Source organism: Callospermophilus lateralis, chromosome 13, assembly GCF_048772815.1.
Source record: "Callospermophilus lateralis isolate mCalLat2 chromosome 13, mCalLat2.hap1, whole genome shotgun sequence".
Classification (NCBI taxonomy): Eukaryota; Metazoa; Chordata; class Mammalia; order Rodentia; family Sciuridae; genus Callospermophilus; species Callospermophilus lateralis.
Genome location: NC_135317.1, coordinates 64,718,702 through 64,790,790, shown reverse-complemented (window position 1 = coordinate 64,790,790; position 72,089 = coordinate 64,718,702). Strand labels below are relative to the sequence as shown.

The following is a 72,089-nucleotide window of genomic DNA, read 5'->3' as shown; positions in this document are numbered from 1 at the left end:
ATCTGAAGAGAATATAGTATTGCTAATTGTTTGCCTGAGAAAGATCAAAATTCAAAACAATTCAAAATATGGCTTTTATTGAATGCATATTATTTTCTTGCCATTATAAAGTAAAAAATCTTAAATCAAACCATGGTAAGCCAAGGACTATTTACATGTGTAAAAGGCAGGCAAACCTAGAAAACAGACAACTTAGTTCTTTTAAAAATTAAGGATCTCATTTTTACATTGTATCCGGGGTCTCTCAAAACCAAAGTAAAAGCCTAGGGTTTGGTTATATAACGCTTACAGTGTGCCTCATAACTTAGACATTTTCTTGAGACTGGTGAGCACTGCCCACCCAGTTGAGTGTCTGGTTTGTCCTCTCGCTGTTATCTTAGTGTTTTGTGATAGTTGCTCTAAAAATTCGTAAGTGACTGAACTGTGCCCACCAATCCAGGTGTGGCTTTGGCTCTGAGGTGCTCTTGACCAATCTGTCAGTGATTTCCCAGGTTCTGTGTGATCCATACACCTGAGCCTTCCTTGCAGTTCTGTTTCTACTGTGATTTATCAGCCACTGAAAATCCCAGAAGTTTATATACTCATACAGAACAAAACAATCCAGGATTCCGAAGCCAAAAAGATTATAGGCTGAGTGCAAAAAATGCAGAGTCCTACCCAAGAGGGATTTATCTACTGCCCTGGGAGAGTAGCTCTGTGGGGAAGACAGGGAGAGGGGTCTTTCCTACACTCCTCAAGCAGACTTAGGTCACCAGCCAAGTCCTTAGGGCCTGACATTGGGTGCCAAAACTGACCAAACACAACATTACAACAAATTTAAAGATCTTAGCTGCCATTTACTCATGATTATAGATTTGGGCAACCCTCAAAATCAGAGAATATTGAAAGAACCAGCAAAATGATTACATGACATCTATAGACAGAAACAAGAGTGACGTACAATGACAGCGAAAGTGGTTATAGCTTAGGGTTTTGCCTTATTTGAATCAGCTGGCTCCTGTGAGTGACTGAGGCTCTTTAATTGACCAAGAGGTAGTCACTCATTACAAAAGCATATTGCTAAATAAGGCTTTCAGTTAGTCCATTTACCAAGTCAGGCTGCAACCTGCCATGTATTATGGTGTGGGTCTGGATTGTCTCCCTTCCCCAGCCCCCATCAAATTCATATGTTAACAGCGTAGTCTCCAATGCATCAAGATTCCAAGTGGGGTCCTTAGAAAATGACTGTATCATGAGGGCTCTGACCTAACCAGTGGATTGATAGATTTCATAGATTAATAATTTGAATGGACTACTGGGTGATAAATTTAGGCAGGTGAGTATGGCTGTATTTGCACATGGGGAATGTATCTTGTCCCTGGCTCCTCTCTTTCTCTTTCCATTTCTCAGGTGCCATGAGTTGACCGGTTTTCCACCATGTTGTTTCTGCCTTACAGCCAGCTGATCATGGACTGAACCTGTGAAACTGAGTCAAAATAAATCTTTCCTCTTATCAGTTGTTCTTTTCAGGTATTTTGGTCATAGTGATGGAAAGCTGATCAACATACCAGTTAAGGACTCAGACCTAGAGACAGCCTCAAGCTCAAATTGAATTTAATATACCTATTGGGTGGCATCAGCTAATATACCCAGTAATAGTAACAAGATGAAAAAATAGTTGAAATACAGTCTCTGGGCCAACATTCTTGCTATTTACTGAGGAATCATTGGCCCGGTGACTCTCACAATGCTTGATATCCTTTATTAATGTTAATTCATGTATTATTGTCCATAAGTTTACCAAAAGCAACTTTTTGGAACCCCAAACCTTTAAATTACATTAGTAAAGCCACTAAACTACAGCTAATACTTGTAGGGTGTATCAATTTGGAGTTTCCATCTCTCTGAATTTTTAGAACATTTTTTACTTAAAAAATGTTTTTGTGGCAGGGAAAAAAAGATAGAAGGTATATGTGATATGTATATCTTAGTATTTCTCCCAGGCCAGATTCTAGCTAAATCATCTTGGGAAATTAATCTCTTAATTTCCTAATCTGAAAAAAATGGGAGATAATCTCTAATTTGACGATTTGAAGATTACATGAAATAATGTGTATACAACTATGGATAACTGATGCTAAAATGGCAGAGGAAGAGGGTGGAAGAATTGATGCCTTGTGATTTTTATAGGAGTGAAAATATTGTAATAGTAACCTCTATAACTGATGTAGAGAGAGGATGTTGGCTTTCTTACAGAAAGAAAACAGTTTTGTTGTTGTGTTTGTTGCTTTGTTTGCTTGCTGAAATAAAGATCTTTTTAATGAGGTTCAAGTATCTTTTCTGTATTTTTAAGCTCTTTAAATAGTATATTCCTACTTGGTTTTCTGCTTTCACTGACCCTGTCTGATCTATCTGATCTTCCATATTACTTTCTGAGCTTATTGTCCTCCCAATGTCCTCAGAAAGAGATGATATTTCCTCTTATCATGTTATTGTATCTTTTTCTTCACTTAAAAATAGCTTTGGAATAAGAGATAAGACTACTACTTTTTGTTCCATGAAAAGACATTTCAGAAAGCTATGGGCAGCAGCTATATTGAGTAAAATGCAAGATTCTTAATTTCAGAAACTCAATTTTACATTATGTAAAAAAAAAATGTGAGGCCAAGAAACTATAATAAAAAGAAGAAAGGAAGATAAATGTATCTTATCCAATTTTTTAAATAAAAATATACATAAAGTACAGATGAATTGAGTAGGCAACTCAGAATATGATAGGAAAAATTAGGGGACTGAATTTGAAAGAAAAAAATCACCCTGATTTAGTGTTTTGAAGGCTTATGAGAAGATGAAATATATTTCAGAAGCTGCTCAAGATCAGTAATTGAAAATATTTCAAGTTAAGACCAACCAGAGAAAGAATTATATAGGCTACTATACTAAAGTGGGAAAAGGGATATAAAATTTTTATATGCAGAAAGTCTTCAAAAAAACCTCAAGAAACCACATACAGAGGACTTAGAGGTGCCATATGTAAAAATAAGTAGAAGCAAGGTAAGGGATTTTAGCTTTCACAATGAATGAAAGGATTAAATGCCAAACCATAGGAAAGTATTTCAACTAGAAATAATGGGCTCTTCAAGTACATTCTCAGAATAAAGGAACAAAGGTAAAAGCTGTTCTGCTGACAAAATAATAATTAGAAATGTAGTATTTTATTTTAGTATTAGGGGAGAAGAACTGACACAAATAATAACAGCAATGATTGCTACTTCCTGAGAAAGTACACCAAGAGCAGAGCCAGGGAGCATGGGAACCCACATCCTGGAAAAACTGGGAAATTTTTGAAAGTGGGATGGTAGAAATTAAAGCCCCAGTGGAATGGCTGGCAACTGATAAGGGAAAATGTACAAGAGGTCTTAATAATATATCATTATTATTATGAGATTTATAGCAGACTGTTCCCCTGCATCAAAATCTTTTGTAGTAAAGATCATATAAAAGGATCAATAAAACAAACCTTTAAAATAATAAAGCAAACATATTCCACATGTTTTAGAGGAAATAAGACAAAATTAGTTAATATTTAAGCTTGCTTAGGTTTCTTATGCCAGGTTTAATTAGTAAAGATTCAAAACAGAAGTAAACATTATTTTTCTAAAGTAAGGCTGGAAATTCAAAAATCAAAACAGGAGTAAGGCAGTATATAATAAAGATCTGGCAGTGTTCCGGTTAATTTGTTTAATATGGATAGTATTAAAGTATGTATTTTTAAACTTGTATGATTTGAGTTAACTTTCTAAAATCTTAATTATTTATTGACAATTTTCCTCTTTATTAACAATATTTATGCCAACAATTTATGCTATAAATATATATCATACAAATATCATCTATTAAAATCAGTACACACAATTGACACAAGAAAATACTTAGATAAATCTAAGTTCTTTGCATATATTAACTTTTTATTCCTTATAAAAAGCATATAAGGTAAATCACCATCATCTTATAAGTAAGGACACAAAGGCCTCAAGATTTGAGTGACTTGTCCCAGACTTGCCTGCTGTTTTGATTTGAGTCTAGGCCCTCTAGTGCCACAGTCTCAACCATTGTTGTACAGCATCCACCACATAAATAGCTAAAGGTAGGAAAAAACTATGAAAACACACACACACACACACACACTCATATACACTCACACACACACACAAACAAGAGCAGAGGAGAACTGGGTACTAGGAAGGAAGATTAGGAAAGATCTATCTGAAAGATGAGGAGGAATTCACTTAGGCAGTAAATTGGAGGAGGACATTGCCAGCAGAGATGTAAATACATAGTCATGTGAGAAAGTACATGTCTAGGGGAGAGAGAGGTGACAGATGCCTCTGGTGCACAAAGCAGAGCATGAGCAGTCACTAACTCTCATTAATTAATTTTCACAGCTTAACTGAAGATGAAGTGAATAGTCACTCACTAAATTTATCTTCAGTAATTTGAAGCTAAAAATTATTCCCATCAAGTGAAGTAGATTTTCAAAGTTAATAACTTTAAAAGACAGTAAATAAGCAATTGCTTGTGCAATCGCTTATTGTATTGGAGGTAAATACAAACCCTTTTTAAGAGCTGAACCTTCAAGGAACGTTGAAGGTTCAGCTCTTGATATTGCTCATACTCATTAGCGAGATCTTAGCTACTGATGAGAGTCAAGCTAGACTCTGAGTTATTTGTGTCCTCCAGAGAGCTCCTAGTTTCTGATATATCCTTAATAGCTCCCAATCACCTCTAAACATTATCTCCAAAAGGCCCTCAAATGAGCCACTTTGTATTTATGCACACAGTAGTAACGACAAAACAAATAAGTAAACAAAAACAGTGTATCATCTTATTCTTTCCACAGATTGGGAGCTCTAGACATCCACCTGTCCACTCTTTAAAGCTTCCACAAGAACAGAGTTGTTCTCCCACCTTTCGAGTATACACATTCTTCAAGCTGCTAGCCATGACTATGAGATTTCCATGATATGGTCATCTTTCCAAAAGGATTGAACTCAATTAGAACATGAATTTCAAGGCCTAGATGCCAACTAAGGATACCCATCATTTTAGTAAACTCAGATTGCTATAACAAAATGTTATGAAACAGGTGGCTTATGAACAACAGAAACTTATTTCTCATTGTCCTAAAAACTCCAAGATCAAGATGCTGAAGATATGGCGTCAGGCGAGGGCCTGTTTTTTGGTTCACAGCATCTTCCTGTTGTGCAGAAAGAGAAAAAAAAAAATGAGCTCTCTGGGGTACTTTCTATAAGAGCACTAACCTCTCAGAGGCTCATCTCTGAATCCCAGTGCATGCCAACTCCAAAATCCAATGTCCAATATATTATCTAAATTAGATATACATAAGACTAGAGGTATTGTCACTGGAAGACTTCCCAGAGAGGTGAACATCAACTCAGTGCAAGTGGGGTCTTTGATCTACATGATGGAAAAGAATTTCAAACTTTGGATGGTGGCTTGGTGATAGAACCCTTGCCTCCCATGTGTGAGACACTGGGTTCAATCCTCAGCACCACATAAAAAATAAATAAATTAAAAAAAAAAAAAAGAATTTCAGTACACACCAGAGACACAGATAGATTTATTTAGGAAAGCAGATACATATTTAAGGAAGAGTGCAAGATATCTCAAGGGAGTGACACCTTTTGGAGTAAAGTAAGAAATACACATTCAAGGGAAAATATGGCCATCTCCAGAGAGGAAGACAGACACCCATTGATTTGGGGTATAGTGTTTATAGAACGACAATAGCTAGGGGCTGGATTGGGGAGGAGTCAGGGAAGAGTGATACAGCTTTGTGGTCAGTTTTTCTAACCCTTGTGCATTGCCCTCATGTTACTTTTTTGCAGTCAAAGGCATGGGTCAAAGGCACAGGCCAAGGGCCCAGGCTAAGGACCTGGGCTGGGTTGCTCAGGAATGCCTGTTTTGCATTTCAAAAGTTCAGGGGCATTTTCTGCATTCCAATGGTTCCTGGGCACTTCTTTTCTGAGACTCAGTCTTTCTTTTTCTGTATCCCCAAATTCCTGTTCCTATTTCAGTAGGATTCATCTTGAAGCAAAATTCCTCTTCAACTGTGAACCTGTGAAATCAAGCAAGTTATCTGCTTCCAAAATGCAATGGTGGGAGAGGCATAGGATAAACATTCCCATTCCAAAAGGGAGAAATAAGAAAGAAAGGAGAGGCTCAAGCAACTCCAAAAACTACATGGTAAGCTCTTTGAGATGTTCAGGTGGGAGAATAATCCTCTTGGACTCAATGTTCTGCCTTCTGGACTTGTTAGGAAAGCACCCTGTATACTTTGTCCTACTCACACCAAGGCTCTTTGTAGTGGTGATGCCCCAGGCCTTGGTTCTCTCAGGGAAGGGGTCACCCTTCCAGGGCCCATTGTGGTTAGAAACCCTAATTACCACAGCCCCCAAAGGACCTCAATCCCAGGGGTTGCCCTTTTCAAGGGCCATTGCTTCATGGCTATTGTCAGTTCAGGATATTGCCTTTTCCAAAAAAGATAAAGTGAGAAAAAAAAATCCTTCAAGGACAACTGCATTTGTGTATCAATGTCAGTGCCTCAGTGTATGCACCATTCATAAACCTTTATGAATTTAAATCATAAATACAGCTTGTTGAGACCTTCTTAGAGTTATCATGTATTACTTTGATACCTAAAGTGCAGACTTCCTCCTTCTTTTCTTCACCTACAAGAACTCTGATTCTGAAAGGTTTTATATTGTTTTGAGAAAACAGATAAGAAGCTAAATTCCCCTCTCTTCATTGTGCTTCTCTTTTGCATAATATTCTTTAGTGAAATTAGAAGTAGTCACTACAGAACTCTAAAATACCAATAACAACAACAAAAAAATTAATTAACCCAATCTTCTCTTTCACTTATAGAACTAATAGTAAAAAAAAAAAAAAAAAAAAAAAAAAAGTCAGGTTATCTTGAAGAATTTCATATAGAGATAATTCCCATCTGTTTTACAGTGAGAAACAGTTATTTTCTGAAATATACTGTTACACAACTACTATATAAACTTATTTCACTTTCTGTACATACTTCTTGGGAGAATAGACTCTTCTCCATTTAGGAAACCCACTTTAAAAGAAATCCTATAATATTGTTTATAATTAAATGGTCTAGTAAAAATTAAAATATCTCTGAGTTTATGATAATTTAGCATAGGCTAAATTAGAGTTTGGTATATTCCTTGAAGGCATAATTCACATCTGATTTATTTATATTTTAAAATATGCCTGGCCCCCAAAACACCTAGAGACAGTGCCTTAAATAAGTTTAAATATTGATAAATGAATTAAAAGAATCCATGCATTCAAAATGATTTAAATCCAATATATTGTATAACTTCAATTTCACCATTTCAAAATTCTGCTTCTTTGAAACTGCCCCAAATTTCCTAGGATTTTTAATATGTTTGAATTATGTCTAGAGGTAGCATCATTAGCTGTGATAAATTTGATTACTTGGTAACTTCATTTTAATACATTACAATTATTTGTGGATCTGTCATATCATATAAAAATGTAAGCTTAAGGCAATTGTGAAAACACACTATTAAAGAAGAATACATTGGAACAAACTCACCAGAAAATGTTAAACTATTTTGGTGGATTTTGGTTTGGTAAAATTCTTAAATATGTTTGGCCTAACACATTTCCTTTTAATTCCCTTAATATACCCTGTGGATTTCCACAGAAATTTGAACCGTATGTTTCTGATTCATTTATACTTAACTCATCAACATGTTTGGTAAGAATGATTTGAAGCACAAAGCCTTATGAACAGTTTGATTTTTTTTTTTTTTGTGGGCTCTTTTATTTGAATTAGTAAACAACTGGAATCTGAACCCAGAAAATCTCAGGGATTCATTTAATACTCAAATTCCATAAAGAATGAGAGGGTTCTTAACTGGATCAGGCACACTTTGCCTTTGACGGCTCCTTGCTCTAAATCTTGCAGCTGGGAGGAATTATTCTGATACCTCCCTCTCTTTCTTGTCACTTTTATTTTAGAGGGTATAAGCCTTTGATGGTGCAGAACTTGTTGAAGTAAGGGCTAGATGACACCCCGTCAGTTCTATTTGTTTTTGCAAGTTGAGGTAAGTGCTGCGTCTGCCATAAGCCTGCTCATCCAGGGATTCTGAAAGAAAGGCTTTCTCTCCCTGTGGTAAATGAAGAGAAGTAAGCAGTGTAATTCAGTCATCTCTCTCAGGACCTACCAACTACAGTTTGTTTGTTTATGTAGAGAGCAAGAGAAAGAAACAAAAAGTATTACCTGACTGTCTCAGGTATGAACGAACAAGTAGAAAATTATTTAATGACTATTTTCACAAGGCAATTATTCCTTAAGTATCTAGTCTAAACTTAGCATCTTTGATAAAGTGTGGGACCCATCTATTTCCTTCTCTGTCAACTTGGAAGAACAGCCACTAAAGAGCTGATGTTTGTCCCAACATATGAACACCAGCTAGTTGCTCTCTGCTATCATCCCATGGGGCTTTATTTTTCTCATTAAAATTGCTGACATCTTTTTTTTTTTTTTTTTTGACATTAGCAGCCACACCTTTCCTGTATCTTCCTCACAGGCATTCTTCCAACAGCTGTCAGATCCCTGTTTCCCTGTGGTTTGTATTTATAAAGACCTTTAACACCCTGTAAAACATCAGAGATAATCTGCTTAAACTGATGTATACTCTTGTCTCCACCCACCTCCACCACCTCCTTCCTTACCAAACTATGAACTTTCCCTGTTACTTCTGAGGACTTCTTGGGAAACAAGATCTTAGGCCTAAAAGCATTCCTTTCTTTCTGCAAATTAGAAATAAAAATCCTCTGGCTTTGAGATATATGTAATTTCTGTAGAAGAAACTTAAAAACAGAGGATTAGTATCCTGAAATAAGAATAATCCAAAGGAAATTCCTAAGGAGAAAAACAGCTCTCTTTCATCAACTCTCTCAGGAATTAAAGAGAGATGAAACAGATATGTGTGGTATGTCGAGGGGGGAAAATGTACTTTTAGATCCAGAGCATAAAATCTACCTTCTGCATTTCACAAATGAAGGTCCTAGACTTTTATCAAACTAGGATGGAATAACATTGGGGAAAAATTACAGTGAAAGAAAACTGTGCAGAAATGGGTTTCAAGTCCTCATTTCATAAACATTCCTGGACTAAATAAAATGTTTTAGAAAATAAAACACTAGGGATGGAAGGATTTTACCCTTTTCTTTAATCATTAAGAACTTTTAATTTCCCTGTTTACGTAAATCATTGACTTAATAAAATAAACTTCTCAGTGGGTCTTACTCCAAAAGGGGAGAAAAAGAAATTTTTAAGACTTCTTCTATACATTATTTATTTTTAAACTCTTCTAAAATTTTATTTTAAAGATGTATTGTCTAATACAATTAATACACTAATTCAATCATGAATACAAACATTTTACATGTAAATGCCCCAAACACCTTTCATTTTGTTTTACAAATAAGGATGAATGGCTGAAAAATCTGTCAAAAAAAAAAATCCTAAACCTGGATCTGAGACACCTCCTGTTACCACTGGGGTGCTTGCACTTGCCTATGTCTCTGATTTCAAGTTTCAGGGTTATAGATACTGCCTGAGGTCCCTGTCCCCCCAAAATAAATAAATAAATGCCAGTTTTAACTTTTTACTCGTGCTTGTTAAAAATAGTAAATTTACTGTCAGAGTGACTTGCAACTAAACCGGTTGTAAGCAAAGAGAAGTCTAATATCAGAAGAAAAAATTTAATTTTATTCTATTTTAATTCTTATAATGATGAGGAATAGCTGTGTTTTACCATACATAAATAAGGTGCATGTTTGACGCAATGGTCTCTCATGCTTTTTCTGGTGATGAGTTTAGGGAAAGAATAGTTTATGCCACAAAGAAAGAAAATTGAAAATTCTTTTTCTTTTCTTTCTTTCTTTTTTTTTTTTTGTACTGGGGATTAAACCCAGTGGCGCTTTACTACTGAGCTACATCCTTAGCCCTTTTATTTATTTATTTGTTTATTTTCAGACAGGTTCTCACTAAGTGTCCAAGGCTGGTCATGAACTTGCAATCCTCCTGCTTCAGCCTCTTGAGTTGCTGGGATTACAGCCATGTGCCACAGTGTGTGGTTGGAAAAGTTCTTAATGGTTATACATTGGGAGTAGATAAAGGCCCAGCTGTCAAAGTAAAGAAATAATTAACCTAATTGAGAGCTAACTCATCAGTTTTCAATCTTAAATGTTTCGATCTTAAATGTTCCCCCAAAAGTTCTTCTAAACTTCCTTAGTTATCCCCTCACATTTCTTCTATAGAAAATCTTTTAGACATTATAGTCTATTCAAGACCCATTTTCTTAAAATACCATGATTCATTTTTATTAAGATTCTTGGATATGACCCTTATGAATTCAGGGAATCAGTTCTTATGTTTACCCAACATAATGATCAAGTTTTTCCCTCTAATCCCACTGCTCAGCTAAAAGAATATGGAATGTCTTTAATTTTTTCCCTTAAAAAATTAAAGCATATATTATTTCCTACCTATATTTGGGGTTTCTTGATAAACAAGGACAGTATTTAATTCATTATGGACCTTCCAAAGACTCAAGCATGATTTCTTGCATGTAGCAAATGCTCAAAACACATACTGATTGATCAATTAAGTGAATGAATAAATGAGCAAGAGGAATATATTACCTTACCAAACTGCCAAAATGTGAGATTTCGAGATCTTTCTCAAAACATGATCTGTGGACTGTTTGCATCATTTGCTCATTTGAGATCTTGTTTATAATGCACTCTGTTGGGCCCTGCTTCAAACCTATCAAATCTTCCATTAATTAATCAGCTCACCAAGAGATTCTTGTGACTTAAAATTTCCCTTAGCTTCTGAGTTTTGTTGAGGATCCCATCTGTATACTTACTTAATGCTGCATATTTGTGGGGTTTTTACAGTAGAAATCTTACTGTAATAGTGAAGGATTAAGGACTATTTGGAAATAGTGAATAATAAGAGCCATGTGTCTTGAGTACTTAGGACATTCCACCTTTTGTTTTACAGATTTATAAATACATAGTTAGGTTACTTAATCCTCATATTAATCCCTATTTATTAAGTACTATTAGAAGGCATATTTTAGAGATAAGAAAACAGAGGCACAAGAAGGATAACTCACAATTAGTAAGTGGTAGAGCTTGGGTTGAAATCCAGGCAGTGTGGTTCTAAAGTCCACATGTTCAACCACTAGGCTAACCTATCCCCCAACAAAAGATGGTAAATAACAAACCTCTAGAAAGTTCAAGGGAGAAAGAGATCATTGTATTGCCATAAAAAAAAAAAAAACTTCCAACTGAGAAATTAATGACATGCTTCTGCAACTGTGAGTTACTAAAAGCAATTGTGAGGAAATGATCTGATTGCCTTTTCCTGAACCACCACTGCTCCTTTCCTCCCACCTCTCCACACCCCAGTCACAGAAGTACTTTTTGGAGCTGGTGGCCCTGGAAAATCTTAGTATGAGCTGTCATTCAGGGAATTGGGGTTCTCAGTGCAGGGGAATAGAAGTCTGAGAGTCATAGGAAGGCTTAGGCAAAGGAATAGATTTATAAGAAAAGTGGAAGATTCCTCTTATGTGGAGCATAAATTTTTTAAAAATGTAATTTTAAGGAAGTGCAAATTGATATATTCTCCCCTGTGATCAACTGGAATTTCCTGTATGTCTTGATGCTGGCTCATGTTATATGTGATGTATCAAAATGAAAGGAATATGGAGATACAGACTTTAGACCAAGTCAGTTTCACTAGCCTAGGGGTGGGGAAAATCAGTTTATTGGGCATTGGGGAAGGTCATTCTCTTAGGCTTGGGGTATAGCTAGGGTGGGGGCTAACAGACACTTTTAAATTAGTCTTTTCTGAATACAAAGGGCTGAGTCCATTTACCTTTTTTTTTTTTTTTTTTTTTGTCTCCAAAATAGCTGCTATGGACAGGATAGCTGCTATAGTTTCGATCTTAAATGTTCCCCCAAATGTCTATGTGTTGAAGATTTGATCCCCAGGGAGATGCTATTGGGAGGCAATAGAACCTTTAAAAGATGGGACCAATATGAAAGTCTTTAGGTGATTAGGCATGTGTCTTTGAAGGGAATACTGGGACCCTAGTACTCTCCAATTCCTGCTTCTTTTTTTTGTTGTTGTTGCTGTTGTTGTTGTTGTTGTTGTTTGTTTGTTTGTTTTCTGCTTCCTGGCAAGGCGGTCAGCAGTTTGCTCTGGCATGCACTCCTGCCATATTGTACTACCTCATCACAGGCACAAAAGGAGTCAACAAATCACAGACTGAAAATTTCCAAACTTGTGAGCCAAAATAAGCCCTTTCTCTTTTAAGTTAATTTTCTCAGGTATTTCTTACAGTGCTAGAAAACTGACTAACACAGCATACCATATGAATACCTGCCCACATATACTCATTGAGGCACAATTCACAATGGCCAAGTTATGGAATCAGCTTAGGTGCCCATAAACAGATAAATGGAGATAAAGACAATGTGGTATCTATATGCCATAGAGTATTATTCAGCTATAGAAAAGAATGAAATCAAGTCATTAGAAGGAAAATGGATGAAAGTGGAGATCCTGTTAAGTTAAATAAGCCAGAATCAGAAGTATTACATGTTTTCTCTCATCTAGAAAAAAAATAAAATACAACATGAAAGTAGAACGGCGACTAGTAAAGAAAAGAGAGAGTCATGGAGAAGGGGAAGGGAGGGTAAGAAAGGGAATGGAGGTGGACATGATAAAAATATTACATGTTTGTATGAAGATGCCACAGTGAAACAAATTATTCTTTTTTGTGTGTGCATGTTTGTGTGTGCCACGGGGAATTGAACCCAGGGATACTCTACTACTGAGTTATACCCCTAGCCTTTATTATTTGATCTTTTATTTTGAGAAAGGCTCTTGCTAAGTTTTCCAATCTGACCTCAAACTTACAATCCTACTGCCTCAGCCTCCTGAGTCACTAGAATTACAGGTGTGTGCCCTACACCCAGTAAAACTCACTCTTCTTTATAATAAATATACACACAAAAAAGTGAGTTCTACAGATGTTTATTGAAATAAAAATCTGACTGACATACTAGTTCCGATTGATACCATAATAGCAGCAAGAGGGAAATAATATCAAATATGTCCTTCTGAGGCAGCTTCCATTGCTCTGCTTTATTTCAATAAGATCTGAGCTCTCAGAACAGAAACTCTGACCTCAATAGTCAGGGAAAAAGATCATTTAATAAAGAATAAAGGAGCTAAGACCCAGATTGACTCGTGTTACCCAGATGGGCCCATACTTTATCAAGCATTGCTGGAGTGCCTTCTTCATGTCATATACAGTGTTGGTCTCCAGGGAGGGAATATCCTGCAGAAGATATGGAAGAGCATCTATCAGGGCAAGAACTAGGGAAATGAGGCATTTCCAGTCACCAGATCCTGTGAATGAACTCAGGAAAATATATAAAATAGATTGTTCTTTTGAGAGATGGCTTTTGAACACTGATTAAAATCTTATTATAATAATAATATAATAATAGCCTCTTTACCTCAACAAGGTAGAGTTGTTGTTGTTGTTGTTTTCAATGTAAATCCCAAAATAAAATAAATGGAGGAAAAAGGTCTTTGAAAAAATATGTACCAAGCTAGGTTCGGTAGCACACCCTTGTAATTCCATCTATTGGAGAGAGGCTGTGGAAAGAGAATCAAGAGTTACAGCTTGGCTGAGCAACATAGTGAGACCCTCCTAAAAAATTTTAAAAGCACCCAAAAGTAGTTTCCAAGAGGAATATTTCAGTATAATTCAGTATGCATTTAAAATGAAATGTGAATTATTCACTATCAAGAAAGTTCAAAGCCCTTCAAGTGAAATTGTTTGACCTGTTTGGCAGCAAAATAAATATGATGGGTGGTCTGTTTCAGGCACCTGTCCAAGTCCAATCACATTACATTTTCATAGTATCAACATTTAAAAGCCCCATCCCTGTTGCATCAACAACAGCATATGGGAACATCTCCCAAACACATGGCAACCGGCACATTATACAAACACATTTCTTCTAAGAGCCAGACTCTGCATATTTCCAGAAAAGACAAACTCAGCAAGTGAAGGAAGGATTTGCATGTTACAACCCAGAGCTCTACCACTTGGAACACATCACATGGATTTGAAGAGTGAAGATTTATCTCATTAAGAGTCAATTGACTTCCCAAAAGAATGAACATCATTTTCCAGCTCCAATGGCAAAAAAAAAAAAAAAAAAGAGAAAAAGCTAAAATGCAAGTTTCCTGACCTCAAATCAGAATAGTTTTTTTTTTTTTTTTTTGCATGGGTGTTTCTCAGTTCAATTCTTCATATCACTGTAACCTGGACTAGAGTTTCTGTAAGTCCACCAATTATTTACCCTCTTCTCTAAGACATAAGGCATAGCCTAAGGACAGAAATCCTAGATTTGAGTCCACAATGATGCCACTTTGTGTAATGAAACAATTCACTTAACTTCTCTCAACTCCAGTTTTCCAGCCTAAAACTGTATTGAGTAAATTGAAAGGGTTGTTAAAGGATTGTATGAAGATACCTATACATTATAAACATTATACAAACATGTTAGTATTAAAAAATAATAATCCTCTCCCAGAGGTTAGGGGTCATATATGCTCTTATTCAATTAAAATACCTTGGGTATAGTAGCAAATATAATTTAACATTATTGAACACTTGCTGTGTTCCAGGAACTGTTCTCAGTGCCTTACTTATATAAAATGATTTAATCTTTCTCACAAGTATATAAAGTAGTTACTATTATTATTCCCAACCTGTTTATGAAATATCTGAAGCTCAGAGAACTAAATGGAAAACCTGAAATTCCATTCCCAGAGCCCCACTTCATGGCCATATCGCATATGGTGTGTGAGATAATCAACATCCACTGGCTCAATGGTCAGCAAAACCTTGACTCTATTTCTGGATCAGGAACCTCCCAGCCAGACCCCAGAACCAAACATATGTTCACAAAATACTTAGTGAACTCACTGATAAGCCACATGTTTGTTCACGAGTGTCTGAATTCCAGTTCACCTGTCTACTTTTACTGGTCTATGTGAGGCTCAATGAGAAAACACATATTATACAAGTGTAAAGTGCTATTCACAATATTTCTTAATAAATAAATGATAGCATTTGAATGGAAAGCTAAACTGATTTGCTTCAAGTGCCACACTAACTTTATCCCTTCTTTGGTCCTAATGTGGTAAATTAGGTCTGGCTATCAAGGTAGAATTTGCTTATTATGTTCTAATTTACAGAAAAAGAAAAAAAAAAAAAAAAGGACATTGGAGACTTATACAGGGCCAAGGATCTTACTGTGAGTCCATCCAGTAAATCCTCCATGGAACACGCAGAGCCTGAAGGACAGCTCCACTGCCAGACCACTTCCTGTGTTATATCCTGAGGCCTCTATATTTTTGGCCATTTGTTCCCAGTAGGCCCTTCCCTCTGCAGCTGGTTTGACTAGAAGTTTTCAAAATGTAAAACAATACAGGCTGAGACATCATCATTACTACTTGTATTAGATTGAATATTATCCCCCCAGAATTTATGTCTACCCAGGACTTTAGAATGCCACTTTATTTGAAAATGGTATCTTTACAGATGTTATTAGCTCAGAATTTTAAGTTGGAATTATCCTGGAATTAGAGTGGGCACTAACTCCAGTGACCGGTGTCCTTAGGAGAGGAGCGACAGGGAGATTAGGACATGGAGACATAGAAAAATAGAGAACACCATGTGAAGACAGAGGCAGAGACCCAAGTGACAATTATAAACCAAGAACATCACGAATGGTCAGGAGCCTCCAAAAGGTGGAAAAAGTGAGAATGAATTCTTCCCTTGAGTTTTGTGAGGCAAGGCAGCCCTGCCAAAACTTTGCTTCTAGATTTTCAACCTCTAAAACTATGAAAAATTAATTATTTGTCTTTTTAAGCCACTAGTTTTTTGGTAATTTGTTAAGGTAGTCCTAAGAAACTAATACACACTGCTGCTGCTTATTTCATAAAAAGTGAGGAAAAAAAGTATTTCTGTGACTTAAGAATCCACTGAAGAACCAGAAATACTAAATATAGAACTAAAGTAAAAATTTGGTAGATAATTGTCTACATGGGGAGAAAAAAAATCTGTGAATCACACTCTACATGGGGAAACACAGGCCATCACTGGCAATATTTATTCTCATTTTTGATGGTCCAATAATTAAAGCAAAATCTACTTACTGTTAAGATGCTTTTTCCCCACTGTGTAGCATACTTCCATGTAATTATAAAACAGCATGTTGTTAAAAGACTCATTCTATTTCTATAAAAATAAAGTTGAAGGAAATATTTTAGAAAAAAAAAACAAATTCCAAAAATATAATTAAAGACTGTCAAGTTTCTGCCATGAAACAACCATTTCAAGAATTATTTTCATTACTCTTAGTTACTACTGATCTATCTAGCCCAGTTTTAAATCTATTACACAGTAAATTTCATTTAAAGTATTCATTAATCTACATTTTTCCACAACCTTAGTAACTACTAGGAGCCATCAAAAATGATTTTTTAAAAAAATATTTTAACTGGGCTCATTTATGCACTTTTGGATATTTTCTGCTGGATTATTACCCAAATACAACATAGAAAAGACCTTAAATTTTAACTTATTAGGGAAAAAAAGAGCCTATAAAAATTTTATGCTTTGCAATCAAAGGTAGTGTTCCCAGCATGGTGCCTGCTACCCGTGTGCAGCTGTGACTTAAAAAAAAAAAAATCAAGGTGTGATTAAATGGTCTTTTTCATATTATCCTCTCTTAAAGGCTTTTTAATTGGAACCCAGCCATCATTAACAGAGCCTGTTGACCAGAAGTCTTTACTTCAAATGACCAAATGAGCCATCTAAGTTCTTTCTGATTTCTTCATGCCAGGTTGATGCCTACTCCTGACAATCTTTCAGCAGTGTCCAGCTCTGATGCACATCAGTCTTATCAAAGAAAACATGATAGCAGCTGTTTATGTGCTTTCGCCATATTGTAGCTTCATAAGAAATTTACTTTTTTCAAATCACAGACTCACCTGGTCTCCCCAGTGCCACACTTTGCCTCTTACTTTATTCCTATTCCTCAGTAGAAGGCTTGGTATCTGATGTTTCATGGGAGCCACTTGAATTCTTTCTTATGCATTTCCCCCTTTTCTAATTTGCCATTAAATCCTGTCATCTCATAACTAACACTACCTTCATTCATGTCACTGCTCCAAAAAAGTTTGGGTGTCCTGTCTACCTAGTTCTTTGATGCCATCCACGGGCATAGATTCCTCCTCTCTGCATTCCTTTCAGTCCAGGTAAATGTATAAAAACCACCACTTACTTCATGGAGCTCCTCTGCTTAATATTTTGTTAGGGCTCCTAGTTATCCACTAGATAAAAATTCTCATCCTTATAATAGCACTTCAAACCCTTCTGTAATTAGCTCAATCTATCTATCCATTTTACACTGCCTCATACAGCTGAGGTTCCCAATATATCAGTATTCACACTGCTTCCTTTTTAGTTAGACCTTCCTCTATTCTGGGTTTCATGACTATTCTTTCAGCTGTACTTGTTATTTGACTTTGGCCACAGAAAATCTTCCCTCTTCCCCACCGTTAAAAACCTTTCCTGTGCTTAAAGGTCCAGCAGCTTGATCTCTTTTGCTCAGGGAAACTTTTCACACTGCTGCAAACTAACATCCCACTTCTGAAATAATTGACTCTCAATGTCCTTTTTTATATTGCAACTTCCTGACCTTCCATCACTCTCACTCCTTCATTCCTGCTAAATTGGCTCAGAAACCCCATTGGAGACCTACAGGCTTTATCCTCTCATTATTTTTCCTTTCTTGCAAAATGATTTATTATATTTGCCCTTTCTTGACTTCCATATCTCCCTGAGTAGCCTATACAGTACTATAATCTCACCATTCTGATCAGTGACCCCACCCCATGTTGACCTTCAGTCTTGTCAGCTCCAAAACAAGTCAATAAATATTTTCCTTATTTCTTCTCTTCCCCTCGCACCCCACCCCCGTGAACATTTGATGACAGTGTAGCTTAGCACCTTTAAATTTTCTTTTTGCATTCTTGACTTTTTCATTCTAGCTTTTTGACTCAGCCACTACAGTCTGATTCTGATTCACAGCAACTACCTCATTGCTTTAGGGAAACTGCTCAGGAAAGCTTTGCAGGTCACCTCTCTCCTGCCTGCCAAATCCAATGGCCCCCATTTCATCCTGTCCTAGTACCTACCACATGTTTACCCACATCTCAGAACAATGGTCTCCTCTGCTCTCATGTTGTTCCCCTTTATTTCTGTCTACTCCCATGATTGCTCCTGAGAGGTTCACTGATTTCTCTTTTTTGACCCAGCCTTTAAATGTGGGTCTTAAAAAAAAAGAAAAAAATGTTTCCTAGGTTCTTTATTCTTCTCCTGTGACTTTTCTCCCAAGATGATTCCTTTGATTCCCATAGTTTTATCCAATTCACTTACGTTAATGACTCCCAAAACTTATTTACGTCTTCAATCTAAATTTAAAACCCAAATTTCCAGCTAACATCCAATTTTCACTGAAACTTCAAACAATCCACCAAAAGTTGAACTCATTATCTTTAGACTTGCTCCATTCTTTACTGATTTATGTTTGTTAACAGCTTCACCAGAACACTTTGAAATAGTAATTTTTAACCCATTTCCTAAACCTCACCTCTAAGTAGAGTTCCTGACCGAGTCCCAACCTGACTTTTCCAATCTGCCTTTTTTTTCTTATCATCGTAGTCTATTGAAAAAGCTTTCTAATGATTCTTCTTCTTGTTCCTTTCAACCCAGCTATATATCTTCTTTAAAAGTTATTCCTATATTGCCAGAGCTATTTTGTTATATACATGAATGCATCACTCCTTTGTATAAATGAATAAATAAAAAATCTCTGATCTAATAGAAGTTTCTAAATGCTAATCTGTCTTTTGTGTCTTTCCACATTTGAGTAGTTGCAGACTTAAAGGCTGGATAAGAAGAGCACAATATAATTTTGGCCCATGTGATTTTCATTTGAAAAATCATCCATATTCTCTTTTATCCTATAAAGTATCATGTGTTATCTGTGAAATCATTTCTTGATCTTTCCAGATGCAATCGCTTTGCTCAGAAATAGGTCCGTTTCTGTCAGGGTTGCATACCAACCCCATCTGCCTGTGGCTACTCTTTCCTTGCATTTCACAGCCATGGCTAAAAGACAGAATTGGGGCTCCATTGAGCTCTATAAAAATGTTCCAATCATTTCACTTGACATTAAAAATTAATATTGGTACTTTTTAAAATGCCTACTGAAATGCCCAGTGTCTTGGCTTTCTGTCTGGACTAAGAGTATGATTTTATGGATTAAAAACGTGGATAATTGAAGATGACCCTGGAATTTCAAGATAATTTTAGAAGATTTACAATCGTTACTTTGCATTGTACATGTACAAACAAAGCCATTGAGCCAATTAAATTTGCTTCCAGTTAAATTTGCTTCCAGTTTACTCTGACAATTTTTGAAGGTACTTATTCACTGTCAGTACCAGCCTGGGCATTTGGCAAGTCTTGACGGATGAATCTCCTCTCCCTCTATGGCTGGGAGAATTGGGACCTATTTTACAAGTCATGTTTTAGGACTTATAAAGCCTCTTCTTCCATACTACCTTCCCACAGAAAGCATGGAACTAAAAATTCTGATTTGGTGTTGCTATATAAACCTTTCTTACACCATAAATACTAGGAGCTTTCTCAAAATTCACTTGTACTGTCATGCTCAAGACAAATATTAAAAATGCTTTAAGAATCTCCCCCTTTTGTCACATGTTAGGGTGTGTGTCAAAGGAGAAACTCAGCCAAGGATTAAATTTGTTTATCTTCAAATTTTTAGCTTGTAGTCAATCATTTCTCTTCAGTGTGCTACATCATGCTACAGTAATTGTTTAACCCATTTCTTTCTGGACATATCAAACCTTCTACGAAATCAATTTACTTTTGCCTTTTTTTTGTAAATTACTCTTCAGAAAGCACAATAAATAGAGTTTGAAGTTTGTATTTTCTCGATTGGCTCACACCTTTCAATGTATTTTTCATGCAAGGTCCTCAGCTATACATTTGGCAGTATAAAAATGTGGTAACTTAGGTTACCTAGGTCAATCAACCCATTAACTAATTAATTAACTTCTTGCTTCAGTTTTCATCTAATTACATAACTGTTAATATTTCTTTAGAAAAGCCCAACATGATTTAATGGTAACCATTCCCCATAAGCTTTTAGTTAATGTTATAGAGGTTTTGTAACCACAAAAATCACAAAATTACAATGCCCTAAAAAAAAAAAAAAAAAAAAAAAACCCTTCCCCCATCTGAAAGAAAACCTATAAATTTAAGCCAATATAAACTTGTCAAGAGTTCTCCCTCTCAATTTCACACCAGGGCGTGGTGCTACACAGCTGGGGAGCTGAGCTAATAAGTGTTGAAAAATGAAAAATGCTGCTTTATGGCATCACATAAACTGGCAAAAAGAATACTTTTAACTCCACCCGACTTTTGACAAACAAATGCCAAAATGTAGATGCCGTAAGAATGAGACTTTATGGTATCAGACCCATGGGGTAAACAGAATGGTCTCATGGGATTTTCTTTTTATTGAATACTACATGTAATAAGAAGTGGCATAACATTTGTAAAATCTAATCACTTTTGGTTCCTTTTTGATCCTCAAAGGGGTCATTTCTAGAAAAGCTGTTGGAAACACTGCATAATGATCTATTTATCCAGTAGTGAAACAGGATTATCCCTTTTACAAGGAGACTGAGCTTTCCCTCACAATATAAATACTGTAGCATGAGTGTACAACTTGAGTCTTTTGAGGAACATCATGTTCAACAAATATTTATCGAATAACTTATAACTGGATTCAAAGAATGATGCTAAGAGCTCTTGTGCAAGTTACATGAAATAACATCATCAAGACCCAGCTGCTTCTCTTGAGCTGCTTTGTTTCCTAGCTGATGGGTCACTCACTCACTTTCTCACTTGTCACTCATTCAATATTAAATCAGCAAACAAAAATAGCAAGTGTACCATATCCAAGTTCCATGCACTTAATAAATCCCAGAGAACTGTACCATTATAGCAAGAGATGCAAAATTTATCAGAGAAGAAATGCCTTTACTCCCGGGCTTGAAATAAATGAGATGGAACCAGAATATAGCAAGCCAGAAAAGAGAGGCAGAGGAGTGTGTTAGTACTCCCTTCTTGGTGGGGATCACTGACTTTCAGAAAACAGAGGATGGCCTCTAGTTGCTACACTAGTGCTTGTAAGTGCTGCTAGCTTGCAATGTCTGAAGTTTTCTATTACAATATATAAAGAACTGTATCTATCCTACATATGACTTTCCAGATTTTTCTATAATTAGAAGAATGTTTTCTCCCATCTGAACTTGTAAAAAAAATTTACCCAGAACTTAGTTTTCAGCAATATATAATTAAATACTCTATCTACCATATAAACTAATGCTTATTATAGTGATAAATATGGAAAAAAGACATAAGAACTAAATGAGAAAACCAAAAAGCATGACTAATATTTGAGAGAAATACAATTTGGATGGTTTAAAGCATGTACAGATTAGTAAATAATGGGATAAATAAGAGAATTCTAGTTACAGCTTTTAAAATGTGGAATTACATGAAGAAGCCACAGAAAAGAGAATGTTTCTAAATTCCCAAAGGCGTCTGAATATGTTTTACAGGACACAAATGAAGACTATAATTATAAGAGTTGCATAATAGCATCACTTTTATATTTCATAATGTAATCAAATGTATCACTGAACTATCTCCCTCACAAATGCAAGTTTCAGTCAATTCCCAGGAACAAATCCATCCTACTACCATTATTATACTTTTTTTTAATGTTAACAATGTTAAGTATTATGAAAATATTATTTTAAAAAGAACATTTTTGGTTACTTATAATAGGTTCCATATACCAAGCATGTAACTTTAACTTTAAAAATGTATCTTTTTCTCATCACCCTGGTACTCTACTTTTTTTTAGGCAGGAGGGTGGGGGTTACTGGAGATTGAACTCAGGGGCACTCAACCACTGAGACACATCCTCAGCCCTTTTTTGTATTTTATTTAGAGACAGGGTCTCATTGAGTGCTTAGTGACTTGTTAAAATATGCTGAGGCTGGCTTTGAACTCCGATCCTCCTGCCTCAGTCTCCTGAGCTGCTGGAATTACAGACATTCACCACCACACCCAGCTGCTACACTACTTTTAAGTGAAGAAAAAGGGGATAAAATTTTTTAAGAGTACAACCTACCCTGCGATCAGTTTTATCTTTTGTTATATGTTATAATGCTAAGGCTATTACTGGCAATCTACTAGCACTATTCACACTTTAACTAACTTCCCTCAAGTTTAATAAAAAGTTTCCATTCCTGGTCCTCAGATAGTCATCAATACTTAGGTGGTAATCACCAAATTTTTGACATGCACTTTAACTTTGGCAGTGACTAACTAACAAAGTGAAGATCAATTTACCTTATTGTCACAGCAAATCAAGGAGCTAACATTGATTCTGATTTTACTCTGGAAGGGAAGACCAATTAACTTTTTAATATTTGGACACTTCACATTTGGCAAGGGGTCCATACTAGACAATTCTTCATTAACGTGAGATATCTGAGTGTGTGATAAATTTTATAGCACTTAAAATGAGATTTTTCTGTACTTCAAATGGGATTATGTTTATCACAATATAACTTCACTGAACTAGGCAGAAAATACCCAAAGGCTTTCATTTAAGCAGATGGGCCAAGTGCAGACAGAAGATGTGACAGAAATACTTATAGATGCAATAAGCACTTCCTCAAATAATGTGGCAGGAAGGAAAGGAACACCAGCAGAATAGCTAGGAATATAGTAATGTGGTGATATTTTTTGAGGAAAGGTCAGAAAAGACAATAATTAAAACCAATGTCAGCCTCTGAGAAAAACAGCCAGAACCCCATGAAAGCTCTGTCTTCAAAGGATTTCATTCTAAACTACATATCCACCAAATAATTGCCATGATTAGCATAATCTTTGCCTGTTAAACCAGTAATTTATTTTCTGATAGAGACTACATTTTTTTTTAAAGAAAACATTTGGTTCTTTAAAGTATTCATGTCCCTTTTTATTTTTTTTCCTCTTTCCTATGAATATTTAAAATGCAATAGAATCTATAGAATACTCATAGAAGCAAACATGTTACTATTACCAAACTCTGTTTGAAAGAAACCGCTGAAGAAGAGTCTTGGATTTACCCCTTTGGAATTGCCTTAGAGATCTGTGGAACACAGTTAAGAAATGGTGGTTGTTGAGTCCAGAGTATGGCTGAACTTTTATATCATTCTCTATTTTTTTTTTCATCTGTACTTAGAAATGAACGGGGCTGTTTAATGACGTTATGAGAGAAACTTTGTGCTTTACACAAAGCACAAATTGTAGGAATAAATAGCACATGCATCCTGTGTTTATGGCCAGGCCATGGGTCAAAAAGAAACTCATGTCCTGTGTGAACTGAAATAATCAAGAGACTTCATTTGCCATGTATTTTTATGTTTCGGGGAAGTCTATTTTAAGACAAAGAACATTCTCATTGATAGTTCAATCCTTTTACTGGCTTAAAGGCCACGATAAGATTTAAGTCTATGAGCATCAAAGGAGATACGGAATTTACCTTCTTACTTCCATTGTATTCTGTCTCCTCTGAATAAGCAGTGAATTGATGGTGGTTATTATCTTGAGTGACTTCCAGATGTTAACCATGTGGTGAACAGAAGTATTCCCTGACCAAAGGGTCAAGAGAGAAAACTTCTTAGTATATATGATGACTTTAATGGCCACGAAAAATACTTATTTTTGTCTCTCACGTACACTTATATGATGTAAACAGCCTACCTAGATAGGATGCTTTCCTGTGGGGAAGAGCAAGATTTAACTGCTTATATGTGAACATAATCTTTTTTTTTTTTCTTTTTGGTATCAGGGATTGAATTCAGGGGCACTTGACCACTGAACCACATCCCCAGCCCTATTTTGTATTTTATTTAGAGATAGAGTCCTACTGAGTTGCTTAGTGCATCACAGTTGCAGAGGCTGCCTTTGAACACATGATCCTCCTATTTCAGACTCCTGAGCGCTGGGTTTACAGGCATGCACCACCACACCTGTAGTACGTAACCCTTTTTTAAAAAAGAAGAAATAGCTAAATTAATGAAAGCTGATCATAATGTATCTTTTACTGCTTTATTTGTTTAAAGACATTAAAGTTTTGTCTATGATCTATAGAAAGGGAGACTCATTCCTGCAGTCTCTTATGACAAGCACTTTTGATATTTTTACATAAAAATATGCTATTAAATTGTTTTCTACAAGAACTGAACATTGATGCACTTTACATTTTCTATTAAGAAAAATAAATAATTCACACTCTTGTGAGTGAAGGTATATTGTTTTGCTGCATTTTTAAAAATTGTTATTATTAGTAACAAGTGCCAGCATATTTCATGGGTGGCATTTCTCACTGAGAAGCAAAGCATGAATGAATATTTTTATTAGAGTCAACCCACTTGTATTCATAAACAAAATATTATTAATGTTTTTTTCACTTAGATTTCAATACTAGTAAAGAGAATATAAAAATTGTTAGAAAGAAATAAAATACCTGTATAAAAATTTTCAGAGACTGTCATTGGTATAAATTGAAGCAAGGAGTTGAAGTTGTCAGCTAAAATTCCAAAAAGTTGATGTTTAGTGTGTTTTTTAAATAATTTAAATTATTGAGTAGATTTCTGGTTTCTTTTTACTTCTGTTGTCAAAACAGCTGTAGTTAATGATATTTTTCAATGTCCTTTGTATCTTATATAATTTATAATGACCACATATAGTCATGGGTAACATTTTGGTCTATTACCTACTACAGTTCCCTAAGATTAGATCATCTAGTAAAGAAGGTTGTAGCCCTCTTAGTTTGTGCAAATATACTACTATGATTTTCACACAAAGGCAAAATTGCCTACCAACTAATTTCTCAGAACATCCCTTTTGTTAGATGATGCATGACCATAATGATAAACTAATGGAGAATGTAAGACAAAAAATAAGCAAAAATTCTTTCTACACACACACACACACACACACACACACACACACACACCTGCACCTACCTTCAAGTGAGAAAATGGTTGTGAAGGACTTAACACACTTCCAATACTATGTGGAAAGTGTTTTTGTTGATGATTGTCAGGTACAAGGAAGGTATGATAGAACATCAGTCAAATATGCAAATAGTATGTAAATAGTAGCCACATTTGTTTTGGAAGCAGGCAGACTACAATTAATCAAAGAAAAAAAGATAGACCTGAACTCTGAAAAAATAAATATGCAGGAAAAGGAGGGACTAGAGAGAGATACACTTGACTAAAGCTAGAATGGACAAAGGAGAAGGTAGAAGGCAACACAGCAGATTTGGAGAATTCTTGATATTCAACATGGTCAGAAGGTTAGAATGGATGTCTCTGGAAATAAAACAGGGAATGTTAATAGAGATGTGTTCCTGAAGAATTTTCAGAGAACTGGTGTCAATCCTTATATTAGAGTCAATGTAAAGACAGAGTTTTTAAAAAGCAACTCTGCAAAAATATTTTTTCATAATCTAGGCATTAGTAATATGAAGATGAAAAAAATCCAGTTGCCTGTAAGAAGGTCACAGAAATAGAAACTCATTGAAATATAAATTATACTCTGTCTAATTTATATTGTAAATTTAGCCTTTGGGATATAAATTATACATTCTTAAAATCAGGCAGACCTATAAAAATGACCTCATATGCTTGTTGCTTCCATGCTTAAACTTGCAAAATCATCCTGGAAACTGCCATTCTAGGATCACACATAAAAAAGTCATTTCCATGACTTTTACTACTTTAGATCTGTTACTGAAGTAGAATCATATAGTATTTGCCTTTTCTGTGACTGGATTATTTCACTTAGCAAATGTCTTCAAGATTCATTCACATCATAGCATGTGATAGCATTTTCTTCCTTTTTAAGGCTAAGAAATGTTCCATCATTGTTCTTGTTTAGACATCCATTTGTTGATGGACATTCATTGAAAGTTGCTTCCACTGCTTGGTTATTGTGAATAGTGCTGCCATAAGTATCAATGTACAAACATCTCTTTGAGAATTTTCTCTCTATTCTTTTGAATATATACATTTGTGTTCATTCTTCACTACACAAAGAATATCTGTTCTTGAATACTGACATTTTTGCCATCATGTTATAAGAAAGTATATTCTTTAAGTTTATAGTTATGATGATAGAAACCCATTGTCATATCTTTATATAAAATATTATTCATGAGTCAGTACAAGCGCACACACACATGCACAAACACACACCCACACTCACACGCACACACAGATATGTATACACATACATACTGAATATAGTCCATTTCAGAATAAATTGCATTTTCTTCTTTTTTAATTGCAAAGATTGACTTTACATTTTCTGATTATCTTTTAAGAAGGTTTTTTTTTTTTAACTCTTTTTCTGTTTTCATTTAGAAGCCACCATGGAAAGAGTAGAAATAGTTGCATTCTTAAAATTTTTTGTGACCCTAGAATCATGAACTTCAGAGGTTTGCAAGCTGTACTCCCCTATTTCACACCTGGAGAAACTTATCCAATGAGACAAAATGGCCTATGTAATGGCACATAGCTTATCATCTCTGAAGTGAAATAGAAAATCTTACTATCATTGTAATATTTGCAAACACACATTCACAAGCTTCTTTTAAATGAATATGGCATTCATATTGAATATAAATATGGCAGACTGTCTTGATAGGGAAAGTACTCTCTGTTTTTCTTTCCTTTATTTCTATTGGATATATAGAATGCAGTGACTTTCTCCCATCTCAGAGGACAATTTGAATATTGAGCCTTCTCTACACTCCAGGGAACAGGACCTGTTTAGAAGTTATTATTAATTCTTTCTTTGGACTTGGGAAGCCATAAAGATGTATTATTGAAAAACAAAACAGTAAGTTCTAGAATACTTAGGCAAATAAGATAGATGGAGCAATTCTAGAGACTGATACAAAGACTTCTTATTCAAGAAGTATTTCCAGAAGTTGGGAATTTGAGAACTGACAATAGAAGGCACTCAAAAGGGAGAAGATCTTCTTCCTAGGGAATAGTAGAGACATGTAGCAAAGGAGTACTGTTTAGTCACCCAGGTATAAACATTGGTCACTGTTAGGGTGTAAACAAGTCAGGATGGTGCCTGGCATTTTGCCAGAGGGAGTGATTTGTGAAGTAACGCCAGCGAGCCATTAAGTGTGGAGATTCCTTATTGGTTGACTGCTGTATCTAGTTTATGTTAATTAAGATAAGCTGTGTGGAATGTATATATACCCCTCCTGTCCTACAATAAATGGCTCCCACTCCTGCTGTAACAATGTACACAAGTTCCTCGTCCCCCCCCCGGTTATTTTGCTGCAGCCGGACTGCAGCAGGTCACCCAGTCTGCAATGAAGAAAGGAATGTCCATCATCCTTCCCGACAGCTGGCATACTTCTTTGGTATGGATCATTTTGACCATTAACAGCCCAGCAAAGTAATAACTATGAGTGCTCCAGGACTGTGTTGGATCTATGCTTGAGTAACTCTATTCCATAGCCCCATTGCCAATGCTGCCTTGGCTATGTCACAATGCCCTAGTGGCCCATCTGCTCTAAGAAGGGAATGTGACCACATCTAGTAGGTGTAGTGGGTGGAATAGAGGAACTTCTCACATCTGTATTTATAGGACTGAACTGAAAAAGTACAATGTCGTTGTCACTGAGGCAATGATTACATTGAAGTTTATAACCTCATTTCTAAAATGTTTAGTTGTACTATTTTATAAGAATTCAGGACTTTTAAATTATTTGTTGTTGTTTGTGTTTTTTCTTTAACAAATGGGAAAAGGGAATGTATAAAGGAATTTCCTTTATTATAAAATTTTTTAAGTTACTTAAGCAAGACATTTTATATGATATACACATATTCATTGGGTGTGTTTCTCTTTCCCTTTGAATAATGCCATAGATAAAAACTAACTAATATGATTTGATGCTCCAGAGTGAAGAAAAGAGCGATGCAAACTCTAATGTCTGAATGATTAATTAAATTTCATTTAAGTGTTATCATTTGAAAGTACCAAATATTTCATTCTAAAAGGCTAAACTTCCAAGTGTTTTTTTTTTTTTTTTTGGTAAGCCAACAAATGAACTCTATGGAATTTCTAAACACATAGCAGAACAACAAACTAAAGTCTGACTTCCTCATTTGTATCTTTAGATCCCGATATATATTGAAAACCCTTTTGTGTTTGTTTTGTTTACTTGCTTTTTACAGTTTAGAAGTGAAGTTACCAAAAAGGGATGAACCACTAAAGGATATCCAGATTAGCTGAAAGCAAATAAGTAGCAGTTTTTTAAAAAAGAAGATACACAAAAAGTAAAAGAACATAGGACTAAAAATCATCCAGCAATAATTTGCCCCCAAACTCAATAGGGCATGAAAGAAGCAGTCACCCCAAAACTTAATTACATTTCAAACTAGTATAACATTATGAAAAGAACAAAAACATTTGTGTTCAATAGGTTGCCTACCAAAGACATCTCCAAATATAATAATCTGAAAACTGTTTGTTCTATAAATAAATAAAAATAAAATGAATAGTAACAATATCTAAGCACTTAAATCACTGGAAAGAAAAGTATACTTTGATTAGGTTTAGAAGAACCTGATTCATTCTAATAGTGATATGAAATCTGACAGAGGTCAAGTTCTAGTAGAAAATCCAGATTCCAAACTGGAGGCATCTACTCTAGTTTATTTACCTGTTTAGACAGATGCTTATTCAGATGGAGAATCAGATTAGGAATTAACACCAAAGACGTGGGAAAAGTTTAAGAAACACAGAAATCCTAAGAGATAGAGACTCTAAAGAACTATGGTTCAAATTACAGAAGGGAATTAAAAAAAAAATACTTGGGATATTCCCTTGCCTTATATTTGTAGGCCAGTGTACATGAAGGGAGTCAGAAAGTAGTTGCCCTTTTGTGTCTGGCTAATTCCACTTAGCATAATGTTTTCAAGGTTGATCTTTGTTGTAGCATCATTCAGAATTTCATTCCATTTTAAGGTTGAATAATATTCCATTGTATATACATACCAAATATTATGTTTATTCATTTACCTGGAGATAGACATTTGGATTGTTTCCATCTTTTGACTATTGTGAATAATGAGGCTATAATCACTGGTGTATAAGTATCTGAGTTCTTGCTTTAATTTCTTTGAGGATATGTTGAGGGAATTGCTAGATCATATGATAATTCCATGTTTAACTTTTTGAAGAACCACCAAACTGTTTCCACAGCTGCCACATTGTTGTACATCCCCATCAACAATGCACAAGGGCTCCAGTTTCTACATTTCTTCACCAGTATTTATTTTCCAATGGTTTGGTATTTGCTGTCCTTGGTGTGAAGTTCTGTCTCATTAAATTAGATCTGTTTTGGGGATTGGGATTGTGGCTCAGTGATAGAGTGCTCGCCTAGCACGTGCAAGGTCCTGGGTTCAATCCTCAGCGCCACATAAAAATAAAAAAAAGATATTGTGTCCTACTACAACTAAAAAATAAATATTAAAATAATAGGTTAGATCTGCTTTTAAAAAACACAAAGAGAAATTATTGCATGACTGATTTACCTTGTATGTAAAAAGCTGCAAACATATGGTGCAAGTCCCAAAGTGGTCACATCTGTTAAATTTTAAAAAGGAAAAGAAGATGGTAATACTGCATTTTAAAATTGCAGTCTAAAACCCTACAGCAGATGCTTAGGGTATAAGTATATTCACTAGTTACTACAATAGCCCAGTGCAGACTGACACCTGTGAAGTCCCATGCTTAGCAAAACCAAACGCTTAATACAGCTACAACTGTCATAGACATGAACCCAAACACCGAAAAGGATTCAGAGGCAGGACAGCTCCCGTTGCGCCTGCGCACTGTTAGGCGCGCTCCCGCACGGCGTCTGCGTGCGGTGCGTACGTGCGCGCCCCCGCTGTGGCGGAAGGGCGGGTTGCAGGACCTGTTCGGGCTTCCGTGATGGCTGCTGCGTCGAGTTCCTCTCGCTTGCGGCGTTGTGTGGTATCGCCGGCTGGGAGGCACAGCGCCTCACTGATCTTCCTGCATGGCTCAGGTGGATTGCAGTTTTATGTCCCTTTATCTGCAATTTGGAAACATCTTCCCTTTGATTCTCTCAGTGTTTCCCAGTGGAGGAGGCGCCAGGTCCCAGAGTTCGGAAAAGGTGGTTCTGCCCTTCTAGCCTGTGACTGTGGACGCATGGTCACTGTCACCTCTTGGTCTCCCTTTTGTCTTGTGCGCTGGCCCACGATCTTCTTTTCTGTCCCTTGTCCCTTGTGCCAGTGTTCCTGTGCAGTCCTCCCGTCCACAACATGCTCTCCAGCTCAACCCTTGACACCTCCCGTTCTTCTCCGCACATTTAAACAGCAGGTTAGGTAAATCTTGTGCTAGAATCACATCGATTATTTCATACTTTTCAAGGTCAGCTACTAGTGATTTGCCTTGGTCCACCGGGATGGATTATTTGCCATTGCTTTCTTTCTCCAGTCTCCCATAGGAATGTAGACAAGTTAGACTCACAGTTAACTCAGATAGTATTTACAGAGTAATTCCTTTTTATATGGCACTGTGCAGAAATGGAATGCTTTTCCCCCTTTTCCTGTTTTCCTACTCTCCATTCTCCCTTTCCCCTTTCTCCCTCTGTCATCAAGCCTCCAAGATAAAGTAGAAAGTTAATTCTGAGGCCCAAGGGTAGGTATTTTCTTCCTCTGCCTGCCCTTCATTCTGTATAGCATTTCTTATGCTCCTCTGAAATCTTTTATGCCTTTCTTTTCCAATGGTTTGTGAGCACCTCCAAAGTAAGGACCCTTGTTTTAATTCTTGCATTCACAGTGCAAGTAGCTTTCTTTTAAGAAATGAGATGTAGCCAGCATCCTTAGGGGGGCTACCTAAATTTAAAAACAAAAGCAATTCATTAGTTGAGTTAGCATGCATGGGAGATCACAAGATGGTGCATGATTTACTGCCAAGAGACTAGAAAGGAAGAAAAAAAAATGTGGTTAAACATTATTAAGCCATTTGGAAGATGAAGAGCTTGTCAGATTTTTTTTTTTTTTTTTAAAGTAAGTAGTCTTTGAATTGAGGTGTGTAGTCTTAAGGGGGACAATGATTGGAAAGATACAAGATGGAGAACTAGCTGTGAGCAGTAATGAGAGATATTCTCTTCATTTTGAAAATGAGGCCAGATAGATTCCACAGTTGTCCATAAGTCACTTGGCTATTAGGTGAATGGTGGTGAAATTGGAATTTGAGCCCAAATCTTTTACTCCAAACTTAGTATTCTGGTGAGTTAAGTGTGTGTGTGTGTGTGTGTGTGTGTGTGTGTATTCCCTTTATACTTTGGATAAAGAATTTAAGTAATTCTGCTGATTGTGTAAGTATAATAATAATGTAATTCTTAAATATTTAAATCTCCATTGAACCACATAAAGCTCAGATTGGGGATAGGCTTTTATCATCCATTTAGAAGCTAAAGATATTATATTAGACTTTAATATATATGATTGTGTTATAGGAGGTGTTTGACTCTGGCTAATCCAAACATGTAGAAACTAAATATAACAGTTGTACTATATTTTTGGAATAAGATGACTTTTTAAAAAGAGGACTTTGTGGATTAGTGGATGAATATTAATTTTTTCCAAGGCTAAAAATGTGTTTTTATAGATAGTTTTTAAAAAATCTTAAAAACTTGAGTTTTTCTTTTCGAATATAGCAGCTGTGGAACCCCATATAGGAATCTAAGTTATATATTGCTAATTTAATTTGAGCCCTTCCCACTTCTAAAATACTAAAGAAATACCTTCTTTTAAGCTAAAAAACACGAGATAAATTTGTAAGCTTTGTTCAGTCTCCTAGATTAAGTTAATTCACTCTTATTTGCTCTTAAGATACATAGTTCTCCTTTCAGTGGTACTTATCATACTTGTAATTACCTAATTTAATGTTGGTCTTCTACACTAAAATGAAAGGTTCACGAAAGCCCAAACCATGTGTGTCTTGTTTATGGTTTTCTCCCCATCTAGCAAGTTCCATGAGTTAATTAAGTAGAGTCTTTCCAAAGTTACCAGTAACCTCTCTGTCCTAAATATAGTTGTCACTTTTCAGTCTTCTTTTTTGAACTGTTTTTCTATCCTTTGTTTGTTATTTCTGGTTTCTTTTGTTTCTTATGCTTCTGTACCTGGCCATGAATGATAGGATTCCTTAAAATCTGGTCTTGGGTCTTCTTCTCACTCAACATTTTTCTCCCCTAAGTAAACTTCATAGAAGCTCATAGATTCTATTTCTGCCTACATACTGGTGATACATACGTATGTCTTCATTTTGGACCTACTTTAAGCTCTAGATATGTTTACCTAAGTGTCTCATATATTCACTCTCAGTCCATTCTTTCAAGAAATATATCACATAGCCATTATGTTCAAGTCACTGTTCTAGGCTCTGAATATATAGCAATGAACACACCAACAAAAAACCCTGCTCTCCTAGAGCTTGCAGTCTAGTGTAGGAAATAAAAAACACACTTAGGTGAGTGAATCATGTAGATGTTTGGTCACACTGTTCCAGACAATGAAAAAGATAAGAGAGGCTCTGAAGTAGCTTCCCTAACACATTCAAGGAACAGCAGTGAGGCTAGTGTGCCTGGAGTGAGAAGAGTAGGAGAAGATATCCGAGACCATATTCTTTTCCTTTACTTCAGCTGTTCTTCCCTTCTGCATTTTACTGCTCACCATCCTGCAGATTTTAACTTAACCTGTTCAACAACTATGTTCTGTTTGTGTCAGTGCTGTTCTAGGATTAGGTTAACAAACAACTCAGGGGACAAAATAAAATAAAACTCATCCTGTGGAGCTTATGTTTTCATGAAGTTGCCCTGGAACTCATTAACTAGATCAGTTCTGAGTGGAGTAAACCTCATAGCACCAAATTCCTTATCTTTGTAGTAGTTACATTTGTTTTACACATTTATTTTACTTGACCAATGCCTATTTATAATAATAAAAGAATGTCCCCAACAATGCCACTCTAGTAGTAAATACTGTTCCTGGCACATTAGTAGTTACTCAATAGATAATATTTGAATTGTGTTTTAATGAATTGATTGATTAAAATTAAAGTTCTGATTTTGAGATTTTCCTTTTCAGGACTACACATGATGGACCTATATTCACTACCTTTTTTTTCTGTGTGCAAATATACACATATTCTTACATGAGTTTGGGTAGTTTTTCACCTTTAGAATATATAGTCAATGATTTTAGGTCATTTAAACATCATCAAAATTAAATTCTGATTTCTTCAAGTTAAAATAAAGGTGCATTGAATACCCTTTTAAAGACTTGCTATTGTCTTAACCAAGAAAATTGTATTAGGTTGCTCCAACCTAAATACAATTAGGCTTAACACTCACTTTAGGAATTTATTATTTTTAAGAGTAAGATAAGAAATTGTATTAAAATTCAGATATAGAGAATTTCCTTTTAGAAAAGTCATTTTATTTTATTTATTCCTATTATATCCATTAAACAAATGAGGAAAACAGAATTTAAGCTTAAAGGTCTTCAAAGAGGTAGATCAGTGATGAAGCCTGAAGTATAATAATCAAAATTATTACTACTATTGATGCCTACTAATTCACATTGTGGAATCATTTTTTAGACAGTTATTTTTGTATATGGAGAGTTTTAAAATCTATTCCAGCATTGTTTGACATGAAAGTTATAGACTGCTTTTAAATGCACTGTATTAAAATGTTCATCTTACTCTAGATTTTGTGATTCATCAGGTGATTCTGGACAAGGACTCAGGATGTGGATCAAGCAGGTTTTAAATCAAGATTTAGCATTCCAACATGTAAAAATTATTTATCCAACAGCTCCTTCCAGGTATGCAGTAATGTGTTCCACTTCTCTGTCTAACTTTGTGGCATAAAATATAGAGATGTGCCAGCTAGATGTTTTTTAAGCTTGATTCTGTATTTAAGATATTTTAAATTAGGATACTTTTTCTAGAATGTATTCTTGGGCCAGGTTTTGCCAGGTGTTTTAATCAGCTTTCTTCCTGCTGTGACTAAAAGCCTCTACCAGAACAACTGTAGGAGAAAGGTTTATTTGAGGACTCATGGTTTCAGAGGAAGGCTGGCTCCATTCCTCGGGGCTCCAGGTGAGACAGAACATCACAAGCAGAGGAAGCAGCAGAGGGAAGCAGCTCACATCATGGTTATCAGGAAGCAGAGAGAGAGAGAGAGAGAGAGAGAGAGAGAGAGAGAGAGAGAAGAGCACAAGAGTCCACTCTCCAGATAAAAAATATATACCCCATAGCCATGCTCCAATGAACCACTTCCTCCAGCCACACCCAGTTATCACTCAGTTAATCCTGTCATCGATTAATTCACTGATTAGGTTAATACTCTTATAACCAATCATTTCTGCTCTGAATCTTCTTGCACTGTCTCACACATGAGCTTTTGGAGGACACCTCATATCCAAACCATATTACTAGTATAAAACTATGCTAGTCTAGTTTTAAAGTCAAACTGCTTATCTAAAATATTAACTTAGTATCTGTACTATTTTATTCTGAATATATGCTTTAAACTGAGATTTGCAAGTATTCATTGTGTAAGCAAAATAATGTGCTGAGCTATGCGACCCAACCTGATTTTTCATTATCTGTTCTTGATTTATTTTTATTAAATATACTATGTACTTATACAAATGTTCTCCTTCATTTTTCCATTAACTTAGTATTTACTAAGAAGAAAAAGAACCAGGACTTCACGGATCTCTTTACATTCAGCAGTAAGAATTTGCTTATCTAGTTGATAGCATTGAAAGAGGTGGAATAAAAATGACAATATAGGATTGAAGATTCAAAAAAGTACAATTTTAATATAATTAAGAGTTTAGAAGTGTGGTAGTTCAAATAAGAAACCTGCTGACCACAGTGGGCTGTTTTTGTCCTGTAAATTGAATGTCTTTGAAAATATCATAAGTGCTTATTTGTTATTGGGTTTTAGGTTATGTGAAGTTGAGAGGGAAAAAAATACTTGTATTTCTAGAAGAGTGGGAAAGATAAGTGCATTTCATTCTATATATAAACGTAATTGATAAATCACAAGGAAAAGCATTGGGAAGATAATTCTAGGAATTAATAAGTTTTATCTTTTGAATTTTGTGTTTCGTCACTGATTGTGATATGAATTCTAGATCAGTGTTTCTCAAATTTTAGTCTTGAAACATTTCAGAGGTCAAATATATGCAATAAGTATTGTTTGTGGATACTATTGTGATTTAGTAAAAAAATCATTGAAATGATTCATTGAATTCCTAGTAACTTTTTGTTATTTTTATAATCAGTTGTATTTACACAGATCATCAAACATTTTAGACCATACTGATTGATATAAATGTAGCACAACAGATATCATATATATACATAAATTTTCATGGCATCAGATTAAGAAAAGGAAGAAGAAACAAGTAAAATTCATGTTATTAATATTTTTTATTTAACAGTATATTCAAAATATTATTTTAGCATATAATCAAAATGAACATTATTAAAGTGATATTTTACATTCTTATTTTTATACTAAAACTTTGAAATCTAGTGTATGTTTTACACATACAGCACATCTCATTTTGTATGCAAATTAATTGAATTCAAATTAATATTAGAGATTCAGTCCTCAGTTGCACTAGCTGCATTTTAAGTGCTCTTTCTCTCTTACATGGCTAGGGGATCATTTTGGATATGTAGTTTTAAATCTTCAAAAGGAGTTCCCCTAGAGACTATATTGATAGCCATTGTTCTAGGTCAAATTATTATTTTTCATTATATTGATTTACTCAAGTTTTCACTTCTAGTTAGCAAACAGCAAAAAGTTTCCAAGATTTTATTTTAGGTAACAATAAATTATTTTATTGCAATAAAAACTAAAATTCTTATAAACAAATCAGAGAATGAACTTCATTGAATTTGGTAAGAATAAAAAGCAAAAAATTTATAGAAGCAAAAACATGTACTAGAGTGACTTCTCTTGACTGGGAGCATTTAGCATGCCATTAGCATAAGAAAAGAGAATAGAGAGCTTTGGTTAATCCTTTGAGTCAATTAAGTGGAGGTTAGTTAAGAGAGAATACTTAGCATACTATATTGTAATTAGCTATATTTTTTCTACCTTCTACTGGATTAGTTTCTAGAACAGTCTTAGATCATAATTCTTATTGTATCCTTCTAAGCACTTCATTATACATAAGGGCTTAACACCAGAAGCTGACAGGTAGAAGACCTTCAATGAACATTGGATAAATATCTTGCAGAATTTGTTGCAACTTACAATAATATAGTAGGAATGAGTAACTGTGGATATTTGTATATAATGTTGATGTTTTATCTGTGTAGTGATTTATGCTGATATGAACAGTTTTTTAAAAGTATAAATTGTTGTGGATAAATAACATAAGAATTATAGTTTCCAAGGATTTGTAGCTTTTCTTTCTAAGTCTTGAGTAGTAAGACAATAAATCCAGAGTGAGCACAGAATTTTTAAGTTGAAGTATGTAAAGCATGCTGGACCACTTTTAACTGAGGAACCTCCAATTCAGGAGGTGGGTTGTATCATTAAGCCCAACTTTTAACATGGTTTCCAAACTGTACAATACTACTTGATAGTATTTATTAGAATAATCTGGCATTCACAGTAAACTCTACTGTTTCAAGTCTGCTGGCTGATGTTGTAAATAACTGTTTTATTCTGTTTAGGTAAGGAGTTTGGGCATAGATTTTATTAACCTGACTTTAAAGACAGCTGCTCTTTCAATCTGCTTTGACAGTGTTTCTTTTGATGCTGATAGATTCACTTGGGATACCTTGTTCACAATCTTTCAAAAGGCATTCAAAGGAGGCATTTGGTAGATATATGCGTTTTTTAATTCATTGTTTTTAATGTAATTAATACTTTTTAAAAAAGTGAACTTTAACAGCCTTTTAAAAAGCCCATCAAGGAGGTTTCATCCATTGATATTCTTCTGCCCACTTTATAACATTGTCCAAATTTATAGTACTATGTATCTCATCTCTTTTTGCTTTTATCACTTGTGAACCCTTGAGTGTTTCTACATTATAAGGGCTTCAATGACTCTGCTATATCTACCAGGGCATAGTGAAAATATCATCTTTTTAATAAAATCTTTCCATCAATTCTACTTAGTTGTTATGTAGGATTAAATGGCCTATATTTGTTAACCAGTTTTGTTCTAGAATATATCTAGTCTCACATCTTTGAAAAGATGCTTGCTATTGTGTAGATTTCACCAAGCCAGATACTTATGGAAATGAATGCACATGCAAAGCAAAAGCAGGTTAAGTTTTTTTATTTGCTTAGGTATATAAGGTCAGGCATTTTTCTAGACAGGTTATAATAATTTACACTCTCACCAGCATTGTTTGAGATTTACATTTATTTCACGTCCACTTGAATACTTTTCACTCTCAGTGTTTTTAATTTATAGTCCACCCTGTGGATGTATAGTGGTATCTCACTTTAAATTTGCATTTCTCTAATAATAATGATATTAGCACTCTTTCACATGTTTATTTAGCATTTGGATACCCTCACAAGAAATGCCTTTTCAAATTGTTTGCCCATGGTTTTCCTTTTGTTTCATCAGAGCTTTGTATTTCTTTGTATACACTTTGTGGTGGTTGTTGATTAGATGAATCCAAATATTTTCTGTCTTGTGGTTTTTGTCTTCACTTTCTTGATGATATATTACGGGCATAAGTATTAGTACGTTTCTTTAAAAGTAACATTTACAGTGAAATACAAAAATTTTAGGAATATAGTTCAGCGAATTATTTATTTATTTTCAAATACCGGGTATTGAACTCAGGGTTACTCAATCACTGAGCCACATTCCCAGCCCAATTTTGTATTTTATTTAGAGACAGTGTCTCACTAAGTTGCTTAGCACCTCACTTTTGCTGAGACTGGCTTTGAACTTGCGATCTTCCTGCCTTAACCTCCTGAGCTGCAGGAATTACAGGCATGCACCACCATGCCTTGCTAGTTCAGTGAATTTGATACACTTATGCACCTGCCTACCAAAATTAGATAGAGAATGTTCCTCTCACCCCAGAAAGTATTCTTGTACCTCTTTTCCTGTCAATTCCAAACTCCTATAAGCAACTGTGGTTCTGATTTCTATCACTATAATACATTTTTGCCTGTTCTTGAAATTTGTTTAAATAGAATAATTTAATCTTTCTATCTGACTTCTTTCTTAGACCTAGAGACCTAGAGTTCTTAAGGTTCATGCAGGTGTGTGTATCAATAGTTTCTTTTAAAATTCTGAGTAAATATATTGTATGACTACCACAATTTCTCTCCATTCTTCTGTTGACGGACATTTGGATTATTTCTACTTTTTGGATCAAATGAATAATGATGCTATAAATACTCTTGTACAAGTCGTTTTTTGAATACATTTTAATAAGTTCTTATGTAGACTCTATTCCATTAGTTTATTTAATCTTTGCCAGTAAAAGACCTTTGATTATTGTAGCCTTGTAGGAAATTGTGAAAGCAAGTGGTTGAAGTTTTGATCATTCCAGATCCTTTTCATTTACATGTAAATTTAAATATCTACTTATCAATTTTACAAATACCTGTTTGAATTATGTTTAGAATTATATGAAATCTACATTTTAATGTAGAGAAATTGATGTCTTCCATAAATGCACATGGTATATCTTGCTGTTTTTAGGTATTTACTAATTTTGTTCAACAATGATTTGGATTTTTTAGTGGAGAGGACTTTTGCTGAGTTTTTTCATAAAGTTTTTCATGCTAATTTAAATGGGATTTTAAAATAAGTTAATTTTCCAACTATTTGTTGCTAGTATATAGAAATAAGTTATTTTTGTAACTCATTCTTGCATCTTCATATTTTTACATGTCATTTCTAGTTATGTTTAATATGTTCCTTATGATTTTTGTGTGAACAATCATATTGTTGGCGAATAAAGGCAGCATTATGATTTCCTTTCCAATCTCTATGCCATTTTTTATTGTCTTGTCTTATTACACTTGTTTGAAATGCTAAATAGAAGCAAAACATGCTTCCCATTCACTCTTGACAGAGATGCATTTTGTATTTCACCATTAAGTATGGTGTTTTACGTGATATTTCCTTTTAGTGCTTTTATGGTTTATGTTGATATATTTTATTTTAATTCTGATAGCAATACTTTCTGTCTTCCCTCTTTTTTCTTTGTTTATTTTGCCAAGTATTATTAGTTTATTAATTTTTTATAGAACTAAATTGGTCTTTGTTATTTTTTCTGTTTCTGTTTCATTTATATCTACTCATACATTTTTTCCTCTGATTTATGTTAAAGTTGTAAATTTCTCCCTAATCACTACTTTACATCTCATTAATTTTTTTCTCTTGCTTTTGTTATTCATATTGAAAATTTACATTGTTCCCATGTTCTCAGTATTATGTAACAAACCATCAAAAGCAACAGTTTTATCATGGTCACAAATTTCATAGGTTAGAAGTTCAGAAAGTATACTATACTGATGACTTGATCCTGTACTATCATATGTGGGACCTCTGTTGGGAGAATTTGAAGGCTGGGTGTGACTCATGAATTTACTCCTGGCAACTGGAACCATCAGAAGCCTTGATATCTGTCAGTTAATGCTGGATATTAGATGGGACCTTACTTCATACTTACTATTATTGTAACATCTGTATGAGGCTTCCTCATATGGAGTCTTGGGCTTCCAGGTTAGCTTGGAGGTTGGGTTCTAAGAGCAGGTGTCCTCAGAAAAACATAAGGAAGCTGTATTGCTTTTAAAGACCTAGTAGCAGTTACATAGCTTTATATTTTTGCTAGTTAAAAGACTAGTCACACTCAAGAGGAGAGGATATGGACCCTCCCTCCTAAGGAAATACTACAGTCACATTGTAAGAAGGGCATGGGAATTGTTGTTTTAGTCAGATGTGGACAATTTCTAATGATACCCTAAGGTGTAGCTTGTTTAATAATCATAGAGTACACATCAACTTTCTTAGGAATACTTTATATTTTTTCCATTCTTTACTTTCTTTTGGTTAGTGTTAGATGATTGGTCTTTTTTCATCCTTTTACTTTTAACCTACCTGTATTGATTATATGTAAAATACATTTTATATATACATAATATAGTTGGATTTTAGCAATTTCTGGCTTTTAAGTGATTTGTTTAATCCATTTACATTTAATGTAACATTGAACAAATATGTTTGAATTTATTTCTGCTTTTTTTGTTACTCTGCATCCAACTTTTCCCTTTTTCTGAATTATTTGAACTTTTAATACTTCATTTTAATTTGTCTGTTTTTTATTCTTGATTGTGCTAGATAGACTGTATATAGCAATCCTTTCTCTTTTGAGTTATAGAACCTTAACTTACTGAGTTCCCTTTTACCTCCCCTATTTATAATTATCCTATGTATATCATCTACAAATGTTGAAAACGCCACATTTTTGTGATAGTCATACATAAAGAACAGAAAAGGAGAATTATGCTCTCTTGTGTTTACTCAGTCACAACTGAATATTCTATTACATATTGTTATGTTTCGATTAAATTCAGAATTACCATTTGGTTATAAATATTCCTTTTTCTCAACCATATTTAATAGATGTTTTTAATCAGTGAAGTAAGGACTTATTAACTAGAAGCCAGCAGTTTGCTGTGTTAATTAAAATGGAAAGTAGAATTATATTTTTTATTATGTTAATGGGGGCTCTTTAATTGAAGTACCAAATAAAGACTTTTATTCCTGACAAGTTTAAGCTATATTTACAACTAGAGGTTTTCTTAGTTTGGGTTTACAATTAGGATTTCCATTTTTAGAAAAATAATGTTTTAACAAGCCATTAATACTTTTTATGATGATAAAGTTTCTCAGTGTTTTGAAAATTCTGAAATATTTGTATAGTGCCTCTACTTTTTGATTTACTATTTTTCCACATAAAATGAATGTTTATATTTTTTATTAAATATGTATTATAAAAGATGTGTTGGCACATGTTATTTAGGCATAGTAAACAATGGGTTTGTCTTTACTTCACTGCTTAGGATTCTGATCTGAAGCATGTGAGGATATCTCTTTCCTGATACCAGCAGGTCTGTACAACAGGCATTCTAGTCAGGAGCTCTACTAAAAATAGATATTTTGAAGAAATAGTTCACTTCTTTGGTAAGTTTTTTAAATGGTGTATTTAAAAGCCAATAGGTATATTATTTATTTATAAATATAGAGTTTTTATTTATTATTATAAATAATTTATTTATAATAAATTATTTAGAAATATGGAGTTTTTTTAAGTCAAAGAAAATTTTGACCATTTTTCTAGAAATTGCAAATGAATTTTATAAGTGTTAAAGTTAAATGATGTCCAAAGCACCAAATAAAAAATAGTTTAGATATTTTGTTGTTTTTAGCTGGCACAAATCTTTCTCGAGTAATACAAATGATTATTGACATTTGTCACTCAGTAATTGCTTATGTAGCATCTTCAAATATCAGGCTTTGCTTTTGGTTGTAGAAAAGATAAAGCCCTTGCTCTCAGGGAGCTCACATGGAGATGGAAAATAAAAGGATACCTAAATATTATAATTTCAAATAATGATGAATATTAATGCAGTTAAGTAAGATACTAGGATAGAAAGTCTGTGTATGTTACAGGACGGAGGGAGGTATACTTAAAGTGGAGAGTCAAAGGAGCTCCCTTGAGAAGGTAACTTTTGAGTTTCGACCTTAATGACCAGTGAGAACCCTCCATAGATAATGCTGACATAGAGCATTCCCAGTAGAAGGATATCAGATGTAAAGCTCCTAGACCAATAATGAGCTGGTCCTCTTGGGAGCAAAGAAGGAAGCCAGTGTGACTGGAACCTAGTGAATGCTAAGGAAAGTGGTGTGCAATGAGGGCAGAGAGGAAGACTGGAGCCAGATTGTTATCATAAAGGTTATGAATGACCTTTTGATTTTATGACTTTAGGGGAACACACGTCAAAACAAAACTTGGTTTTAAGCTGAATGTCTTTTTATTTTTAAGTAACCTTGAACATTTTATTCTAGCTTAATGCTTTACCAGTGTGTAATGGGCTAATTGATTGATTGATTTAGGAGCCACACAGATGTTCTTTGCCAAGCATATTTATTTATTGTGGTAATGTCTGAGCTGTTTTATACCAGCTAATAAAATGATTTATTTGAGAAGGAAGGTGAATGAGTATAACATATGTGCCAGTATTTTTTTTAGCTGTTTAAAAACAATCTTTCATACTTTATTTAAAGATTATTCTTACATCTTAGGAGACATGTATTCTTGATTACATTTTCTTACCCACAATTTCTAAATTAGTCTCAATCTTATTACATTTTCCTAATTATCTCCTTTGAACAGAAAACGTTAATTTTCTTTGAGAAATAAGAGAATGAAAAGCTACCAGATAGTAAAATACTCGGTTGGGATTCTACCACCATGGAGCATCTATTAATTAGTTAAGGCATTGTCAAAGGGAAGAAAGTTAAGTAAATGTCATTTTTTTCCATTAATGGCTGAGTTCCCAGAATGATTCACATTTTAGCCTATGATATCATCCTTATTTAAGTGCTTAGACAGACAAATAAACACTGAGAGAAATAGCAAAACTGGAAATGGAAGTATAAATAATTCAAAGGGTACAGTCTAATTTGAACTTTAGATGAGTGTTATATTTTGCATTTTGATTTAGAACTTCACTGTGGTTTTAGTAGCAGCTTGAATACAATTTGAGATTTCATTTTGACTATGTAGGAAGCACCTGCTTTCATTTTCTGAGTATCTTTGGAGAGTTAATCCTCAGATTTCCAGAAGAAGGAAGGCTTGAATCATTTCTGCCTTTGTTTTCCTAAATCCAGTTGATCTACCTCTCTTGAACCAAATAACTTCTGAGATCAGAAGTCCTGTAGGAACGAAGGAGAATTTAGGCTGTGTAGGAGTCCAAATCAAGAGCTGGTGCAGACTTTTATCCTCTTATACCACGTGAAAGCTTGAATGGAGAGCGGTGCAAAAGAAGCCCTGGGAGTTCAGCTTGCAAAAAGATGCCCTCCCTTCAAGTTTTTGTCAAAAATTTCAGTTTTCCTTGCAATTCCAGCAGCTTGGGAGGTTAAGGCAGGAGGATTGTGAGTTCAAAACCAGCCTCACCAGAAGGCATTAAGCGACTCAGTGAGATCTTGTCTCTAAGTAAAATACAAAAAAGGCTCAGTGGTTGAGTGTCCCTGAGTTCAATCTCTGGTACCTCCCCTACCCCAAATATATTGATTCTCAGACAGGAATGCAGCATTAATTAGAATTCCAAAAGGATTTTTGAAGAGAATTATTTGAAAATATTTTAGAGTTTGGTAAACAGTTTGATTAATTTCTTGGATAAACAAAGAATATTGAGTGCCTGACAATAGACAGGACAAGTGAACAGGACAGCAAAATGGTAGGAGGAGAGGGGCTCATCTCATGACCACTGTAATGGGACCAGTATGATTCCTAACTGATGAATATATTAGTGCAACAAAACAAAGCCTTTCTCAGAGTTCTTCGTTGAGTCACAAAACACACAAAAATTATTTGAGTAATCATTTTCTTGATTTTTCCCAAAGGTAGTATAGAATTAGGACAATTATAGATATATTGGAGAGAAGTAATTGTGTATATCATCTATGCCTTAGGCATTAGGATTTAATTCTGTCATAGGATCCATGTTGAAAGAGACGAGATAACCTAGAATAAAGCTTGGCAATGGTGGAATTTCACCGTTTTGTGAGAAGGGTGAGTGGCTATCCAACTGGCTTTCTTCCTTCCTTCCTCAACCACGGTTGCCTATTCATCTAGGAGAAAATGAATATGAACCTTTAGGTCATTCCATGTAAAAAATAAAATTCTCAGAATTTAAGACTTAAAAAATACAAACAAAAATCTTAGAAGAATATCTGGATTTCGGTATATAAAGATATGTGGACTGGAAAAAACGTTCATTTAATTTTTAAACAAGACATTATATCAAATGCCAAAATCTCTTATCAGATAAATAGGATACCTTAAATGCATATCAATATTCCAAAAACGATTTGGATTTAAAGGGAGAGCACTAAAGGAAAGGGATCAGGGGGAGGGAATAGAGGAGAGAAAGGGAAAAACCTGGGGCATGATATTAACCATATTATATTGTTATATTGTATACATGTATAAATGTGTAACAACAAATCCCACTGTGATGTATATATCCAACTGTAATGCACAAATAAAAAATATGGGAAAAATAGATTTGAGAATTAATACATAAAAGCAGATGACAGATATTTATTAATAATAGGAAAGTACTCTTCTAAATTAACTACAAAAATATTAAAAGTCCAGTAGAAGAAATAGTAAATAATATGAGTCATGGTTTGCATTTTTGTGAAGTTTTGGAATAGGTAGAACTAATCAATATTGATGGAAACACTCAAGGGTAGCCTAGCAAGTATATGGGAATTGCCTGCAAAAGGGTGTGGTGGGATTTTCTGAGACATGAGAATGTTCTGTATCATCGGAGAGATGATGGTTGCATTGTCAAAAGTGTTTGGATATATTCTTAAAATGTGTGTATGTATATATGTATATATGTATATTAACACATAAAATCAACATATTAAGGTTGATTTTAAAATTTTAGTTGATATTCTTCAATGATGACATTTTAAAGTTTGTTAGTACCTATTGCTGTTAGTGTCATGAACAAAAGGATATTCTCTTGCCTTTGCAGTCTTTGTGATAAACTTTGAAACTTCTGTTAAGATAAAAATCAAACTTTTCAGTCCAACAGTCATCTTTTCTGGTCTCTGTTCCATGGGAATAAAAGTCCTAGTACATAAAAACATGTATGCAGACGTTTAATACAGTATTGTTTTTAGTGGTTGGAACCTGTGCACCAAATGAATGCCAAATGAATGTAGGAGACTGGCTGATTAAATTGAAAAACATTTTTATTTTAGAGTTTAATATAATTGTTTGAAAAGATGAGTGAGAACTATATCAGATGGAAGGATTTATATGAGGTATTGTTAAAGGAGAAGAACACATTGAACATAAGAAAATCACTTAGGAGTGCTTCATTTTTGAAAAGCAACAATACTAAAATCCTGTAAATATATGTTTGTTTTTTTTAAATTTTTAAATTTTTTTTAGTTGTAGATGGACACAATACGGTTATTTATTTATATATGGTGCTGAGGATCAAACCCAGTGCCTCACACGTGCAAGGCAAGCATTCTACCATTAAGCCACAACCCCAACCCTAAATGTATGTTTTAATGTATATGTTAAAAACAAAATTTAAGGAGTCAGTTCAGTGGCACACCTGTAACCCCATTACTTGGGAGGTTAAAATAGGAGGCTCAACAGTTTGAAGCCAACCTGGGCAATTTAACAAGACCCTGACTCAAAATAAATAAAAAGCGTTGTAACTCAGTGTAACTCAGTGATACAGTGTGCCTGGTTCTGGGTCTCTGTGGTACCATCAGTACTACAAAAATAAATATATACATGCATACATATATTGCTTGATTGAAGGATATATTTTTCAATCATTAACAAGATTTACCTGGTCTAGAGGATAAGATATGTGAGAGAGAGAATGGAAAGATTGGCAAAAAATAATAAAATTTATATGAAAAACATTAAAATAACATGGTAAATTTTTTTTTACCCAAATCCTTTTTTTTTATTTTTATTTTTATTTTTTTAAATATTTTTTTTATTGGTTGTTCAAAACATTACAAAGCTCAGAAAGGTAGCAGAATACAACAGTCATTAATATAGTATTATGTAAAAATGTGGATGTGTAACCGATGTCATTCTGCAACTTGTAATTGGGGTAAAAATGGGAGCTGATAACCCATTTGAATCAAATGTATGGAAGATGGTAAAATTTTTAAATATTGCATATTTCTGTAATTTTCTAGAGCTACGTAGGTTAAGGAAACTTTACTGATTTACAGGAATATTCATCATAAACATTCAAATGTAGAAATGTGAAGTTTTCTAAAACTTTTTACAAAGTAATATGTATGCCATGATTCTGTTTGTATAAATAAGCAGAAGATCCCATGTGTCAGAGAACCTTTCTTGATTCCAGGTTTCTTTCAGTTTCTCTGAGAAATCTTTCCAAATCCAGTCCTCTTGACTCAGGCCCCTCATTTACTTTGAAGTGGCATACAGGAAAGAATGTTAGAGTAGTCCTGTTCCCTTCATCACCACCCATTGGCCCTACGGATTTTGGCAATGAGAATCGCCTATTCCTAGCCCCTTGGGCTGGGTTGGTTTGCTGCTGTTTCACATGGGCTTTTCCCCAGAGAATTTGCAGGAGAATGTGTTCAGTTCTTCTAGCCCTACACTTTAGTTTAGTTTAGTTTTGTTTTGTTTTCAGCTTCACATATCATGCTTTTACTTCACTGTCTTTTGAGAGCAAGAGAATACAGCTAAATCTGAGATGGCAAAGTAGAAGAAATATTGGCGTATTAGGAATTCTGTATCTCTAGTCATTAAAGGGAAAAGTTACTTGTCATTAGTTTAGATTTCTTTCAATTATGATGGGTCCTTTGTCACTGTGTTTTTCTAATGTTTTATTTTACTGTGTTATTTTAATGTTTTGTGTTTTCTATGGCAATCCTATATAAAATTACCCAGTTATTATCCCTGTAGTAAGGAGAAAATTAGGCTTGCCTATTGATAGGCAACATTTTTTGTCAAATTCTCCTGTCCTTTATCTTTGACAAAACCTTGTTCTCTGTGTTCAACAAATATATTCCTTGTATCTCTCTGTGTTTGCCTACAAGGATCTCTGGAATTGTTTTGTTCTCCTTTCATTTATCTTTACCAATACAGGATTTAAACCCAGGGCCTCTTAACTCCATTAAAGTTGGTTAAAATAGAGTATTTGAAATGCTTGGTTTTATATATATATGTGTGTGTGTGTGTGTATGTATGTATGTATGTATGTATGTGTATATATGTGTATATATATATATATATATATACATATATATATATATATTTTTTTTTTTTAAAGTAATAGTACATTCCAAAACATTAATGTGCAATGAATGGGTTAAGACTCATTAGTACTGTAATTATGCTACCTCTTAAATATGGATAGTTAGATCAAGATGAACTAGCTTTAGTGAATGTTAAAATCAATATTAAGTAAAGCAAAGTTAATGCAATGTGCTTAGGGATAATTTAATATGAATTATTTAGCATAAGTTATTCAGAGCACTAATCTTTTAAAATTAAAGCAACTATTTTATTTCTGTATGTTTGTTTTAAACAGGCCATATACTCCTTTGAAGGGAGGAATCTCCAATGTGTGGTTTGACAGATTTAAAATATCTAATGACTGCCCAGAACACCTTGAATCAATTGATGCAATGTGTCAGGTACTTACTGGCTTGATTGATGAAGAAGTAAAAAGTGGCATCAGAAAGAACAGAATATTAGTAGGTAAGAACTTTAAATGTTGGTTATTTATATTTTTTCACTTTTGTCTAATTCCATACATTGAATTTTACTTGCAACATTGTTTGGAAGCATTTGTATAATCATTTGTCCCATTCATAGTTTTAAATAAACTATACATTGAGGCTTTTAAAAATACTAGAATAATAAACAGCATCTCCTAAAACTTGAATTGATTTTTTTTTGAAGCATAGCATATTTTGCTCTGTTTTGGAAATTTTATATATTTATATATATGTGTACTGCATATGGTCTGCCATCTTTTCTAGATTGTCTGGCCTTATTTAGTCACCTCTAAGATGACACTTATCATACTAAATTTTATCTCCAAGTTGTTGATAAAAATTAGGCATTGGAGTACAAAAAAAATTCTCAGAAGAAATACAGTATAATGAAATAGATAATGAAGTCAAGTGTTCTAATGCAATGCACATATTATTGTAAAGTATGTAAAAGTTATAATGTGAGCAGCAGTAAGAAAAGAATAGATAAATCTTTTTGGTAGTTAGAGGGGACCCTCCTGCTGAACCTTAAAGAATGAATAAGAATTCCCCTGGTAAATAAGAAGAGAAATACATTCATGAAGAAAGCAAGAGCACTTCGTTTTCTCCCAGGTAGTAATAGTTTGATATGTACCCCCAAACAAACTTAAGATGTGATGGAACGTACGTTTCAAAAGGATGATGCCAATGACACTGTGGGGGCTGACTGGTCTATTTAGGTCAGGAAAACAGCAAGAAGGCAAATGCAATAGATAAAGTAGAATGATTAAAGACTAAACTGGCACATACTATTTTAAGATTTTGAGAATACACAGAGGAGTAAGATTATACTTAAGCAAATTATAGTTGACTAAAGGGTTTGGCTATAAAAATGTTTTCTAGGGTTTTTGCAAATGATATATATAGAAAAAAATGAATAAACTTTTGTTAAATAGGAAGAACTAGGCAGAAGCTTCTCTTCCCATCTCATATCAGATATAGGAGATGTTCAGAGAAAGGGTGTTTCTTAGAGGTACACATGAATCCTATACTTTGTACATTAAGAATATAAGAAAAATGTTCATTGGTTAATTTTTGTATACTTATGTCTCATGATTCTGTAGGAGAAATTTAGGAGAAACATGATAAAATTCAGGAGAAACATACACATAAAATAGTAACTTTTAAATTGCTCTCTGAAAGTTGGCAATGTAGTCAGTGGCAACTAGGATTTAAACCTTGTATTATAAGAAAATTATCAATAGTATTAGATTATCAGTCTTCTTCTGACTTTGTCAATATTGAAAGTGTCCAATGTGCAGAATGTAAGCATTCTTCATAGTCAATATGTTCTCCTTGTTAAAGTTTACCTTGAAACTTTATTTTCCACTAGTGACTTTCTGCGTAATGTGAGAAATGAAAATGGAGAAAGAAAAATAACTTATCCCTTGGGTACCATTATGCTTAAAAAGTATATATGATGGTAATACTCTCATATTAGATGACATTTATAATATACTTGACAGTTTTTAAGTTGCCATTATATATCATACTTTTTGGATTTAGATAGTGTTTAAATTATAAAGTCGTTTTTATATCGAGCCTTGTAACAGGATAAATGGGATATAATTATTCACATTCCAGAGATGGACAAACTAAAATTCAAAAAGATTACTGGCTAATAATAGAGTTAGGACTAGAACCCAGGTCCCTCGATTTAGTTAAGAACTTCATGGCATGATCAGATTTTACTTGTGACCACTAGGTGGTGATAATTTGTTGTTAAGAGAAAATATTAATATAATTTAGGTTTAATTTTGATTTAGGATGTATAGAACCTGACAGATGACATGAACAGATTACTTGAATTTTGATAATATTGGGAATATTATCAGAATTTTGAGTCAGGGAGAAACAAGTACTTCTACAACCATATGATTCATTTACATGGGTGATCTAAATACTCAGCTTGAGGGGAATGGCTGAAGGCATTATGGTCCATTTACTTAAATGTTACGTAGCTTTTAAATGCTGTGTATACTCACATGAAAGACACTCAATGAGTATGTGTTCAACTAAAAAAATAATTGCAGTTTTTTAAAGTTCTTGCGACTCTGGGAATTCTTTCAAATTAGTATTACACGAAAGAAAAAGCAAAATATAAAATTGTACATGAAGAATGAATTTAGTTGCTAAAATGAATTTCTTTAAATATATCAAAATTATATATCAATATTAAGATTTTAGATGACCCATTTTCTTTCTTGTTTGCATCTATGTGGAAGAAACACTTTACAGTGAAGGTGAATATCAATGTTAATTTTATAAGAAGATTTAAAATAAATATAAAATGAAGGAATAGTGTAATTCCCATGATAAAAACCTAACACCAAAATTTTCAGATTGCCTTTACCTGAACCTACGGAAGTTTCTTCTGAAGCTCTATTAGGAGCAGAAACTTGGAATGATAGCATTATTTTCCTTTCTTTAAATACATATGCACTTCAGTTTATTAATCAACTTATGTTTCTTTAATAACAATTAACAGGACATTAAAAGCTTGGTACTATCATTCTAACAGTTTTCCATACAGGAAAATATTTTGCTTATCCTGCAAATTTTGCATTTGAAATATATAAATAAATATAATCACAATTTGTATATTCTCAATCTTTTGAGACTTCATCACAATATGAAGAAATTACAGTAGCGAATAAATGGAAGAACTGAAGTTTGCTATGATAGTGGAATTTGTTACATTTTTAGAATCCTATTTAGGTGATAGCAAGCTGTTTTTTTCCTTAGGCTTTTGCTTTCAGATAGAGGTTCTAAATTTTCCCAGTATAGTTGTTTTATAGATTGTTTCTGTTTTATTTTATAAAAAAGAGTTCATAAAGCCAAGTTTATTATTTTTAACATGTTTTATTCAGCTTGTTAATCTTAAGTATATGTTGAAATGTTAACTCTTAACATTTTAAATACTTCACCAGCAGCTATAAATACCTACAATGAATTTACTATTTGCTGTTTACTTATTGAACAGTGTATTATATATTAGATCTTAGAATCTTAGATGGAAAATTGAATTCAAGTGACTAGTCCTTTGTGTAAAATTTTTTATAGGAAAAATATACAAAGTCCCTTTTCATAGTAGTGTACCATGCTAAAGGTGATTATTTGACAAAAGCAGTGAGAAATTGCAGATTACCTCAGAAGATTATGAGTGGGTAAGAGACTTGGATTGAACCAGCAAATAAAAAGATTTCAGTCACTACTTTTCAGTCACAAAATTAGTTATAAAGCTGATATTATAATTTATGAAAATTGAACATGAAATTAATACATAAAGAGATTAGGTTCCCTGATCAACAAAAATAAAAAGTGTTCAGAAGCATTTAGTATTTGCAATTTTTTTATTATAGGTATGCTTTTAAAGTCATTTTAATATATTTTTGCTTACTAATTTATTTTTACGTTACATCTTTTAATGATTTTTATCTTAGCCTAAGAATTATCTTTTTATGAAATATTGATTTTATTTTTGCTCCATTTATGAATTTTGATGCTCTTTTAAATCACTGGTACATCTTAGATGCTCTAGAATTTCACTGACCAATGTGGTAGCCACCAGTTACACATGGTTTTTTCAATTGAAATTTAAACTTGTTAAAAATTAAATAAAATTTAAAAATGAGTTTCTCATACTTTATTGCAAATAGTTAGGAGCTTCATTTGGCAAAAATGTAATGGAAGCTCCTAAATCTCTCAGAAAAATAATTTCATTGCTGCCACCTTGGTATTTATAGCATATGGTTTTCTTTTAAATCATGACCATATTTTCACTTTTTTTTCTTACCCATTATATTTTGTTTTGAGTTGTTTGCTACATATCTATGATTCTCGGGCATCTGATTTATGGCATAAAAACTTTTAAAATTTAGACTTATGTGTGAGATTTTGTTACTCTGGAATTGAGTCTGAAAATCCTTATTTTTAAGAAGTCAGTTTAGGACTGATTGGCCCGAAGCATGCTAATCTTTCATTTCTAGATTTTCTAAGCTTTACTTTTATATCAAATCACCCAAAATGACATTTCCCAATGACAAATTTCTCTCCTTACAGAAATATCTTTATTAAACTTTAATTTATTTAAGTTCATTTATTGAATGAATATTTATTTAATAAACTCCTTCTGTGTGCCAGACACTGTTCAGAGGCATAGGGGGACCTTTATTTTCTAGTGGATGTTAAGTGTTCATGTCCTGGACCTTTATGAAAGAGTCAGTTGGAGAAGAGGCTGATGTAGAATGTAGAATGTCTGACTTTCAGTTTTATATTTTTTAAAAGTATACTTAATAAATTCCATCAAGGAATTCAGTGCTAGAACCAGTTTCTAGTATGGTGTGTTATGGTTCCTTCTTTTGGAGATACCACTGCAAAAACTCTTTCTCTTCCACTCTGGATCTCACTCTTTTCCCAAAAATCCCATCTCTTCCTTATATCTTCCCATTTTCCCCCTATTTTTAAAGATGTGATTTTGTTGCCAACAAGTTTTTTTTGTTTTTGTTTTTGTTTTTAATAAGCAACATAGAATTCACTTTTTAAGTAAATGGATTATAAGGAACAGAAGGGAAATTGGAAGAGAAGAAGTGAACATTTGTTAAGATCAATTCTGGGGACTTTTAGGAAAGCTAGAATTGTATTCTTAGAGAGAGGATTTTTACTCCTAAACTGAATTTCTATATTTATAAACTATATAAACATATTTCTATATTTCTATATATATAATATATATGTTTCTTTATTTATAAACTGGATTTCTGTATTTATAAAAATTATGTAAATTTTGAAAGCCTTTGCAGTTCAATTTTTATAGCAGATTATTAAGCATTTGTATTTAAAAGCTTGATGGAAATCATAGAGATTATCTACTCTAGCAATCTATATACTAGAAAATGAAATGTTATGTCAACACATTCAGCTAAGGAGTGTCACTGGCAGAACTAGAAGTTAGGATCCCTTATTTTCAGCCTAATCCTCATCTTTCTACCAAATTTTAAGTTAGAAAATACTTCCTGTGATTTTATAATGCTTCAGTGATATTTATACATTTTTATTATTTTCATCCTATAATATGTCATTCTAAAAATTCAATTAAACAGGTATTTATTGGGTTGTCACTATGTGCCAGGTACCATCAGGAATATAAAGATAAAGTCTGCTCATAAGCACATGAGTTCCAAGAGGCAGAGACACTTTGTTCAGCTAATCCTAACAATTGAAATTTATGATTTTTTAAGGAATTTCAGAATGTGTTTACCCTATAACCAAAATAATGTTATTACATAGAAGATCTTCAGAAGCAAAAAAGAAGTCTATAACTAGTGGCAAAAAACAATAAAGCTCAGAATTCTTTTTGCATAGTTATGATGAATGTTTAAATACCAAAAACACTAATATTGGCTATTTATTGTGCTTCAACTCCCAATGGGATGTATCAAAGATTTATCATGGATAATATAGCCCCCATGGTTTCTAACCTTTTGGGAAATCTGATGCACAAATGCATATGGTACATACAGTTTTAAGATTTCTTTTTTTTTTTTTTTTTTTTCCTTCTTCCCCGACCAAGCTTATTTGTTAACCTTTATCAGATGTTTTGGAGCCGGGGGTGTTGAGAATGTTATTTCAAAAGAGACTTTCAGGTCCATCCATATTGACTACTGCTACTGATAAGACTTTTATTATTTCTTTCTGGAATGTTAAAAACTACAGATTGATTACTTACTGTGCCTGGTTATTATTTATATATCATACCTTTTTAAAAAAAATCTAAACTTCGTGAACTAATAGTCCTCTTTCATATATTTTTGTCTTGGATCCAAAATAGTAATATCTGCCTGCCCCAAATAAATTGATCCTATTTTAATAAATATCAGATGATGATAGAAAGTACATTCAACTCTGTTACAAGAGATCTGGATTCTGAAAGTCCTACTTTTACACCTAAAATTAGGTGTAATACTTTAAGCAGATCACCTAATTTCCATGAACCTCAGTTCCCTTTATGTATAAAAGAAGGATATTATAAATTCAAATTTGCAGTCTCTCAGGGCTTAACTTTATACTTTGGTAAGTGAAATAAAATAGTAGACTGAAAATTAGGAGATCCACCAAATACACTAGGGTATATTTTTGTATTTCTATACGTATGTAACTACATGATTTACTTTCCATATTTATTTTCTCATGAAATATAAATGAGTTGTCTTTTAGCTCTGACTCAACTTTGGGAATATCAAACCAAGTGTCTGGTCTATGGGAAGGCTTGGATCCACCAGCCTCTCTGTTCCTGTCATACCATGCTCCCATCTATACTCTGTGACACATGTGTTTCCTAAGGGTCCATATGTTTTAAGCTGCATATTTCTAATAACTGACTCAGAATTTGGCACATAAAAAAAACAATAAAAATGTATCACCTAGGTAAATGATTTTCCATGTAGATAAATGTGTTTTATTTGTGAGTCAATTTCCAAAGTAATAGTGTAATACAAAAATGTTCTATCTAGCTCATCAAATTTTTGACTATCTTTCCTAATTCAAAGATCACTAAGCACCTATTATATGATTTCCACTAGAAACTTAACTTTTCATGGAGCTCACAGTTTGGCAAACAAAACAAAAATGTACATGGTATTAATTGTAGTTACAATGTAAGGATTCCTATAAATACAAACCAAATATATTTAAAGAAGTTTAAATAAGTAATGATTATACTATGGCTCATATTTTGAATTATGATAAACATTTTTTACTTGGTGAACATGAGTTCTTTGTTCATTTCTAGCTCCTTTTATTCCATGCATCTCTTTACCTGTGATGACATAGGTGGTACATTGTTATTTCTTAAGCAGGTCTTGTATGAGACCCAAAGTAGACTACATTTATTTTTAGCTCTATAGGCTTCTGAATTTTAAAAAATACTTTTGAAATGTTAGCATAGACATACTTTATTCTGGATTGCTGTATATATTCTGCTCTTTAAGTGTATTTTTTGCTTCTTTCAGGAGGATTTTCTATGGGAGGATGCATGGCAATGCATTTAGCATATAGAAATCATCAAGATTTGGCAGGAGTATTTGTTCTGTCTAGTTTTTTGAATAAAGCCTCTGCTGTTTACCAGGTAAATTCTAGATTTAAAAAAAGAAAGCTAAGCTGGAAAAAAATATCATCATGAAACATAAACATGGAAACTAAAATAAAGTTGATAAGCAATAAAAATGGATGTACAATTAATATAAATTGAGCATTACTAGGAATTCATGGCCAAATGATTCATATTGATTAGGTCCAGTTGATCATTAATGTTCAGGAAGTGCCCTGTAAAAAGGATGTTGTTAAGCAGAGTGTTAAGGAAGAGAGAGAGCGAGTGTGTGTATGTGTAATATAGTACACTTGTATCCTTTATACATATTGAGAATATAGATGATTATAGCAAGCTTTGCTTATTATGTCAAGAGTATTCTCAAGATGAAAGATAAGTTATAAAGCTGATATGTATTACAGCCATATCCTAATTTATAAATACTATACATTAATTGTTGCATCTTCATTACCAAAAGTAGATTAATAAAGCAGATATCAAAGTAAAGCAGAATATAATTTTTCCCTTGATTTTATTTTAGCTCTGGCCCTCTCCTTCTTTCACTCTATGTGAGAGATCTGTCTTCCCAAGTCACTCAGTTTCTTCAGGAAACACATTCGCCATTTTTGTGGGAATCCTCTGTAGAGTTAATGCAGGACACAAACAACACAGTTCTGGTGGTGCCAGCACTGACTAAGCTCTCAGGCCTGCCCCGACGTGGATACCTAGATAGTACCTCTGACTTCTTTTCCCTTTAGTGACAGGAACTTTGTAAGTTTTTCCTCTGTCTTTCATTTCTAAGAATGGTCTTCTTAAATTGAATTTCTTACACTTTTCCAATTTCATGTGTTTTTTTCCTAGACTCTTCAGAAAAGTGATGGTGTACTTCCTGAATTATTTCAGTGTCATGGTACTGCAGATGAATTGGTTTTTCATTCTTGGGGTGAAGAGACAAATTCAATGTTAAAATTTCTAGGAGTGAACACAAAGTTTTATAGTTTTCCAAATCTTTACCATGAGCTAAGCAAATCTGAGTTAGAAAAACTGAAATCATGGATTCTTACCAAGCTACCTAGAGAAGTGGAAGGCCAAAATGAATGAATCAAAGTTTACTTGTTAATACAAATATATAATGTTTTTGAGAAAAATGATTTTTTTTAAATTTTCTAATTAGTTATACATGATAGTAGAATGCATTTTGACACATTGTACACAAATGGAGCACAACTTCCCATTCCTCTGGCTGTACACGGGGTGTTACCCTAAGTATATGTATGAAGGCATGCACGAATGGTGTGACTTTGCTTTGTGTAGAACCAGAGACATGAAAAATTGTGCTCTATATGTGTACTATGAATTGAAATGCATTCTGCTATCATGTGTGACAAATTAGAATAAGTAAATAATTTTTTAAAAAAATCAAGAATCAATAAATGGGATGGATTCAAACTAAAAAGCTTCTTCTCAGCAAAGGAGACAATGATGCAATGAAAGAGCATACAAAATGGGAAAAAAAAATCTTTATCACATCCACCTCAGAGCACTAATCTTCAGGATATATAAAAAAACTCAAAAAGCTTAACATCAAAAAACCAATAACCCAATCAACAAATGGGCTAAGGAATGAAATAGACACTTCACAGAAGAAGAAAAAAGTGATTTTTATTGCTAAAGTATAATTATAAATAAAGTATTAATAATTTATTGGCTTGTGTATTATTTTTTATGTAGCTTTTGACAGAATAGCATTAATATTTCAAGTTTATAAAGCTTCACATTACTCACTTGACCTGCACAAAAGCTGTGTAAAATAGGCTAAATATTTATTATTGGTACTTGGTAACAGAGATACAAGTGTTCATTAGCTTTGTATAACTACCATGAAATTCCTTACACAGGAACTTTTACCTTGGCTCATGGTTCTGGAGGTTCAAGTTCAAGATTGGGCAGTGCCTCTGGTCTGCACCTGTGGTGAGGATGCACACCATGGCAGGAGTGTATAACAAGAATATATGCTTATGTTATTAGCACAAAAGCATAAAAAAACAGAGTCTCAAAATCCCTTTCAAGAACATGCTCCCAGTGACTTAAGAACTTCTCCATTGGCCTTATTTCTTAAGATTCATAGCAGCTCCCAGTATCACCATCCTAGGGACCAAACTATAACAAAATTTTAGTCTTCCATAGCCTAAACAGCAAGACTAGAATCTATCGCTTTCAATTCTCAGTGGAATTTTCTTTCCATTAGACAAATTCGCCATTCTATTCTAGGTCTCATTTTAAAATTAGAGTAATAGTACCTATCCTACAAGGATTTGTTGAAGCTTAAGTAAAACAAATAGCAAAAAAACAGCATGTAATAAGCACTCAATGAATATTAGATAAAATGATGGTTATAATGTGGTTCCAAGAATACTTTTTCAGATATTGACTGAAAATGAAATTATATTACTTTATTGAAATTGCTCTCAATAGCAACTTACATCAATAATCTCTCATGCATACATTATCTAATATTTTCTTTTTTGATTCTTACAACAACATTTTAAGTTTGGCAAAATGATATATCAACCCCATTTTTATAAATGGAAACACATGGGACCTGCCAGCTTTCATTCAACAAAATTATTTTGAGAATCATCCGTGTTTTATATATCAATAGTTCATTTATTTTATTGCTGCATATCTCCATTGTACGAATATACCACAATTTGCTTATTCACTCACCATTGATAATTTGTTTACAGTAGTGAGCTATCACAATCCTGCTATAAATATCATGTAAAAGTCTAGATATATCATTTTTCTTTGGTAAATAAGTAGATGCGGAATGGTTGGATTATATTGTAGGTATATATATAATTTTACCAGAAACTGCCCAGCTCTTTCCCAAAGCAATTTTGCCATTTCACATTCCAGTCACCAGTGCATGACAGTTATAATCACTTCAGTTCTTTACCAGCACTAGTCTGGTTTTCGATACGAGGAACATTCAGAGGTGAAAAGGTTGACTTGTGAGAGCTGTAACCTAATCAGTCCATCCTACTTTGAATGGAGTAATTGGTGGAACTGTAGGTAGGTGTTGGTGGGTCACTGGTGTGTGCCCCGGAAGCGTGCATCTTCCTCACACTCCTGCTTTGTTGCTGCCATGAGGGGTACATCTCCTCTCCACCACAACGTTTCCCCATGACGTTCATCCTCACTTGGGCCCCAAACACTGGAATTTGCATCTGTGGACTGAGAACTCTGAAGCCATGAGCCACAAATAAGTCTTTCCTTCTCTGAATTGATTTTGGGTATTTGGGCCACAGCAAAGAAACAACTAAAATAAAAATTGGTACCAAGAGTGGGATCATTGCTGTGATTAACCTGACCATGTGGTTCAGAAGACTTTGGAGCTAGGAAGCCTGGAGACACAAGTGGAAAAGCTTTAGAATTTTCTAAGTGGAGCTTAATGGGCAATTCTGGTAGGAGCTCAGAGACCAGAATGCAGACAGTTAAAGACCAAGCTCATGAGGTTTCAGAAAGAAATGACTCAGTTGGAAATTAGACTATTGACCATTAATGTTACAGTCTGGAAAAAAAAGAAACATCATTGACATTTTGCCCATGTCTTGAGACTGAGGCTGAATTCAGAAGTGATAGACTAATTAATCTAGCAGAGGAAATTTCAAGGTAGCACAGCATTCAGTCAGTGGCATGTATATTTCTGGCAGCTTTTAGCTAGGTTTACCATGAGAGTCAGGAGTAGAAAACAGAACTTAAGCAATTTACAAAGTTGCAATTTGGTCAGAAAAGTGCATGTATAGCTGGGGCCAAGAAGTCTTACTGAAGAGATTACAGTCCCTAAAGAGATGGTAAGTACTTTGAACAGAGACAGTAGGAAAGATGACTCTAAGGCATCTCACGAATTTTCAAGACCACACCCATTGCAGACTCCAGTATGTAAAAGGAAAAACTTTGAGAAAAGCTCATGGGCGTTCCTTGGTTGCACAGTGGGGCCTATAAACTTGTTTCACAATACTCAGGCACTCAGAGGAAACTGCAGCTGTGATCCCAAGGAGCTCAGCTACTGCATGAGCAGGCAGCAGACCTAGGCATCATTCACGTGATCCCACTTCTATGCAGCATTCTCTAGTTAAGGGGTCATGCTGGCTTCCACCAAGAGTTCAAAGAAAGTCCTGGGAAGCCTTATGTGCTCCCTCTGAGAGGGTGATGCATGAAATGCTGAAGGTGATACTGAAGCTGAAGCTGGGGGAGACTGGAAGAATTAAAAGATGCCAATAATATGGACTGTCTACTAAGCAAAGCTGCTGGTCACAGAGGAAGCCAGACTAAAAGGCCATATGTGCCACAACTGACAATTTCAAAAGGACAGCGTTGTCTAAGCTCTTTGGAGACATATCCACATATCTAGGTGTCATAGGTGCTGCACAAGTAGTTACAGGACCTGTTTTCCCAGCTGGGTTTTGGTCTTGCTTTAGCCTCATTCCTTCTTCCTAATGCCCCTATGCCTCACTTTTGGAATGGGAATGCTTATGTCACTGTACATTGGATATATGTAACTTGCTCTTGATATTTTACAGGGACTCATAGCCAAGAGTTTGACTTCAGTCTCAGAAGAGACTTTGGACTTGGATATGGGATTCTTAGAGATTAACTAAATGCATTTTTCACTGTGAGTTAGACATGACCTTTTGGGGGTCAGGGGCCGAATGTTATGGTGTTGAAATTAAATTATGATTTAATTTTCATTCTCTTAATCCACAATGATGTTAATCAATTTTTACATGCTATTAATACTACCCCAGCATTGTTTGGTAAGAAACTCCTTCCTACGCAGGATTATTTTTATACCTTTATCAAAAATCAGAAAACTCTTACTTGTGTGAGTCTCTTCCTGGGTTCTCTATTCTGTTCCATTCATCAGCGTGTCAGTCCTTCAACCAATACCACAGACTTAATTTCCATAGTTATATAAGTCTTGAAGCTAGGTAGAGTCCTTCCAATGTATTCTTTTTCAAAATTGGTTTTATCTATTTTTGTTTAGCATCCACACATCTCTCCCCACAAAGAGAAAAAGGAAGAAAAAAAGTTTGCTGCGATTATGATAGGATTTGTGTTGTTTGTATAAGGGAAATTGATATTTTTACTATTTTTGAGGTTTTCAACTCACTAACAATTAACCAATGTTGCTTCAGTTATTTAGATCTTTGATTTTTGTAAACCAATGTTTTGTAGCTTTCAACATACAAAATCTGTGTATGTTTTGTTAGATTTGTAATTTCATTTTATGAGTGATTGATTCTATTATATTTAGTTTTCAGTGTTCATTGCTAGCATAATGAAACATTATATTGTATATTGGTCAAGATCTCACTGAGCTCATTTATTAATTTTAGGAGAGTTTTGGTAGGCTCCTTAGGATTTTCTAGAAAGACTCTCATGTCCTCTGCCAACTGGAACACCTTTATTTATTTATTTTTCCAGATGTATGCCTTGGCTTTGCTGTGCTCCTTACACTAGCTAGAACGTCTAGTCCTGAACTACATACTAGTGGTGAAAGCAAACATCTTTGCCTAGTCCCCAGTATTGAGGGAAGCATTCAATCTTTCATCATTAAATATGATTTAACAGCAGTTTTTTCTTTTACAGGTGTCCTTTATCAAGTTGATGAAGTTTTTTTCTGTTTCTAGTTTCTGAGAATTTTTATCATTTATACTGGTTGAATTCTATCAAATGATTTTTCTACAACAAGTGATAAAATCATGAGATTTTTCTTCTTTAGCCAGTTACTATGTGGATCAGCTTGGGAATATTGAACTAGTTTTGCATTCCTAAGATGAACTCCCTAGGTCACACTGTATAGTTCTTTTCGTATAGTGCTGAACTGTATTCACTAACATTTTGTTATGAATATTTTCATCTATATTCATAAAGGGTATTTTCCTTATTTTTCATACAATCTGCATAGATTTTGTATTAGGATAATAGTGGATTTATAAAATGAATTGGTAGTATTAGTATTAGCTGTTCTTTGAATGTTTGGCTAGATTTTTCAATGAAAAATAAATTTCTTTATAGTTTACCTTTTTATTTATCACAATGAACTTTCAAACATGCTACTTCAGTTTTAGTATAAGAAACTTTCTTTTTTTTTCTTTCTAGGCCTTTATGCTATTTTTGTCATTTTATTTATAAACATAAGCATGTGCTATCAGTCTTATATATTTCCTTTAAAATTTTTAAATTAAAAAAAACTTACATATCTATTCATGTAGTTAACTTCTGTTGTTACTCAAATGTTTTGTGTGGCATTTTGTGCAATATTTTTTCCAAATTCCTGGTACCATTTTCATTCTGCTGAAGGTCAGCCTTCAACATTTCCTGTAGTGCAAATCTGCTGTTGATGAATTTTAGGTTTTGCATGACTGATAAAGTCTGTAGTTTGCATTTGTTTTTGAAAGGTACATTTCACTGAGGATTCTTTTTTTTTAATTTTTAAAATTTTAAAATTTATTTTAATTAGTTCTGCATTCCAGTAGAATGCTTTTATGTACTTTGGTATCCATAGATGAGATGTAACTTCTCATTTTTCTGAGTGTACGTGTTGTAGAATCACGTTGGTCATGCACTCTGAGTGTAGAATTCTGAACACTTTTTTCCTTCAAACACCTTAAACATGTTTTACTATCTTCTTGCTCAAATTATTTAAGACAATAAGTCTTCTGTCATTTTTATCTTTGGTCTTTTTTGTCTATTGCTACCTTTTACTCTTGCTCATTTTATGTGTATTACTAATTTTGAGCAATTTGATTTTGATGTATCCTAATATAGAGTTTCATGGTTTTTGTACTTGAGGTCCTTTGTTAATCTGCTTTCCCTGACTATATAACAAACACCCAACATAAGCAACTTTTAAAGACAAAGCGTTTATTTTGCTCACAGTTTCGAGTTTCCAATCCATGACTGGTTGGCCTCATTGCTCTGAGGCCTGTGGCAAGATAGCACATCATGGAGGGAGTATCCCACCTTGTGTCTAGAAAGCAGAAGAATAAAGGGGCCTGGGGTCCCTCCATATCCTCTTGTTTATGCCCCTTATTGACCTAAAGATATCCCAGTAGACCCCTCTTCCTAAAAGTTCCATCACTTCCCAATAGAGCCAAGCTGAGGACTAAGCCTTTAGCACATGGATCTTTGGGGAACATTCCATATCCATATTATACCAGGGTCCTTCTAGCATTTTGGGGTGATTCTTACTCATATGTGTAGTTTTCAGCACTCTGCTGACTTCTTCGGGTATAGCATTCCAAGATCCTTGGAGGTTTTTCCTTGTGCCTCACACTCTTGTACTCTACCCTATAAACTCTGGCCAACTCTATTTACTCACACCAGACTCTTGGCCTTGCTCCTTAACTCGGGGAGTCCACCAGACGTTGCATGATTTTCCCTTCCTCTGCCATGGACTGGGGAATTCCAAGGCAATAAGCTGGGGTGGTTATAGTCATAAAGCTCATCTTATTTGTTTCCTGTCTCTCAGAAATCACCATCTTTCATTGCTTAGTGTCAAATGCTTCCAAAAAATCAAGTATTGTTTCTATTATTGTGCCCTTTCTTTATTGTTTTTTTATGTAAAAAAGTAATGTGATCTCTCATATATGGTTTAAAGCTAACAAATTATCTTTTAAAGAGTTTTTTTTTTCCCAATTTAAAGATGCATATTAACCCTTATATTTTTCAGTGGTCTTCATTCCTTAATACAGTTCCAAATTTCTATCTGATGTCATTTCCCTTCTGCCTGAAATACTTTCACATTTATGATAGTACAGGTCTACCACTAATAAATCTTTCAACTTTTCTATGTCTGAAAAAAAATCTTATTATGCCTTTACTCTTAAAAGATATATGGAATTCTAAGTTGACTTTTTTTTCTATCATCACCTTAAAAATTTTATCTCATTGTCTCTCTTCCTTTGGCTGTTTTTACAATGTCTTTATTATTAGATTTAAGCAATTTGATGATGATGTGCTTTGGGGTTATTTTCTCCATTCTCCTTATTCTTGGAATTTATTGAGCTTCTGCTTTTTGCATCTGTGTGTTTATAAGGTTTCATGAAATGTGGAGGCATTTAGCTATTATACTTACAAGTATGTACTTCTCTCCTTCCCTTTCTTGTGATACTGTTTGAAGTTGTCTTACAGTATACTGGTGCTTAGTTTTGTTTTGTTTTTTCTTTTCCTTTTTATTCTTTTTCACCCTGCATTTCATTTTAGATTTTTTTATAGTGTTGTCAGGTTCATTAATCTTTTCTTTGGCAGTGTTTATTATTAATCCCATCTATTTCATATTTGATAGTGTGCACCTTTAGTAGTTCTTTTTATTTTTTGTACTTTTATTTACTAAATTTTTTCTCTACCTTCTTGGATGTATGAAATGTGGTTATAATAGCAACTTTTATTTGTTTTTTTAAATTTTTTTTATTAGTTACACATGACAGTACAATGATCTTGACATATCATACATTTGAATCAAATGGGGTATAATTTCTCATTTTTCTGAGTGTACAGGTTGCAGAATCACATTGGTCATGCAGTCACGTGTATAAATACAGCAATGCTAGTGTCTATTTTATTCTGCTGCCCTTCCTATCCTCCTTTCCCACTCTTTCTCTCCCATCACTTCTCTCTACCAAATCTAATGTGACATACTTCTTTTTTCCCCCCTCACATCATCATATATGTATTTTGTATAACCATGAGGGTCTCCTTCCATCTTCTGTGCAATTCTCCTTCTCCCTCCCTTTCCCTCCCACATCTCTTCCCTATTTAGTGGTAATCTTCTCATGCTCTTCCTCCCTATTCCATTTTGAGTCCCCCCATTATATCAGAGAAGACATTCGTCATTTGTTTTTTAGGGATTGGCTAACTTCACTTAGCATAATCTGCTCTAATGCCATCCATTTGCCTGCAAATGCCATGATCTTGTTATTTTTTAGTGCTGAGTAATATTCCATTGTGTATAAATGCCACATTTTTTTTATCCATTCTATTGAAGGGCATCTAGGTTGGTTCCACAGTCTAGCTATAGTGAATTGTACTGCTGTAAACATTGATGTGGCTGTGTCCCTGTAGTATGCTGTTTTTAGGTCTTTTGAGTATAGTCCGAGAAAGGGAATAGCTGGATCAAATTGTGGTTCCATTCCCAGCTTTCCAAGGAATCTCCATACTGCTTTCCAAATTGGCTGCACCAATTTGCTGTCCCACCAGCAATGTATGAGTGTACCATACTCTCATAACTCTCATAACTACCATTACGCCAGCACTGTTTTGATTTCATAATGGCTGTCATTCTTAATGGAGTGAGATGGTATCTTAGAGTTGTTTTAATTTGCATTTCTCTGATTGCTAGAGATGGTGAGCATTTTTTCGTGTATTTGTTGATTGATTGTATATCCTCCTCTGAGAAGTATCTGTTCAGGTCCTTGGCCCATTTGTTGATTGGGTTATAATAGCAACTTTTAATACTCTTATTCTCTTAATATATCATCTCTTGTTATTTTTTAGTTTTATATATTGATTATTTTTTTCTTCTCTTTAAGGGTAATGTTTTCTTTCTTCCTCTTCATGCCTAGTGACTTCTGATTAGTTACCTGACAGTGTGTTCTATTTGTTAGGTAATCTGGATATATTTGTATATCTATATATATTCACAAATTTGTCATGGAATGTGATTAAATTATTTGAAAATACTTGAAAAATCAGTCTTCTTTGAAAGATTTTTTAGATGCTAACAGAACAGTGTTTACTGCAGGACTAATTTTGTACCATTATTCAAGCAATGCATTTTTTGAATTCTGTATCTGATACCCTCAGGTTATGAGGATTAGTCTAGCTAGTGGGAACACAAAACTTTCACCATCCCCATGTGATCACCTATCTCTGCTCCCAGGTTAATGGTTTTCTTACCCACATCTGATATTAGCACTCTACTAAAGAGTTGAGGGGAACTCTGTGCAGATTTCTAGGACACCTTGTGCAGCATACCCTACTTTAGGAACTATATACTCTCAAATTCTATGGATTCCCAGCTTGCTTTCCTCACTGGCTTCCAGCTAAGTCTCTATCCCCATATTCAGATTGAAAATTCTTCAGACAATAAGCTAGACATTCCTTGGTGCTCACCTCATCTTTTTCTCTTCTTAAGGTATGATCATCTGCTGTAGTGTCCAATATCTGAAAACATATTTGGTCCTGCTCTCTTGTTCTTTGGATTAAAGAATGACTGTAGCCACTGTTACTCTGTCTTACTCATCTTAGTCAAAAGGATAATTCCCATCATTCCTCTTTTACTTATAGTTATGAACTTTCAATTGGAAAGAGAGACAAAAAAAATTAAATCCAGAATCAGAGAAGATATAGTTCATGCAGTGTTTTAATTATCTTTAGCTTTTAATGACTTTGCTCTTGAAACTGAATGTTTTGGCTGGAATGTGCACCATATCCCTCATGTTTAAAATTCTTATGCTTCCTTTTATCATAAGAGTAACAAAAATATGTTTCATAGGTAAGGTTATTAGGCCTATGAAGTGTTCAATGCACATATAGCCAATACAGTAGAATTTAGGGGAAAACTAGGTTTTTAAAATCTTTATGAATGCTCATCTGTCAATTAAAACTCGTGTATTTTGGCATAAACCTTAACATCTGACATAGTACACTCGTGAAATTGCTGTGTAAGGATAAAGTTGTATAGTTTACATATATAGTATATAAAAGCCTTTAAAAAATGTAAAGTTAAACAAATTCAAGGTATTATTAGTATTGTTTGCCAGAAGTAGAGATGTGTTTGTAATGTAATGGTTATAAATCTTTGTTCACTGACTGAGTAATGCAAGGAAGATATACCAAAGTATTTTATATAGCTATTCTTAATTCCAGTCCCCTTTTCATTTTGGTAATAGGATATCCAGTCTCAATAACAGGAGCTTTTTTACCTCATTCCAAATTCTGCAAGGTCTGGGCCCTTTTCAGAGGGAAATATATTCAGTAGAGATCTTCCAGTATCTAGTCCTCATCCATTCATCTTGAGATGCCTATTGTCCGTATGTGTGTTTCCTCTCAAACCAGGTATATAAGCCTGAAAAATCTTTGCTAAGGCTTGGAACACTCAGTCATTCTCCTCATGTCCCACTCTAATCCTTTTATGTTGCTTTGCCATAAAAAATTTGCTAAGGCAAGAAAGTTGAAATAGCCTTAATATGTTCTTACATAGATGAGGAAATATTGCAGTAATAAGAAAACATCAGTCAATTTCACCATAAATTTTGTATGTTTATATGTTGTGGTAACTGTAATTTGCAAAGAGGAGAGAAAAGGTTCAGATGTGAGTGGCAGGAGACTTTTACTTTTTGTTCTACATTTATTATGTTTAAATTTTTATAACAAGCTTTGTTACTTTTGTAATTCTTAAAGAGAATATGTTTATACATTGTTTTTTTAGAATAGAAGATGCTTATAACTGATTAAAAAAATTAACTGTATTCTCTGTAGGCAATTGAGTATTTCGATTGAAGTATAGCAAAATAAATTAGAACAAACTGTGAAGCAGGTTTGTTATAATTGAGAACATTCAGTACTTTGATATGTCCAGATATTATATTTAAACATTAAGTCTATGTTCTAGAAAAATAATGTCTTTATATACGATAAGAGAACAGAATTACCAAGGCACACAAACATTTTATTTTCAAGCATATAAATATTTCAAGAAAATTCAGATTATATGAACAATAAGACTACAGTTCAACAGACTGAATAATTTTAACACAGAGAATAAATATGCTGTTATCTATGTTTTGATTCTACTTTCTAATGTACCCTTTAGAAAGGTGTTTATGTGCTTGCACACATGTAAACTCTTCCAAAGCAGATGTGTAGCTTTAGTGTATCCCTATTATAAGGGTAATGTGCAGGCCCATGCATGTGATAGTTCTCTTATTTCTAAATTCTGCCATGTAGCTGAAATAAAATCAATTTGTTTCATGTAGCATTAAATTAAGAATACTACAAAGAGGTCTTCAACTACCAGAATGAGGCCAACCTATAGCACTGACTTCAAATTTGTCCCCCAAACTATTGATCCCCCTCAACCTAATAAATACCACAGACTATTAAGGATACCTTAGAAGGCCAGCATCCTTTCTCCAAAAGTTTCTGTATTGACCTTCCTTCCTAATCCAAAACATTGATCTAGGCATCCCACCATGTATGAACAATTACAGACTCCACCTTGGCCCATATGAAGTGAGTCTAAGACAATGTTTCATCCATAACACCTAGGACAAGTAAATTCAAATGGAGCTGAATGCTTCTGGAGCCATGATGTTATCATTGATCATTTTAACCAAAGATAGGCACAGACTTAAAACCAACTTTTTAATTAAATGATTTTCATTGTAGAGATCTTGGGTTATTTAGATGTATTTTTCCAGAAAGCCTTCCTGAATAATCAAAGGAAGCCTTATTATTGAGAGATTCCCTGCAGTTGCCTGAAGTCTACATGAGCTACTTGTGGTATTTCCCAAAACATCAGACTCATATAAAGGTCTCATATACATTATACTTGCTAGTCCCCTCAAGTAGCCCTATGTCAGTCAAGGGAACAGGTGACAATATATTTACCTCCTAGCCAGCTGATAGCCTCAGATTTTCAAGTTTAGGTCAGATGATGAAGTCTAGTCCTTCATTTTTGCAGGGAAACCCAGAGGAAGTCAGCCCAGACACACCAACTGGATTACATTTGTCCATACCAAGAATGAATAAGTGTGAATAAGTGATGTCTATGGGAATAGATATGGGGAAGGAGGGCACAGAAGATAGAGATATCCTTTGTTGTATATCCTATAGGCTTCTCAGACAGGTTAAAGAGAATGGTGACCAAATATTTAATCATCTGCTGAGGTTTGGCAGATCCAGCAGTCAAATTTGAAGTGCTTTGGCTTAAATTTAAGGTATTCATTCACATACCAATCTAGACCTTCATCCAGAAGGATTTGGTACAAAAGGGGCAAGGTAATTTTTATAAAATCTAGAGACCCATTATTCCACCCCACCTTGGCCCACATGGACCACTGTAGGGAGATGTGACAAGCAATGTATAAGCAATGTAGTCAATCAGTTGGCCATTATCATCTTGATCTATGATCATGTCAGTGCAACAAGTAAATTTATATGGGTAAACCAGGATTAAGTTTGAATAATCTTCCTCCTTTTGGCTCAGCAGGCTTCCAGAAGCTATGTCAACCAGATCAGCCTGCTGTTGGCATTGAGGAAAGAAAAGGGATCATTCCCAGGAATAGTCAGGTGGAATACTAAATTTTCCAAATAGCTGTATATAATCTCCCAATACTTTCATTCTGATCTTTACCCAAATAATAGCTAAAAGGTGATGATTCCTTTCTGGGGACAGCTGCTTTCATTAGCCCGTCTGCCTTACTAAGGTACATAATCTAGAAGTGAGACAGGTAGAGCCAGACATCTTTTGAATCAATTTTTGAGGGGAATGTGCCAGGGCTCAACAATACTAGATCCCTGTGAGTTACAGAGTACATGAATGGCCTATGGAATACCTGAATATGAGCTCATTATTGAGGTGTTTTAAAGATATACTGTTGTTAGACTCTAAATGGCTCAGAAAGTAAAAAATGCAACAGATTAGCTTCATGGAAAACAATAGTGGTTAAAATAAGGTTATCAGTCTGGAATAGCAACATGTAACTTGCTAGTGTGAGGCCAATTTTATAATCCTTATAGCCAAAGAACAGAGGCAATTAATGTGTCAGGAACAGGTACAGGGAATGCTCCATGTCTTGTGGCTGCCCTTACTGCAAAAAAAGGTCAACTTTTAGTAGGAATCAAATATCTGGCATGCAGTGGTAGTAGCCTATGCATCAAAAACACAGTCTTTTATTTTGTGTCCAATATGATGGTCAATGAGTCACCATCTCTGGTAGTTCAGGTTAGCAGTGGTGGTAATGTGGGATGTGCAATCTCCATCAGCACTTGATTCCAGTCAGTTTTATCTGTATGAGTGACCCAAATGGCTCAATTCACAGTTAATTATGTGTTTCCTTGGTTTGCAATGCTAAAGAGGAATGTTGTTAAATCTGCCAGTCTATAGTTTTTCATGTGACAGTTCAAAAAATCAGGTCATGGCCCCAACTCAAACATATAAAAATATAATAAGATTTATCAAGGGTAGTATTTGACATAACTACAAAATGGCCTTAGTTCTGTACACTCAGTGGAGTGACTATGTTCATTTTCAGTCCTAAATTGTTGCTCCTGAGCCACTCAGGACATACCATCAGATTTCAGCTTAGCCAAATCATCGATGAGTCAGACCCATACATTATGGGTAACCTCTATAAATCAGGGACCAGCTTTTGTATGCATGGTCAATTTGCCATTTTGTCATGGGGCACCAAGATGCCACTGAGGAAAAGCTGGCTGTATTCTTGAATTTACTATTTGCATTTTAATACTGAGAATTTTGGACCCTTTGTTCATACCATTAGCCTTTGAATCTGAGTTGATCCCTTCAAAATGGGATCAACAGACAAGAAAGTCAAGGTGCTCAGCTTCAGCAAAAACCCAACAGTAAATGAGCAATTATTTTTAAAAAGAAGTGTAACTGAGGCTGCATCAAAGAGGCAGAATCCAATCTTAAGGAGCACCTCCAAATGGAAACCACCTCCCTTTGCAAAAGTCTTCCATGGTTTATCTTATCAGTCATAGAGACTTGTAACTCAAAGGAATCACTGAAGAAGTAGGGCCCCAGCTGTACTAGTGCCTGTCTACATCTGGCTCTTCCTACATATTTATAAGCATTCACAGTATAGGAATGTCAAACATCAATACCATTTATGCTTTTAGCAGTGGAAGTCAAAACAACAAAACATTGAATCAACACAGAGGGCACAACCCTCATTCCCTTACCCCCGTGAACTCTGCCCAAAGCCCATCAGTAAAATTTGGGCATACTATCATCCCTTGGGACCCAGTTGGATGGTAATTCAGGTTCCAATATGCACCAGAGCCACAAAAGATGGAATTCCTTCCCTTCCCAACATTTCTCAAAATATTTGAGAGATGTATGACCTTTATTCCCCCATGGGAGGAGAAAGATGTCACCCGATCCTTAGTTTTCGTTCTCCTTAATCCAGTTAATATCCATGAGAGAAAGAGAGATGAATCAGCATCATGGACTCTGGGGAGGGGGGACCTCCATGCAGTGAACCACACGTTTCCATCTTGAGTTTCATGGCAGCTTCTTACAAGAGTTAGTTCAGATTTTGGAGGGTTAGTTCCTTGCTCTTCAGAAGATCAGCCTCATCACCATTGAAAACTCAATCTAGGACAGTATAAGCCTGAATTAAAGTTGATGTTCTATCCATAGTTTCCCATGGAAAATTGTTTGGGGAGATCCCCTGAGAAAGGATGGAAGCTCCCTGAAAGCAGGCAGGACACACTGTAAAGAAAACATCACAAAGCGAAATAAAGCTTTGAGGCCTTTTACTGCCATCTTCCAATGGCTTTATGTTGGCATGATATACTACAGGGGGGCCCTGCTGCTGCTTTTCTTCCCTAAGTGGTACGATGCACACTTCTTCTCTGATCTTCCCAGTGAACCAGCCAAACCTCTAATGATTTACCTCTTCTCTGATAACAGGAATTGTGAATTTCCTTTCTTTTACACTCAGTGAAAAATGCATGTGCAGTTGTCTTAGTCCATTTCTGCTGCGGTAGCAAACACCATAGACCAGATAGAATATAAAAAAAAAAAACAAAAAAAAAAAAACAGAAATTCACTTCCCACACCTCTGGAGACCTGGAGGTCCAAGATCAAGGCACCAGCAGATTCACTATCTGCTGAAGGTTTGCTCTCTGCTTCAAGGTCATGCCTTGTTGTTCCATCTCATATTGTTGAAGGAGGGCAAAAGTCACCAGGAGACTTGACTCAACCTCTTTTTGTTCAACAGAGCCCTCATAACAATTATTTTCCAGAAGGGTGCATCTCTTCATACCATCACCTCAGGATTTAAATTCCAACATAGGAATTTTGGAGGGACACATGCACTCAAACCACAGTAATAATCATTACATGCTGCCCACCCAGAGAGTGTTAATACTAGTGATGATAGGGGGAGGGAGACTAAGACTTAGGCAGACCAAGCTCCTCCCTCCTAGAAGAGAACTAGCAAAAAAACTGGACCAGTTGGATAATTGTTTGACCTCTTTCCCCAAACTAAAATCACTTTCCTAATTCTTCCTCATTAAGAAGAAATAAGGTGAAAAACCATTTATGGCCCCAACACTAGACAGTTTGGTCAACATGCTCACTACCATTTTCCTGCAAATCCTGTTAATTCCCCTATGAAGCCTTTATCCTTTTGTTTCTGATTTCTCAGTGTCTTAGAACATAGCTGAGAAATTTCATTTGAAACATGGAGTGGATTTTTTAAAAATGTAAAGTATTATTTTAAAATATTTTTTCTTCTTTGCACTGTCCTCTAGTTATGTGCATTACCTTGTGTTATTATTTAGACCTTTTGTTTTGGATTGATTGTGAAACCATATGTGATGTCTATACTGGGAATAGAATTAATAGTTCTATGAAGCGTAGTGGACATCCTGTTTTGAAGAAGTCATAGTTTGGGCAAAATGCCCATAAGAGACTTATGTTTTTGCCAATAATTTTAGTTCAGAGCCTCTGGGGCTTTTTTTTTTTTTTTCATTTAAGAAGTTGTGAGAAAATCTGATGCTTTTGCATTTTATTTTAAATTTGTTTTAAGGATCATTTCAAAATAGTTTGTTACTTCACTCTTTTTTTTAGTATGGCTAATTTACAATTAG

The 72,089-nt window shown here is 34.4% G+C and overlaps 1 protein-coding gene across 1 annotated transcript; it reads left to right on the top strand.

The window, feature by feature from the left end:
* Positions 1 to 30,373: 30,373 nt before the first annotated feature.
* On the top strand, positions 30,374 to 56,879 carry Lyplal1 (lysophospholipase like 1). The gene is made up of 5 exons (XM_076831515.1): positions 30,374 to 30,504; positions 34,234 to 34,333; positions 47,863 to 48,032; positions 55,099 to 55,214; positions 56,037 to 56,879. The coding sequence occupies exons 1-5, from the start codon at positions 30,411 to 30,413 to the stop codon at positions 56,274 to 56,276; spliced, it is 720 nt and encodes a 239-aa protein (XP_076687630.1). The 5' UTR covers positions 30,374 to 30,410; the 3' UTR covers positions 56,277 to 56,879.
* Positions 56,880 to 72,089: the final 15,210 nt, after the last annotated feature.

Excerpts from the sequence above, each read along its gene's own strand:
- Lyplal1 (XM_076831515.1), top strand. The coding sequence starts at position 30,411 with ATGGCTGCTGCGTCGAGTTCCTCTCGCTTGCGGCGTTGTGTGGTATCG. Across the intron at positions 34,334-47,862 it reads TATCCAACAGCTCCTTCCAG|GCCATATACTCCTTTGAAGG; the intron begins GTATGCAGTAAT and ends TGTTTTAAACAG. Across the intron at positions 48,033-55,098 it reads AAAGAACAGAATATTAGTAG|GAGGATTTTCTATGGGAGGA; the intron begins GTAAGAACTTTA and ends TGCTTCTTTCAG.